This window comes from Armigeres subalbatus, chromosome 3 (assembly GCF_024139115.2).
Source record: "Armigeres subalbatus isolate Guangzhou_Male chromosome 3, GZ_Asu_2, whole genome shotgun sequence".
NCBI lineage: Eukaryota > Metazoa > Arthropoda > Insecta > Diptera > Culicidae > Armigeres > Armigeres subalbatus.
In genome coordinates, this window is record NC_085141.1 from 240122050 (window position 1) to 240194138 (window position 72089).

The following is a 72089-nucleotide window of genomic DNA, read 5'->3' on the forward strand; positions in this document are numbered from 1 at the left end:
ATGATGCAGGCCAGTGATTCCATACAGGTGAGAAGACAGAAAGGAAATTATGCTATTAAATTTGAAAGCCTAGGGAGTTATACAGTACCACCATCATCAATGAAAGTAAGCCCATTTACACCCGTTCTGAATAAATGAAACACTGAATTTAAATCCCCAGCGTAGCTGCTAGACGACAAAACCAGTGTCAATAGAGTACTCGAACAAATCTTCTCTCAATCTGAAGACATTTCTTTCGTCGTAATGAACTACCGAGGCGTAAAGCGATTTTCAGCAGGAAAAAAAGAATGTAGTGGATTTTCAGGTCGGATGCAGGTACAAGAGCAGCTGTCCGAAATGAATGGAAGTGGAAAATTAACTTTTTTACAGAACCATACTTGTTGAAACGTAGGAACCACAGCAGGGACCATGTACTCCGGCGTAAGGGAGAGATGTGATCCTGTATTTGCTTACGCTCTACAGGGTGACAACGATAAGATATTACACTAAAACTATTTAATACAATTGGAATTCTATACCTTTCTCTTAAATTTGATATGTAGCAACAAAACAAATTATTAGTTATTAGAAAAAAAATCCTTTTTTTCTGTGCCCGTCGAGAATGTCATACATTGACTCCGCCAGAAATTCCTTTAGCAAGAAATCTTTCGGAAGTTCTACCCGCAATCCCTCCGGAAGCTCATCTAGAAATTCCTCCGGAAGTTGCCGCAGTAATTCCTCCTGAAGTTACTCCAGCAAGTCCTTCTACGAATTTCTCTAGGGATTCCTCTGGAAGTTCCTCCGGGAATTCCTCCGGAAGTTTCTCCGAGAATTCCTCCGGAAGTTCCTCCGGGAATTCCTCCGGAAGTTCCTCCGGAAGTTCTTTCGGGAATTCCTCCGGGAATTCCTCCGGAAGTTCCTCCGGGAATTCCTCCGGAAGTTCCTCCGGGAATTCTTCCGGAAGTTCCTCCGGGAATTCTTCCGGAAGTTCTTTCGGGAATTCCTCCGGGAATTCCTCCGGAAGTTCCTCCGGGAATTCCTCCGGAAGTTCCTCCGGGAATTCTTCCGGAAGTTCCTCCGGGAATTCTTCCGGAAGTTCCTCCGGGAATTCCTCCGGAAGTTCCTCCGGGAATTCCTCCGGAAGTTCCTCCGGGAATTCCGCCGGAAGTTCCTCCGGGAATTCTTTCGGAAGTTCCTTCGGGAATTCTTGCGGAAGTTCCTCCAGGAATTCTTTCGGAAGTTCCTCCGGAGGTTCCTCCGGAAGTTTCCCCGGGAATCCCTCCGGAAATTCCTCCGGAAGTTCCTCCGGGAATTCTTCCGGAAGTTAATCCGGGAATTCCTCCGGAAGTTCCTCCGGGAATTCCTCCGGAAGTTCCTCCGGGAATTCCTCCGGTCCTAAGTTCCTCCGGGAATTCCTCCGGAAGTTCCTCCGAATTCCTCCGAAGTTCCTCCGAATTCCTCCGGAAGTTCCTCCGGGAATTCCTCCGGAAGTTCCTCCGGAATTCCTCCGGAAGTTCCTCCGAATTCCTCCGGAAGTTCCTCCGGAATTCCTCCGGAAGTTCCTCCGGAATTCCTCCGGAAGTTCCTCCGGGAATTCCTCCGGAAGTTCCTCCGAATTCCTCCGAAGTTCCTCCGAATTCCTCCGGAAGTTCCTCCGGGAATTCCTCCGGAAGTTCCTCCGGGAATTCCTCCGGAAGTTCCTCCGAATTCCTCCGGAAGTTCCTCCAATTCCTCCGGAAGTTCCTCCGGGAATTCCTCCGGAAGTTCCTCCGAATTCCTCCGGAAGTTCCTCCGGGAATTCCTCCGGAAGTTCCTCCGGAATTCCTCCGGAAGTTCCTCCGGGAATTCCTCCGGAAGTTCCTCGGGAATTCCTCCGGAAGTTCCTCCGAATTCCTCCGGAAGTTCCTCCGGGAATTCCTCCGGAAGTTCCTCCGGGAATTCCTCCGGAAGTTCCTCCGAATTCCTCCGGAATTCCTCCGGAAGTTCCTCCGAATTCCTCCGGAAGTTCCTCCGGAAGTTCCTCCGGAAGTTCCTCCGGAAGTTCCTCCGGAAGTACCTCGGAAGTTCCTCCGGAAGTTCCTCCGGAAGTTCCTCCGAAGTTCCTCCGGAAGTTCCTCCGGAAGTTCCTCCGGAAGTTCCTCCGGAAGTTCCTCCGGAAGTTCCTCCGGAAGTTCCTCCGGAAGTTCCTCCGGAAGTTCCTCCGGAAGTTCCTCCGGAAGTTCCTCCGGAAGTTCCTCCGGAAGTTCCTCCGGAAGTTCCTCCGGAAGTTCCTCCGGAAGTTCCTCCGGAAGTTCCTCCGGAAGTTCCTCCGGAAGTTCCTCCGGAAGTTCCTCCGGAAGTTCCTCCGGAAGTTCCTCCGGAAGTTCCTCCGGAAGTTCCTCCGGAAGTTCCTCCGGAAGTTCCTCCGGAAGTTCCCCCGGCAGTTCCTCCGGACGTTCCTCCGAAAGTTCCTCCGGCAGTTCCCTCGGAAGTTCATCCGGAAGTTCCTCCGGAAGTTCCTCCGGAAGTTCCTCCGGAAGTTCCTCCGGAAGTTCCTCCGGAAGTTCCGGAAGTTCCTCCGGAAGTTCCGGAAGTTCCTCCGGAAGTTCCGGAAGTTCCTCCGGAAGTTCCTCCGGAAGTTCCTCCGGAAGTTCCGGAAGTTCCTCCGGAAGTTCCCCCGGCAGTTCCTCCGGAAGCTCTCCCGAACGCGCCTCCGGAAGTTCTCCCGGAAGTTCCTCCGGAAGTTCCTCCGGAAGTTCCTCCGGAAGTTCCTCCCGAAGTTCCTCCGGAAGTTCCTCCGGAAGTTCCTCCGGAAGTTCCTCCGGAAGTTCCTCCGGAAGTTCCTCCGGAAGTTCCTCCGGAAGTTCCTCCGGAAGTTCCTCCGGAAGTTCCTCCGGAAGTTCCTCCGGAAGTTCCTCCGGAAGTTCCTCCGGAAGTTCCTCCGGGAATTCCTCCGGAAGTTCCTCCGGGAATTCCTCCGGAAGTTCCTCCGGGAATTCCTCCGGAAGTTCCTCCGGGAATTCCTCCGGAAGTTTCTCCGGGAATTCCTCCGGAAGTTACTCCAGCAAGTCCTTCTACGAATTTCTCTATGGATTCCTCTGGAAGTTCCTTCCTCCGGAAGTTCCTCCGGGAATTCCTCCGGAAGTTTCTCCGAGAATTCCTCCGGAAGTTCCTCCGGGAATTCCTCCGGAAGTTCCTCCGGGAATTCCTCCGGAAGTTCCTCCGGGAATTCTTCCGGAAGTTCTTTCGGGAATTCCTCCGGGAATTCCTCCGGAAGTTCCTCCGGGAATTCCTCCGGAAGTTCCTCCGGGAGTTCTTCCGGAAGTTCCTCCGGGAATTCCTCCGGAAGTTCCTCCGGGAATTCCTCCGGAAGTTCCTCCGGGAATTCCTCCGGAAGTTCCTCCGGGAATTCCTCCGGAAGTTCCTCCGGGAATTCCTCCGGAAGTTCCTCCGGAAGTTCCTCCGGAAGTTCCTCCGGAAGTTCCTCCGGAAGTTCCTCCGGAAGTTCCTCCGGAAGTTCCTCCGGAAGTTCCTCCGGAAGTTCCTCCGGAAGTTCCTCCGGAAGTTCCTCCGGAAGTTCCTCCGGAAGTTCCTCCGGAAGTTCCTCTGGAAGTTCCTCCGGGAATTCCTCCGGAAGTTCCTCCGGAAATTCCTCCGGAAGTTCCTCCGGGAATTCCTCCGGAAGTTCCTCCGGGAATTCCTCCGGAAGTTCCTCCGGGAATTCCTTCGGAAGTTCCTCCGGAAGTTCCTCCGGAAGTTCCTCCGGAAGTTCCTCTGGAAGTTCCTCCGGAAGTTCCTCCGGAAGTCCCTCCGGGAATTCCTCCGAAAGTTCCTCCGAAAAATCCTCCGGAAGTTCCTCCGGGAATTCCTCCGGAAGTTCCTCCGGAAGTTCCTCCGGGAATTCCTCCGGAAGTTCCTCCGAGAATTCCTCCGGAAGTTCCTCCGGGAATTCCTCCGGAAGTTCCTCCGGGAATTCCTCCGGAAGTTCCTCCGGGAATTCCTCCGGAAGTTCCTCCGGAAGTTCCTCCGGGACTTCCTCCGGAAGTTCCTCCGGGAATTCCTCCGGAAGTTCCTCCGGGAATTCCTCCGGAAGTTCCTCCGGGAATTCCTCCGGAAGTTCCTCCGGGAATTCCTCCGGAAGTTCCTCCGGGAATTCCTCCGGAAGTTCCTCCGGGAATTCCTCCGAAGTTCCTCCAGAATTCCTCCGGAAGTTCCTCCGGGAATTCCTCCGGAAGTTCCTCCGGAATTCCTCCGGAAGTTCCTCCGGAATTCCTCCGGAAGTTCCTCCGAATTCCTCCGGAAGTTCCTCCGGGAATTCCTCCGAAAGTTCCTCCGAATTCCTCTGGAAGTTCCTCCGAATTCCTCCGGAAGTTCCTCCGAATTCCTCCGGAAGTTCCTCCGGGAATTCCTCCGAAGTTCCTCCGGAATTCTTCCGGAAGTTCCTCCGGGAATTCCTCCGGAAGTTCCTCCGGGAATTCCTCCGGAAGTTCCTCCGGGAATTCCTCCGGAAGTTCCTCCGGAAGTTCCTCCGAGAGTTCCTCCGGGAATTCCTCCGGAAGTTCCTCCGGGTATTCCTCCGGAAGTTCCTCCGGGAATTCCTCCGGAAGTTCCTCCGGGAATTCCTCCGGAAGTTCCTCCGGGAATTCCTCCGGAAGTTCCTCCGAATTCCTCCGAAGTTCCTCCGGGAATTCCTCCGAAGTTCCTCCGGGAATTCCTCCGAAGTTCCTCCGGAATTCCTCCGGAAGTTCCTCCGGAATTCCTCCGGAAGTTCCTCCGGGAATTCCTCCGGAAGTTCCTCCGGGAATTCCTCCGGAAGTTCCTCCGGGAATTCCTCTGGAAGTTCCTCCGGGAATTCCTCCGGAAGTTCCTCCGAATTCCTCCGGAAGTTCCTCCGAATTCCTCCGAAGTTCCTCCGAATTCCTCCGAAGTTCCTCCGGGAATTCCTCCGGAAGTTCCTCCGAATTCCTCCGGAAGTTCCTCCGGGAATTCCTCCGGAAGTTCCTCCGGGAATTCCTCCGGAAGTTCCTCCGAATTCCTCCGGAAGTTCCTCCGGAATTCCTCCGGAAGTTCCTCCGAATTCCTCCGGAAGTTCCTCCGGGAATTCGTCCGGAAGTTCCTCCGGAATTCCTCCGGAAGTTCCTCCGGAATTCCTCCGGAAGTTCCTCCGGAATTCCTCCGAAGTTCCTCCAGAATTCCTCCGGAAGTTCCTCCGAATTCCTCCGGAAGTTCCTCCGGAAATTCCTCCGAAGTTCCTCCGAAGTTCCTCCGGAAATTCCTCCGGAAGTTCCTCCGGAAATTCCTCCGGAAGTTCCTCCGGAAATTCCTCCGGAAGTTCCTCCGGGAATTCCTCCGAAGTTCCTCCTGGAATTCCTCCGAAGTTCCTCCGGAATTCCTCCGAATTCCTCCGGGAATTCCTCCGGAAGTTCCTCCGGAATTCCTCCGGAAGTTCCTCCGGGAATTCCTCCGGAAGTTCCTCCGGGAATTCCTCCGAAGTTCCTCCGAATTCCTCCGGAAGTTCCTCCGAATTCCTCCGGAAGTTCCTCCGGAATTCCTCCGAAGTTCCTCCGGGAATTCCTCCGGAAGTTCCTCCGGGAATTCCTCCGAAGTTCCTCCGAATTCCTCCGGAAGTTCCTCCGAAGTTCCTCCGGAATTCCTCCGGAAGTTCCTCCGAATTCCTCCGGAAGTTCCTCCGGAATTCCTCCGGAAGTTCCTCCGGGAATTCCTCCGGAAGTTCCTCCGAATTCCTCCGGAAGTTCCTCCGGGAATTCCTCCGGAAGTTCCTCCGAATTCCTCCGGAAGTTCCTCCGAATTTCTCCGGAAGTTCCTCCGGAATTCCTCCGGAAGTTCCTCCGGGAATTCCTCCGAAGTTCCTCCGGAATTCCTCCGGAAGTTCCTCCGAATTCCTCCGGAAGTTCCTCCGAATTCCTCCGGAAGTTCCTCCGGGAATTCCTCCGGAAGTTCCTCCGGGAATTCCTCCGGAAGTTCCTCCGGGAATTCCTCCGAAGTTCCTCCGGGAATTCCTCCGGAAGTTCCTCCGAATTCCTCCGGAAGTTCCTCCGGAATTCCTCCGGAAGTTCCTCCGGGAATTCCTCCGGAAGTTCCTCCGGAATTCCTCCGGAAGTTCCTCCGAATTCCTCCGAAGTTCCTCCGAATTCCTCCGGAAGTTCCTCCGGGAATTCCTCCGGAAGTTCCTCCGGGAATTCCTCCGGAAGTTCCTCCGGGAATTCCTCCGGGGGTTCCTCCGGGAATTCCTCCGGAAGTTCCTCCGGGAATTCCTCCGAAGGTTCCTCCGTGAGTTCCTCCGGAAGTTCCTGACTTCCTCCGGAAGTTCCTCCGGGACTTCCTCCGGGAGTTCCTCCGGGAATTCCTCCGGAAGTTCCTCCGAATTCCTCCGGAAGTTCCTCCGGGAATTCCTCCGGAAGTTCCTCCGGGAATTCCTCCGGAAGTTCCTCCGGGAATTCCTCCGGAAGTTCCTCCGGGAATTCCTCCGAAGTTCCTCCGGAATTCCTCCGGAAGTTCCTCCGGGAATTCCTCCGGAAGTTCCTCCGAATTCCTCCGGAAGTTCCTCCGAATTCCTCCGGAAGTTCCTCCGAATTCCTCCGGAAGTTCCTCCGAATTCCTCCGAAGTTCCTCCGGAAGTTCCTCCGGAATTCCTCCGGAAGTTCCTCCGAATTCCTCCGGAAGTTCCTCCGAATTCCTCCGAAGTTCCTCCGGGAATTCCTCCGGAAGTTCCTCCGAATTCCTCCGAAGTTCCTCCGGGAATTCCTCCGGAAGTTCCTCCGGGAATTCCTCCGGAAGTTCCTCCGGAATTCCTCCGAAGTTCCTCCGGGAATTCCTCCGGAAGTTCCTCCGGAATTCCTCCGGAAGTTCCTCCGAATTCCTCCGAAGTTCCTCCGAATTCCTCCGGAAGTTCCTCCGAATTCCTCCGAAGTTCCTCCTGAATTCCTCCGGAAGTTCCTCCGGGAATTCCTCCGAAGTTCCTCCGAATTCCTCCGGAAGTTCCTCCGGGAATTCCTCCGGAAGTTCCTCCGGGAATTCCTCCGAAGTTCCTCCTGGGAATTCCTCCGGAAGTTCCTCCGGGAATTCCTCCGGAAGTTCCTCCGAATTCCTCCGGAAGTTCCTCCGGGAATTCCTCCGGAAGTTCCTCCGAATTCCTCCGGAAGTTCCTCCGGGAATTCCTCCGGAAGTTCCTTCCGGAATTCCTCCGGAATTTCCTCCCGGAATTCCTCTCGGAATTCCTCCGGAAGTTCCTCCGGAAGTTCCTCCGGAATTCTTCCGGGAATTCCTCCAGAAGTTCCTCCGGGAGCTCCTACGGAAGTTCTTCCAGGTAGTTTCTCCAGGAATTCCTCCGGAAGTTCCTCCGAATTCCTCCGGAAGTTCCTCCGGGAATTCCTCCGGAAGTTCCTCCGAATTCCTCCGGAAGTTCCTCCGAATTCCTCCGGAAGTTCCTCCGAATTCCTCCGGAAGTTCCTCCGGAATTCCTCCGGAAGTTCCTCCGGGAATTCCTCCGAAGTTCCTCCGGAATTCCTCCGGAAGTTCCTCCGGGAATTCCTCCGGAAGTTCCTCCGGGAATTCCTCCGGAAGTTCCTCCGGGAATTCCTCCGGGAATTCCTCCGGGAATTCCTCCGGAAGTTCCTCCGGGAATTCCTCCGGGAATTCCTCCGGAAGTTCCTCCGGGAATTCCTCCGGAAGTTCCTCCGGGAATTCCTCCGGAAGTTCCTCCGGGAATTCCTCCGGAAGTTCGTCCGGGAATTCCTCCGGAAGTTCGTCCGGGAATTCCTCCGGAAGTTCGTCCGGGAATTCCTCCGGAAGTTCCTCCGGGAATTCCTCCGGAAGTTCTACCGGGAATTCCTCCGGAAGTTCCTCCGGGAGTTCCTCCGGGAATTCCTTCGGAAGTTCCTCCGGGAATTCCTCCGGAAGTTTCTCCGGGAATTCCTCCGGAAGTTCCTCCGGGAATTCCTCCGGAAGTTCCTCCGGGAATTCCTCCGGAAGTTTCTCCGGGAATTCCTCCGGAAGTTCCTCCTGGAATTCCTCCGGAAGTTCCTCCGGGAATTCCTCCGGAAGTTCCTCCGGGAATTCCTCTGGAAGTTCCTCCGGGAATTCCTCCGGAAGTTCCTCCGGGAATTCCTCCGGAAGTTCCTCCGGGAATTCCTCCGGAAGTTCCTCCGGAAATTCCTCCGGGAATTCCTCCGGGAATTCCTCCGGAAGTTCCTCCGGAATTCCTCCGGAAGTTCCTCTGGAATTCCTCCGGAAATTCCTCTGGAATTCCTCCGGAAGTTCCTCCGGGAATTCCTCCGGAAGTTCCTCCGGGAATTCCTCCGGAAGTTCCTCCGGGAATTCCTCCGGAAGTTCCTCCGGGAATTCCTCCGGAAGTTCCTCCGGGAATTCCTCCGGAAGTTCCTTCGGGATTCCTCCGGAAGTTCCTCCAGGAATTCCTCCGGAAGTTCCTCCAGGAATTCCTCCGGAAGTTCCTCCAGGAATTCCTCCAAAAGTTCCTCCAGGAATTCCTCCGGACGTTCCTCCAGGAATTCCTCCGGAAGTTCCTCCAGGATTTCCTCCGGAAGTTCCTCCAGGAACTCCTCCGTAAGTTCCTCCAGGAACTCCTCCGTGAGTTCCTCCAGGAATTCCTCCGGAAGTTCCTCCAGGAATTCCTCCGAAAGTTCCTTCAGGAATTCCTCCAGAAGTTCCTCCAGGAATTCCTCCGGAAGTTCCTTCAGAAATTTCTCCGAAAGTTTCTCCAGGAATTCCTCCGGAAGTTCCTCCAGGAATTCCTCAGGAAGTTATTACAGGAATTCCTCCGGAAGTTCCTCCAGGTATTCCTCCGGAAGTTCCTCCAGGAATTCCTCCGGAAATTCCTCCAGGAATTCCTCCGGAAGTTCCTCCAGGATTTCTTCCGGAAGGAATGGAGGAATGAGCCTACTTAGAAATTCCTGGAGAACGTCCAGCGGAGTTCCTAGAAGCTTCCGAAGAAATCCGGAGAATTATTGATAAAATAATCCCACGCTGCCGCACCACTGTGGCCGATCACCAACGGCGTGACGCCGCCAATAAAATTTTAATCTGCGCACAGGTCCAGTTGGTACGCGCCGGTGAGTGGATGTCGAACTGGAGAGGATGGAGTAAGTAAATAAAGTTGGTACGTCCAGACGAATGATCGTCGAACTCGAAAGAGTCGTGTTAAGAACGATTTTTTTTTCTAGAAATTCTTTTGAGAGTTTCAATAAAACTTGAGTTGCAATTTCCACGAAAAGTTCTTTTATTCCTGCGGAAGTTTTTTCTTTAGAACATGTGAAACAGAATGGATTCATGGAACTTCAATGGTTTATAAAAATTCATTGTCATATTTTATAATACAGGCAAAAAGAAAATTCACTTATCTCCACGCACGGTTGGAAGTCAATATATTCATGAAGTCGACATACTCAAAATAGAGACCCACGGTAGAACGATTGAGTGCTATGCAAAAATAGCATACTAGAATAAACTGTTTGATATGGATTCGATGAGGGGTCCTGTGAGGGTGCTCTAAATCTACTAGACACATGAATCAACATAAGGAATAAATATATGAAATCCTACGGGTAAGTCAAACAGCCAATAAATCACTTGGTAGAATGAATTCCCAGGAGAAATCGAATGATTTGCCATATTTGTTTGGCAACTGGTAACATAAGATTGATTGTGGTTGAACAGCTTTCACAGAGATTGTTTGAGAAGTTTTTTTTGTGCTACACGTAAGTGTTTACTTTTAGTAGAAAAGACGATTGTCAAAATAGCCAAAGAGAGTGAAAATCCGGAGCTGCCAACACAGATTCAGATTTTCACTGTAAATGCTGTCTCTCGAGACGGAATGCAAATTGACCGACACAAGCACCGTGCCGAATGTAACATCGGATAGAATTGCAACCAAGAGAAAATGGAATTTTCACAGCTTAACTTGAATGGAAGGAGAATCGCCTTACTTACGTTCAATTTAACGTGAATGCTGTATGGCTCTCCGAACGGCTAACTGCGGAATTTTAGTTATCTATTCAGTAAAGTTTTCTCGACACCATCATACTCGCGTCAGAGCTGCATTCCTTTATCGTGAATTACTATTACTATCAGTCGTTGAATTGTAAAATGACATGATTGGGAAAAAAAACTTTAATAGAACTAATCTGAGATTGCAAATGTTTCATCCCTAACATTCTCATAATGCATTAATAGAAACATCTGTCTGACAATTGCTGCTACACCCCTAAATGAGATATGCAGGTATTGACATTATTAAGTAAGCAAAATATATTTGGATAACGAAATAATGTTTTGTCATCGGAAAAAATAATGCGAAATATGTTATAATAAAATTCATTCACTTCAAATGCTGCTTTTTATACTGATCAGATCCATTTCTGAATAAACTCCTATTCCGTTGTCTATTTGATTTACCTTTCCACGTTCTCCATACGAGTGAAACGAAAACATCCCAAGGGGCCTAATCGAATCAATTGAAAAAAGGAATAAATGGCAAACATTTCAGAAGATACTTTACGTGCATTATAAGATACGCTTTTTATTGTTGGCATGCTAAAACTCTGAAAGCCACAATTGCCAAAAATAAACTTCCATTCAGGGAGCTTTCTTCTGAAAAATGAGGATACTTTCTTAAATCATAATCGATGGACTGTTAAAGAGTTTGGTACGGCTCGTGCATAAAGATTAGAACTAAATAATCCAATGACGATGTTTGAGCAGGACAAATATTCGCTTCCATTTTTTTTTTATTATTTCCAAGCGTCGAGATGTCCAATCGTTTCTTTGATTTTGATTTATCTAAGAAAATACATTTAAATACTCAAGGAGGTCATTTGACAGCACATTCCCTCCATTATACGACTCATATTAACCGATAAAGTCAATCAGCCGAGGGATAGCAATTGGTTGATGGACTGTTGCCAACAAACGCAAACAATTGGATCCAAAACGTGCCATCAGACAGCAAGTGGAAGGAAGGACCAATTGGCCTACCAATCGTAATTGAATACGAACACGGAATATTCTCCTCTACGTTCTCTTTTCGGAGGAGTAAATAAAAAGCATCCTATAGGATGATATAAATCCATACGAGGTGGGTTTCATTTTATTTTTATTTAGCATTGAAGATTGATAACGGTCTGTACCCGTATTTTTTTGATAACAAACATCCACTTCCAACCCCAAGTTTGAATAGCAAATAATCAAAGGTATTGAACTCTTTCAAACAGAAGCTCGTCTTATTCTTGTCCGGATAAAGAAATACATGGAAGCCTCATTGCACTAGCATGCAATTAAAACTGAGGAAAACTGATACTTTTGTTTGAATTGGAAGCTCTTGATACCAAGGATTCTGTTTTGGCACCGTGTTTAGTGGAAGGGTGTATGAATAGGGATAATTTGAGATCTCAAGCTTCAATTAAAAAAAACTGTTCTACATATATATATATACCGTTCGTCAAATGAGATAACATGCAATACTTGTTGGGGACAGGATTGCCCCAAGCGGGTTTTTGTCAACTGCGGTTTGGTTTTCCAAGACCCTTAGAAGAATACAGGTTTTTGTTTTGCAGAGCTTTAGCCAGCTCAAGTTTATTCACTTAATCTTCACAGTTCGCCGGTTCGAAAAATACTGAATAAGAATGGAATTCCCTAGCGCTATTTATACTTAATAAATTAATTCTAGAATGTTCTATAAAATCGTAGTTGGCAATTGTTAGGTGTCGCTGTTTGTGGTCGGTCACGTTATTTATCTTCGGTATCCATGGAAATTTGTGTTGCTAGTGTCGTAACTATGGTTGCTGCAGGTTTGTTATGTTTATTCCGGAGCAGTCGATTCGGCGCGAACATAGTCCCCCGGGCTGGGAAGTATATAAGGGTCTTAGATGTCAACATTGTTATCTTCAATTGGCAGGATGGACAATTTTGATATAGCTCGCCTGTAGATAGAGTTTCCAATGCTTACATCTGCTACTCGTACCAACTTGTCGTGACCTGGATAGACCTGGACGATTTTACCTATCTTCCAACACTGCGGTGGAATGTCTTTTTGTTCGATCAACACAATCATACCAGGACGTATGTTTTGCTGTGCTTGACAATTTTTACCTCTTGGTTGCAGATTCTGCAAGTAATCCCGGCTCCACTTTTTCCAGAATTGATCGCGGATATGCTGAAGATATTGCCACCTTGACAAGCGATTCATTGGTAGTTCGTTGTAGCATGGTTCGGGAGTAGTGGTCAAAGGACGAAAAAATGGCCAGGCGTTAGAATTGCCGCTTCCGGATCCGATGTTAAGCATAAAGGTCGAGAGTTCATTACTGCTTCCACTTGGCTGAGCACGGTAGCGTATTCCTCAAAAGAAAGATGAGCGGTCTTCAATGTCCTCTTCAGGTGATACTTAGCTGATTTCACGGCGCTTTCCCACAGGTCCCCGAAATTTGGAGCTTCGGGCGGGATGAAATTCCATGAGATCTCTTTTGGTTGGCAGAAAGCTACAATTTCATCAATTGCCTTGCGGTTTTGAAATAGAAGATAAAGCTCGTGTAGTTCTGATTTTGCCCCCTTGAAGTTGGAACCGTTGTCAGAGTATATCTGCTGACAAAGGCCCCTTCTACTCACGAAGCGCTGTAGAGCGGCTAGGAAAGCAGCGGTCGAAATATCCGAAACTAATTCCAAATGAACTGCTTTGGTTGACATGCAGACAAATACTGCAATATACGCTTTGACTAGCTTCGGTTTGTGTCGTCCTTCTCGTACAATCACTAGTCCAGCATAATCAATGCCAGTCCTCAAAAATGGTTCAGCAGGTGTCACTCGGCAAGATGGAAGAACTCCCATCATCTGGCTGGATCCTTTAGGTTTCGCTCGAAAGCAAGTAATGCAGCTTCTGGTAACTTTTCTTATTGACGACCTCCCGTCCAGCAACCAGTAACGAGAACGAAGTAGTGCCAACAGAGCTGTCGGACCGACGTGCAGATTTTCTTCGTGGTATGTCCGAATGATTTGATCGGTTATGAAATGTTTGGGAAGTAGATAAGGATGTTTTGAATCAAAGGATAGCCATGAGTTTTGAAGTCTTCCTCCTACGCGCAGCACTCCATCTTCGTAGATTGGGCTTAAAGCGGCGATCTTCTTACACGGTTCATTTGATATTACACGATGTATTTCATCACCCAAAACTTCATGCTGAATTACCTTGATAATAACATGGAGAGCTAATCGGAGTTCTTGAATTGTAGAATGTTGTTCCAGAATTCGATTGTTGCTAGATTTTTGTCGACAGTTACTGATGAATCGCATGACTAATGCAATTACTCGCTGAAGCTTTCTAAAGGAGCTGAACTTGGAAAAACAGTTAACGTTTCTGCTTTGATGGCTGGGATGACGATCATATCAGCTTTTCTCATTTCCGGAAGTTCCTCATCAGGAATGTCATCCGGAAGTTCTGGCTGGTACTTTGCTTTACTTAGAAATGATGGACCCTTCCACCAGAGCTCATTGCTGCTCAAGATGAGTGGGGTTTGGCCTCTGGATATTAGATCGGCTGGATTTTCCTTCGACTTGACGTAGTTCCATGTGCACATCCCGGTTTTCTCCAAAATTTCTGTCACTCGGTTGCGCACAAATACTTCTAGAGATGATAACGGCTTTTTCAACCAAGCAAGCACTACCTGACTATCACACCATAAATTAACGTTGGATATTTGCAGTTGGAGACAGTTCAGTACTTTAACCAGCAGACGAGATAATAACCGGGCACCAAGCAACTCCTTACGCGGAATACTCATTTCTGCAATCGGGGATACTTTGGATTTGCTGCAGAGCATGTTGACTGTGATCGTATCATTCGGCAAAATACAGCGAAGATAGATGACTGCTCCATATGCAACTAGGGATGCATCGGAGAAACCATGGATTTCTATGGCGGTGACACCATATGGTATTGTGCATCGAGGAATCTTGACTTTGTTTATCTGGATCAAAGCTTCGCGAAACTGTTGCCAGGATTGGTACAGTTCTCCTTCCAGCGGATCATCCCACGTTAATCCGGCCTTCCAAATCCTCTGCATTATCAACTTGGCTATGACAGTAACCGGAGTTACGAGACCTAATGGATCGAATAGCTTACCGATTTCAGAGAGTACTGATCGTTTTGTGAGTTGGTTTGCTTCTTGATTGGGATGGTTGACTTTAAATAGGAATTGGTCTTGTTGCGGGCTCCAGATCAGACCGAGTGTCTTCATTACATTCGTGGTGGTGTTGTCTAGATGCACTAATCTTTCACGTTCGGCTTCCGGAATCGAATTCAAAACTTCCGAGGTGTTGGAGCTCCATTTGTGGACGGGGAATCCACCTCTTGCAAGCAACTGTTGTATTTGTCTCTGACTTTCTACGGCTTCTTCTACGGTATCTGCACCAGAAATTACGTCGTCGATGTAACAGTCCACTCGAATTATACGAGCTGCAAGCGGGAAAGAACTGCCTTCATCATCACAGAGCTGGAATAGACATCTAGTTGCCAAATATGGGGCGGCAGCTGTCCCATAGGTTACTGTTGTGAGTTCCAGGACACGAAGAGACTCTTCCGGATTTGTTCTCCAGAAAATTCGTTGGAAGCGTGCGTGCTCCGGTTCAATCCGTATCTGCCGATACATTTTCGAGATGTCAGCAGTGAATACGACCTGATGTTTGCGGAACCGTAACAAGATGCTGAATATATCACTTTGTAGTGTTGCTCCGACTCGTAGAACGTCATTCAACGTTTTTTCAGCGGGAGCTGCCTTTGCTGACGCATCAAAAACTACTCGGATTTTGGTTGTAGAACTTGATGGACGGAGAACGGCTTGATGGGGCAAGTAGTAAACGCCTTGGTTGGTAGCATCGGATACGTTTACTTCGTGGCAGTGCCCCATTTCTTTATACTCATCGATGAATTGACAATATTGCTTCTTTAGTTCCGGATTTTTCTTGAATCTTCTCTCCAACGAAAGAAATCTGCGCATCGCCAAATTTCGGTTGTTCCCAAGTTGATTCACCGACTCATTAAATGGAAGACTTACTATATATCTGCCTGATTCATCTCGACGATGAGTCAACTGGAACATTTTCTCACATTCATCTTGATCGGACACTGGTTTTGCTGACTCTGATATTTCCTCTATTTCCCAGAATTGACGAAGAATGTCGGGAACAGGATCCACCGTTGCAGCTAGGCATTGCTGAGAAACCGAAACTTCGTCGATGTCTCCGGCAATCACCCATCCAAAATGGGTTTCTTGAAGTTCGGGTAACGTATCATTCAATTGAAGACGTCCAGATTTCAGCAACCGCAAGAAATGGGAAACTCCAATCAACATATCAATTTGAGAAGGAATATTGAATTTAGGGTCTGCCAAAGGTAGATCGATATTAATTGGCCATGCAGAAATGTCGATTTTCGCTGCAGGAATAGTTCCCGTTATTTTAGGAACTACGAGGCATTCGATGTTGGTAGAGAAATCGGAATACCGAGACTCAACTTCCACTATTAGCTTTTCCTTGGCGTAGGTTTTGACTCCACCAATTCCAGCGATGGGTATGTGTGCCTGTAGTCTTTTATTTGCCAAACGATCGGCCATTGCCTTACAAAGGAAGTTTACTTGGGACCCGCTGTCCAACAGCACACGACAGGGAACTGTCCATCCTCGAGGGTCCTTGATGTGCACCACGGCAGTCATAAGCATCACGGTTTTAGCAGCCTGGGATTGACTGCACGACACAACAGCATCGGAAACTTGTTGCGGGATTTGGGCTTGGATGGCTTCTTCTTCGTCTTTTTCTTCAAAAGCGGCTCGCTCCTTCGATGTCGATGATGTTCGTTCTTCATGCAATAGTGTATGATGCCTCCTTTGGCAGCGGGAGCACGTCTTTTTTGATGAGCAGTTAAGGGATCGATGACCTGGGCGAAGACAGTTGAAGCAGATTTTCAACTTGGTGACTTCCTCCCTCCGTTCAGCTGGTGTCAATTTGTTGAATTCCGGGCATTCGAAGTGGCGATGGATTTCACTACAGAATTGACAGGAACCGGTGATGGTCACAGTGGTTGCAGCGTGTGATTTGTGTCGTTGAGAGGGTTCCTTCAAGGGTATATGGTGCCTATTTTGAAATCGTTCCAAAACCTGGCATTCGCTTCGTAGAAACTGCATCGTATCTTCAAATTTGGGTAGCTTGGCGTGCTGCTGGGTCCTTTCCCACAGTTGGAGTGTTTGGTCATCCAATCGCAAAGTAAGGATCTTCGTAAGTATGAGACCAGAAAGTTCATCAACTACTAGTCCCTGGTACTCGAGACCGCCAACATGACGGTTGAATGTCTTCACAAGTTCGAGTAAGTCCTTATGGCTGCGTTTGGTCATCGATTTCATCTCAAGCAGCCCTTCGAGATGAGTATCGACGATTACTCTGGGATTCTCGTATTGGTCGCTCAGCTGTTTCCATGTTTGCTGGTAGTTATTTTCAACAATCATCTTTGCCGTGATCCACCCGGCGGCGTCACCGATTAATGCTTTGTCCAGATGATGAAGCTTGACTGCATCAGAATCACGGCTACGGCCAACAATATCCTCAAACATTGTCCGAAATTTCGGCCAGTTTTCCGCTTTTCCGTCAAATGAAGGAACTGGAGCTCTTAATGGTTGTTGCTGAACGATAACAGACGGATTCGCTCCTCCGGAACCAGATGGAGATAGCTTCTCGGTGAGGTCCTCAAGTACAGCGAGAGAGTCGGTGTGAAGAGCGTCGAAAATATCCAAAACTTCATCTTCTTCCTCAATTTGTGCTGCAGGGGTAACGGCAACGACCGCTTGATGAGAAATTCATTATAGTGCATTTCAAGCTTCTTTGCATACACCTTCAACAAGGATGCACTGATTCTTCTTGGGTCGTCGACGGCTTCTTCCAGTGATCGGCTTATCGAATTTACTCTGGTCTGGATTTTGTCGCGCTGGTGAACCAAAGATGTTTTGAAATCTTCCTCGTTCTTCATCGGACTGGTTTTCTTCGGTGTGCGTTGCATTTTTGGAGGCATTTCTTACTCACGTTGTCGGAGCCACGGAGACGCTCTGATTCCACTTGATTTTACTTTTACACGTTGTTTGAGCCACGTGAGACGCTCTAAACTTCACTTTTGGAAATTTCCACCATGGCGTATTCGGTTGCGCTGGTGGAATCGGGTTCGAAGGAACATTTGTTGGGGACAGGATTGCCCCAAGCGGGTTTTTGTCAACTGCGGTTTGGTTTTCCAAGACCCTTAGAAGAATACAGGTTTTTGTTTTGCAGAGCTTTAGCCAGCTCAAGTTTATTCACTTAATCTTCACAGTTCGCCGGTTCGAAAAATACTGAATAAGAATGGAATTCCCTAGCGCTATTTATACTTAATAAATTAATTCTAGAATGTTCTATAAAATCGTAGTTGGCAATTGTTAGGTGTCGCTGTTTGTGGTCGGTCACGTTATTTATCTTCGGTATCCATGGAAATTTGTGTTGCTAGTGTCGTAACTATGGTTGCTGCAGGTTTGTTATGTTTATTCCGGAGCAGTCGATTCGGCGCGAACAATACTTTTTACAGAATGCTAGAATGTAGGGAAAGGGGAGGAAATGATGATGTAATCACTCGCCCACTGCAAGCCGAATATACCTCTGCACTTGCCACGAGTTCATACGGAATTCAATGGAATTTTTGGGTTAGGTTCGAGAGTCAGAGGTTCGTCATGGTTAACGAGCTGCCAATGTTATAGATAGAAGAAAGCAACTGAAGGAATTTCTAATTGGATGTAGGAAACGAGCTTTTTAGTTCATTTCCAATTCTAGCAGCTACTGCTAGAATAGTCAAGTTGAAGGGTATAGGATAGAAATGAAAACGGTATGGAAGTCCATTTTCAGTTCTAGCGATTGCTAGAACACGAGAAATATAGAGGAAGATGCAAAGTAGGATAATGCAACGGACCTGGGATTGAACCCACGACCTCCTGCGTATGAGGCAGAAGCAGTAGCCAAATGACTACCAAGCCCTTTATAAAGTTGAGACAAAAAACGTTCTATGCTAAGAGCAAATGTAAACAATAAACCGGGACTCCTTGATAAAGGTACAATATATGTAACCGAAACGTCGGATAAAAACGTAAAACCGGTTTTTGAGCACAAGAAGTCTGAAAGCCATAACCTCAATAACACCATCATAGTCGATCTCTCCTAGCAACTTATTCTATTATAAATGTGAAAATCTTGAGTTTTAAGTACTTCCCGTCTGACTAGGGCGAGGCACGATTTTCAGCCTCAATTTTTATGGTCTAGTATAGTCTAGTCTACACATACACAGCCATGGGGGCCCTCCTTAGCCGTGCGGTAAGACGCGCGGCTACAAAGCAAGACCATGCTGAGGGTGGCTGGGTTCGATTCCCGGTGCCGGTCTAGGAAATTTTCGGATTGGAAATTGTCTCGACTTCCCTGGGCATAAAAGTATCATCGTGCTAGCCTCATGATATACGAATGCAAAAATGGTAACCTGGCTTAGAAACCTCGCAGTTAATAACTGTGGAAGTGCTTAGCGAACACTAAGCTGCGAGGCGGCTCTGTCCCAGTGTGGGTATGTAATGCCAATAAGAAGAAAAAGAAGAAGAAGAAGATACACAGCCAGTTCGTGAAGGAATCATGGAAAGTGATAGACTCGACTACGTCTATCACTTTTCTTGTCAATATTTATTATTGAAGCACATCATTAATACAGTTCAAACATAAAAGCAGCCAAGCCTACTGTGCAGCGTAGTTAAAATACCTGTGAGAATTAATTCTAAACTTTATTTCACAATTAAGCCATAGAACGAAACCATCTCGTATCAACCATTACGTTTACATAATTAGGTATATGGTTGCTGAATCGGTGTAAGTGGCTTAGCTAAGACGATTAATGTCACTTCTTCAGTGCTCATCGTCTTGGGGTGGGACACAGTTTTTAGTATGAATTCATTCAGATTATTATGGAAACATGACGAATACTTATGCCCATCAGTGTACACACATATAAGCCTAGGTTCAAGCGCCATTACTCGCCCTCTGTAACGAGAAAACCCAGAATAATCCACCTAGGTGCCTTTCTCGTGTACATATTATAAAACAAAAAAACACATAAGAGTAACGAGAAAAGCTCATAAGAGAGTTCAAAATTGCACTTTAGGGAGATAGATTCAGATATTTCCATCAATTCACATTTATTTGCTTTTATTATCAATTCACATTGACGAGAACAGCTTCCCTGGGAAGCTTACCAGACTGATCAAAGCAACGGTGGATGGTGTGCAAAACTGTGTGAAGATTTCGGGCGAACACTCCAGTTCGTTCGAATCGCGCCGGGGACTAAGACAAGGTGATGGACTTTCGTGCCTGTTGTTCAACATTGCGCTAGAAGGTGTCATGCGGAGAGCCGGGTGTAACAGTCGGGGTACGATTTTCAACAGATCCAATCAATTTATTTGCTTCGCGGATGACATGGACATTGTCGGCCGAACATTTGCAAAGGTGGCAGAACTGTACACCCGCCTGAAACGTGAAGCAAAAAAAGTTGGACTGGTGGTGAATGCGTCAAAGACAAAGTACATGCTTGTGGGCGGAACCGAGCGCGAAATGGGCCCGCCTGGGAAGCAGTGTTACGATAGACGGGGATACCTTCGAGGTGGTCGAGGAATTCGTCTACCTCGGATCCTTGCTAACGGCTGACAACAACGTTAGTCGTGAAATACGAAGGCGCATCATCTGTGGAAGTCGGGCCTACTACGGGCTCCAGAAGAAACTGCGGTCGAAAAAGATTCGCCACCGCACCAAATGTGTCATGTACAAGACGTTAATAAGACCGGTAGTCCTCTACGGACATGAAACATGGACAATGCTCGAGGAGGACTTGCAAGCACTCGGAGTATTCGAGAGACGGGTGCTTAGGACCATCTTTGGCGGTGTGCAAGAAGACGGTGTGTGGCGGCGAAGAATGAACCATGAGCTCGCCCAACTCTACGGCGAACCCAGTATCCAGAAGGTAGCTAAAGCCGGAAGGGTACGATGGGCAGGGCATGTTGCAAGAATGCCGGACAGCAACCCTGCAAAGATGATGTTCGCTTCCGATCCGGCAGGTACGAGACGGCGTGGAGCGCAGCGGGCGAGATGGGCAGACCAGGTGCAGAACGACTTGGCGAGCGTGGGGCGTATCCGAGGATGGAGAGATGCGGCCTCGAACCGTGCATTGTGGCGTCAAATTGTTGATTCAGTGTTATCTGTTTAGATGTTAACTAAATAAATGAATGAATGAATCAATTCACATTTATTTGCGTTTGAAAAAAAAATGGAATTTGGAAAAAAAAATTCCAAATGTGGAAACAATCAATATTTTTCTAATAATTCCGGAACGCACTGGCCGATTGGGTCAATTTTCAATAGCGAAAAATAAGGATTCCGTGTCGAATGCAACTTGTTGCGAGTAAATCGGATAATTCGAAGTGCCAAAAAGCGTGTCTCACAGTTTTTGTACACATACACACATACACACACGCATACATACATACAGACATCACCTCAATTCGTCGAGCTGAGTCGATTGGTATATAACACTATGGGTCTCCGAACCTTCTATTAGAAGTTCTGTTCTGGAGCAATGTTATAGCCTTTACGTATACTTAGTATACGAGAAAGGCAAAAAGAAGGAAACTAAATCGATGAAAACAAGCAAAAAATCCATCGATAATTATATACACCCGATTCTTTTTTTACACGGGGGATGCGTTCCGTGTAAAGAAAGTTTTCAGTTCAAAATTTATAAATACTTGTAAAAAAGTATTATGATTTCTCGACGAATCATGCAAAATGGAGCAACTTTGCAATAAAAATTGTATGGGATTTTTTTTACACGGCCGTGTAAAAAAATCCGTGTAAAACAGAATCGGATTACATTTACTTACAGCAGCTCCGTATTTTTTATGACTGAAATCGGTACAAATAATGCATTTTTAAAACATTATTAAACTGTTTTCTTTTTAATTTGATTTAAAGTCCATTAAGTCCATTGAGGGTACCATTCTCTTGTTGGTCCATTACTTTTGCCCTAGTTGAAATTTTGCTGACATATGTATTAGTTTTATTAGTTAGTGAAAAGCTTGTGGAACAAGCTTACTACTATATAATAAATCAATCTCGGAAGGCATCAGTTAATTTAAAAAATATTTATTCTTCTTCTTTTTTTAGAAATCTGAATTTTCCTACAATATTTACCCGTATTTCATAAAATTTCCTACGATGTATTCACACCAAGAAACAACACCTTGATCTACCTCACGAATAGCAGTTCTTGCTGCAGCTGAGTCCCCTGTTGGAGCCATTGATAAATACACAAAACCACCGGACCGCACCACCAAACACCGGTCGATCCAAAACATGATTCACGAACTGACCTGGCACGCTCCAATTATCGTCAAACCAAATTTAATCATATTTATGTTTCTACGGTTCTCTCCTTCCAGAGGCTTCCGGTACCACCAAATTCTTTTTCTTCTTCTATTCTTCAACAACTAGGTAGAACATGGCCTGCTTTTCAACTTTATAACAACATTACCACGCCCACAATTGTTGAAGACTGACATTGCATGAATTTAAATCTTGTGTGGGAAGAACAGAGGATAGACTCAGGAAAACTATGTTCTGGATTAGAATTATGGATCGCGAGGCTAACTGGAGACCATCCGGTACCACCATACAGCATTTCAATACCAGCATTTTTCTTCTACTGTGGCTGAAATACTTCAGACATCACTACTCCACTGAATCTTGTCTGGTTAATGGTGGTGGCAAAATATGAACTGAGAACTAGGCTAGATGTACCAGTTGTGGCTATAGCACCAGTTGTCGCACTAGTGCTTTATATGCCAAATGGCCAATCAAATCACCACAAACCAAGTTCATGTCGATAAAGCATATTAATAAGATACGATAACACCTTTGATTTCCTCCGAAACAAACAAAGCATAATTGTAAAAATTGATTTTGCTTAATTTTTGACATCCTTTGCACCAGTTGTCGCACTAGTGGTCCCTATTTGACCAGTCCCATAAGAAAACAATGGGATTTGCCAAATAAGGAACCAAAATTAAGAATAGTGCCACAACTGGTGCATGCGTTCCTATTATGGATTAATCAATTTTGAGGATAATAACAAATTTCATTGTGGTTTTCACAGCTGTTCTAAGGAGCAGGAAGTAAAACCTTTCGCTTGATATATAAAGTCCTCCCACATGCCTTTTACTTATTTTTAAAAAAATAGTTGTTCTTATGTATGGCGACAATTGGTACACCCACCCTATGCCGTCCAGATCAAAGAAACAAATTGCATTAAATCCATAAAAATATGATTTCCTCTTACTTCTTCATGCGGCTCGATTTCAAAGTCCTTAGTACTCGGTTGCTACCTTCTGCTATATGACTCACTTATCAAAAGCAACATTGATGGCGTACATTTGTATATTAAGTAAAAGATTTGTCGAATGTCTCATTCAGAGTATTAGAATATGTACCGTATTTTCTTCACACCAGCTAAAAACATCCACATGGGTTCAGTAATGTGTAAAATAAGATTTAATGCAGAAAATGAGGAAAATTAACAATATGGGCAAAAATGTGTATCTAATTATAAAACAGATTAATCCACCTAGCGGTGATGGGGACTTTCTTGTGTATTATAAAATGTAACAAGAAAAGCACATCAGAGAGGTCAATATTACACTTTAGGAAGATAGATTCAGCTATTTCCATCAATTCACATTTATTTGCGTTTATTTGAATCCATTGCAAACTAGAAACTGGAGACGATGGCGATATTACAAAACTTTTTTTTATGGCCTGTTCCTTGATGCTTGATAAAACCTATGGAGAGTGCCCAAAACATGACGTGAAAATTGTTATCGGAGACGCTCAGGTCGGTAGAGAGGACCTTTTCCGTCCCATAATTGGTAGGGAGAGCCTTCACTCCGCTACCAATGCCAACGGCCTACGACTAGTAAATTTCGCTGCTGCGAGACGGATGGTTATCAGTAGCACCTACTTTGCACGAAAGCACACCTGGAGACACCCAAATGGTGAAACATGCAACCAGATAGACCATGTTCTGGTAGATAAGCGTCATTTCTCGGATGTTATCGATGTGCGAACATTCAGAGGTCCGAACTGGGGCTTCCAAACGGGAAATAAAATTGAAATTTCCTGGGAATTCCCGGGATCCCGGGAAATAAATTTAAGTGCTTTAATCGACAGAAATGTATTCAAAATTATTATCAAAAATAAATTTTGGAGCTTAGATTATTTCGCCTTATTACTGTGTTGAAGTAGATTTTGCTGCTGCGTGCTTAAGGTGGTTATACAACAAAGCCACAAATCGGCCATCTTGGTAACCACGTGCTTTTTCTAGTGATTTTTCAAGAGCACGAATTGAGAGAACAACGACGCCCATGGGGATCACAACATCTGTAGATCGTTTGATTACTCATGCTAAGCAAACGACTTTAATTTCAGCATTGTACAAAAAATATTACGCTGGTTTTGAACTTTTAATAATAGTAGTAGAAAACCGTGTGGTGAATTTGAAATTCACCACATGACTTGATTGTATAATTACCTTAAGGTGATTATACAATTAAGCCATGTGGTGAATTTTGAATTCACCACACGGTTTCCTCTTGCTATTATTAAAAGTACAAATCTAGCGTAATAGTTTTCGTACAAAGCTGAAATCAAAGTCGATTGTTTAGCATAAGTAAGCAAACGATTTACGGATGTTTCATCCTTATGGGCGTTGTGGTTCTCTCAGTTCGTGCTCTTGAAAAATCACTAGACGCACGTGGTTTCCAAGATGGCCGATTTGTGGCTTTGTTGTATAACCACCTCAATGTTGAAATAGATTACAAAAGTAAGAAGGTTGCCAATTTATTTGTCATATAACTTAGTCTTTCGTTTGTTTTTATTAGGGTGAATAACAAAATTATTCAAGTAGGCCGTATACTTTATCTCCATGTTGTAGAATAAAATTTAAGTATTCCTAGTAGATTTTTTTAGAAGTCTGAGAAGACAACAACTCAAGACAAAATTTTCAAAACGACTTATCTGCTTTTGTAAACAAAGATTCAAACGACGATTTGACGAATCTGATAGCTCTCCCACGCAAACCAACACCATCAACAGGTAGTGGAAACCTTCACCTACCTATTGGTGGTGTTGATTGCATGGGAAAGCTATCAGATTCGTCGAATCGTCGTTTGAATATTTTTCAATCGACTTATCAAAAGCAGATAAGTCGTTTGTACTTGTACTAATCGATTTTAGCCACTTAGAAATTTAGTTCGATTTAGCTGAAAATTTTATGAACATCATGCGGAAGCGATTTCGAGCTGACGCGTTGAATCGCAGATATTTTTTCGAAAAAGCTTTGAAATCTAAAACCGAAGAACACACCCTATGACTAAGGAAAAACACGAAACATATACTGGAACAACTTTTGCAGCATATAATTGCTGATAATGATATGACCTCATATAAACATAGAATTGTTGAAGATTCTGAGCAAGTTTGCCGTCAATGCCCAAAAGCATCATCTTCTCCAGACTAGCTTAATAGTCGTATGGCTTTCGCTTCTGCCTCATACGCAGGAGGTTGTGGATTCAATCCCAGGCTGGTCCCATGTCCAAAAGCATAATCTCCTTTGTACCAGAGATCTGGAGATTTCATCTTTATTTTGCTGAATCTACCTCTTGTCCAAGCATAAGATCTGCAGTGTGCAGATGAGATTTTCTCGTAGAGGCCCCACATACGCTCCGTCTGTGGGCAAGTTGTACTGTCCAACAACAGTCGTACAACTTGCCCACAGACGGTCCGGCTTTACCCCGATGAAACCAAATTTCCTAGGGCCGGAGTCAAAATTGTACAACATATTGGAACGTATACGGGCCCAATGTCACCTTCTGAAATTATGACGTATTCCTAATTGATACAGAACTCAAAGTGATATTGGAAACATGTCGCTCTGCACAAGCATCTGCGTTCTCAAAAACACTATTGTTTTATTCCGACTCTACCTAAACGCTTCACAATTGCATCGCACAAGTCATGCAACTCTACTTATGTATGATTTCATTTCGTATCAATATGTGGATATAGGGAAATGAAAACGATTTTGGTTTGTTTATTGGAAGAGGACATTTCCTTTATCAATTTTGGAAACAAAGTTTCATTAAGAGAACGAAGAGCAGTTATCCTATACGTGTAATTGTGTTTCGGACGTAGTACCACTTTCGCGCTGATATTATCGCCTGTTTGTCCCTAAATTGTGTTGTTTAAATGTATTATCTTGTACGAATCGTGAAAATTTCCTTTTAATTCGCCGTTTTGCTTGCCAATCTAATATAATTTCACCGTGAAACCTGAGGAAAGACGATAAAGTTTGCCCAGTTACCCAACCTTTGTTGCCTCAACAGCCATTGCACAATGGTCGGAACCCGTGATTTGATGAACTTAATTGTTTTGTGCCCAAACGGCTGATGTGATCTAAATAGTGTCTTCAGAGAAAAAAATCACAAAAATATTGCCCATATTTGAGTGGATTTTATTTTTCAATAGTACCTACTATTGAAAAAGTTGAAAATCTAACTTTTTTTACGAACGTGATAAAAAAAAGTTTCTCCGGCAAAGTTGTAGATCTAGCAAAAATATGACATTTTGCTATAGAAACTTTTTTCCTACGATGAATACTTTTGGAGATATGAGCGTTTTTTATGGAAACTACCTTAAATTTAGAATTTTTGGTATAACTTTTTTTCTAAACAAAACTCAGATTTGTAATGTTCTACAAAAATGTGAGCACTAAAAAACTACGCGTTTTGATAAATATAAAACTTTGCTACGACAACTATTTCAAAAGTTATGAAACTTTTAAAGTCAATTTCACACTGATTTCGATTGCGTATAGGGGAGAAGGTGGCAAACCGAATCACAATGTCAAGTACTCTTCTGAAAGTTCAGACTTCATACTATAAAGTAGTGAAAGTTTCGTGAGTGCCAATTCATAAATGAAGAATTGGCGTGATTCAAAAATATGGAGTTTTCTTTAGAAAAATACACTATTTTTCAATAAGATGCGTATAAGGGAGAGGGTGGCACACCGGGACACAATGTCAGGCACATTTTAGAAAGTTTTTACTTTATGGTTTGAAGGTGGGATGGTTCAGTGAGTGCCAATTCACACACAAACCACTAGGGTCGGCTTCGACAGTACCTGAGAGAAGCTCTCGAAACGCATAAAATTAAATAATTACTGTCGTCAGACAACAATTAAATTTAAAACAAGAAAATAACAATCAAAGTGTGCGCCACCTGAAAGGCCAAATTTTGTCTGCGTTGTTATGTTGCCTTAGAGAATTGGCTTGGACTGTCAGCTAGATCTCGGCTCAGCGGGCGGGGGCATGGACCCGGGCTCCCACAAATATTATGTATCAAAACTAACTTTTTTTGTACATTTTGGAGCCCCCACAAGTTGTCGGCCCCGGGGCCTCCTTCCGGCTAAATCCGGCCCTGGAAGATGGGATGTTGTTGATCTCCCATTCCAGGCATTGACTAGAAAATCAATGATATCGATATTATTTTCCCAAGAAAGTTGAAGCGCCATCTGTCTTCCAATGGACAATTTAATAAGTGTGGCTTAAAAATATATAAATATTTAACATAATTATTCACTTAATTAGCACCCACGAAATAGCTATCACTACTGCAGCACTGCAGCACAAGCTATCACATAACTATTCGACAATGTTTGCCATCTCTCTCCCTGTCTTCTTCTGTGACATCCGCCACTACACATAACTACTTATTCAATGTTTATGAGGTAATTTCATGTTTACCAATTTCCAGGATTCTATACCAATCTACTATTTATGCATTTGTATATCCAAGAAACTAGCTTAATAGTACTCTTATGCCATAAGAAAATTTATTTGACCAGACCGACAAATGAACCCAGCCATATCGACATTGCAGGCAAACATCTAACCGCTATAGGTCGAGAAAGGTCATAACTTCTTCGATATACGCATATACGCATATACGTATATGAAATTAACGAAGCAGATGTGCTTGTTCTGCGTCTCGAATGACCCGAGAATTGTCGATTTCGACACAACTCACGTAAAACGACAGTGTATTTCAGATGGGAGGTATCGACAATTGTCACTTCATTCGAAACGCTTCACCTCATACGAGATGCAGAATAAGCACAAGTTGTCAAAGGTGAGACACTGTTGTTACAATTCCAGTTTTCTATGTGTAAATTGGCACTCACCAAACCTTCACACCTATAAACCATAGAATTAAAACTTTCTAAAATGTGCCTAATATTGTGTTCCGGTGTGCCTCCCTCTCCCCTATACGCCTCTTATTGAAAAATAGTGTATTTTTCTAAAGAAAACTCCATACTTTTGAATTACGTCAATTCTTCGTTTATGAAATGGCACTCACGAAACTTTCACTACTTTATAGTATAAAGTCTGAACTTTCAGAAGAGTACTTGACATTGTGATTCGGTTTGCCACCTTCTCCCCTATACGCAATCGAAATCAGTGTGAAATTGACTTTAAAAGTTTCATAACTTTTGAAATAGTTGTCGTAGCAAAGTTTTATATTTATCAAAACGCGTAGTTTTTTAGTGCTCACATTTTTGTAGAACATCACAAATCTGAGTTTTGTTTAGAAAAAAAGTTATACCAAAAATTCTAAATTTAAGGGAGTTTCCATAAAAAACGCTCATATCTCCAAAAGTATTCATTGTAGGAAAAAAGTTTTTATGGCAAAATGTCATATTTTTGCTAGATCTACAACTTTGCCGAAGAAACTTTTTTTTTATCACGTTCGTGAAAAAAGTTAGATTTTCAACTTTTTCAATAGTAGGTGTAGATAAAAAGACATAATAAAATAAATTTAAATTACAAATGAATGAAAGCTTTTGCAATTCAATGAAAATGAAAATCCAGATGAAAGCATCTCTATGTAATATTCCCTGATTGATTTAACGGTTGTCATGCTATTATTGGCATTCGCAGGAGTGCCACAACACAGCATTCTTTAAAAGAGGCGGAGCCTGTTGTGCTCGCTTTCCAATTATAAAACACGCGGTAGTACCGTACTGAGACTCATTCATTCATCGGACGTCGTGACGAACGGGTCGAGCAACAGTGGGTCGAGGTTTCCCCACCCAGCAGCAACATCGTCGAGCCCTCCCCTCCCCCGGCGAGCAAGGGTATATAACCAGTGGTGCTTCCGCACCACGGGTCATTCGCATACCAGACGTCGTGACGAACGGGTCGAGCAACAGTGGGTCGAGGTCGCGTCACCCAGCGGCAACATCGTCGAGCCCTCCCCTCCCCCGGCGAGCAAGGGTATATAACCAGTGGTGCTTCCGCACCACGGGTCATTCGCGTACCAGACGTCGTGACGAACGGGTCGAGCAACAGTGGGTCGAGGTTTCCCACCCAGCAGCAACATCGTCGATCCCTCCCTCCCCGGCGAGCAAGGGTATATAACCAGTGGTGCTTCCGCACCACGGGTCATTCGCATACCAGACGTCTTGTCGAGCGGGTCGAGCAACAGTGGGTCGAGGTTTCCCACCCAGCAGCAACATCGTCGAGCCCTCCCCTCCCCCGGCGAGCAAGGGTATATAACCAGTGGTGCTTCCGCACCACGGGTCATTCGCATACCGGACGTGGTGACGGGCGGGTCGAGGCAAATCCCATTCGTCGTACGCCTAACTTAGGTAAGGCATAGTTCTACCCTGAACTATTACACAGGAAAAGAAAAGAGCACATGGAGTTAATCCGAATAATTTTCTTAAATAACATTAGGATCCATTTCCTTTTCCGAAATGGATTCTAATGTTAGCAACATCTTATACTGTTTGGAAAAGTTTTCCAAATAGTACAAGAGTTAATTAAATAATTTTTCAAGCCATTATGGAGGATAAGCAGCAGCGGAGCACTTTACCGCCACGACCACTGTTGGCTGCAGAGCCAACGGGAAATTTCGACAATGGCGCATCCGGTAGCAGAACTTCGGTACCTCCCAAGCAGTAAGTATCATTGTAAAGCGTCAGATAAGAGCAACGGAACTGTAGTCGAGGCAGTATCCGTTATAGATGAGGAGCTCTGGTAGTCGAGACAGAGTGTCCATGCCTTCAATGTACTATGACAGTACTCTGATAGTCGAGACAGAGTAACTCAAATTTTATTCTCTTTCCTTTCGACAGGAAATCCAAAGGCAAAGTAACAAAGAAAATGCTTATGGAGCAGCTTGAAGCCCTTAAGTCCGAATTGGCTATTGTAAGATCCGAAAAGGAAGCGGATCAGTTACAACAACTGCGGCATACGATTCAGTCGACTTCAGATCCAGTGAAGTGTTCGAGTCCAATCAACCGGTACTATCAGAAAACGCATCGATATTGGCCACAATGAACAATATGTCCCTAGGGTCATTACACATCCCTGAATGCAGCCCATCGGAAGGTGAATCCGATATTGATAAAAAGCATACGAACATTGGAAAGAGGTGTTGGTTGCATCGTTCAATCTTGTTCGCGCTCAAGACGAGCGTGCAAAGATGGATATCTTTCGGATTAAGGCTGGCCCAAAGTTACTGGAAATAATGCAAGGAACATCGTCCGTCCCGGAAATGCCAAATGAATGTACACACCCATTTTCCAATGCAATCGCCCGTTTGGATCAATATTTTGGATCTAGAACGTACATTATCGGACAACGGGGGAAACTAATGAACATGGTGCAACGTGACGGAGAATCCAACCTTGCTTTTGTTAGACGCGTTGCTGCAGCGGCCAAACTTTGCGGCTATAAATGTGATGAGGAAATGGAAGCTGTAGTACGTACAATAGTGAAGGGTACTGCCGACAGTCGAGTCCGTGTACTAGCCCATAGAAACTGGGTCAACCAGGGGGACTTAAACAGCTTGATCGAAATGGTGCGAGATCGTGAGATGGAACTGTTCAACGAGCAAGAATACCAAAAGCATAACCGTCAGAATAATTCGGTTATTGCTACCGTAACACAATCCACATATACACGACCGGCGTCTCGTCGTGGACCGGGTCGTGGTGCCGGACCGAGATACAGAGGGAATCAACGAGGAAGAGGAACTTATCGGCGAGAGCGGGCTAGCATCGAAGGTTCTTCACGCGGCTCGTGTTGGAGATGTGCAAGCATATACCACGAGGCCTCTAATTGTCCAAATTTGGACAAGGTGTGCCACAATTGCAAGCGTCGTGGGCATCTAGCTCGCACTTGCGCAACACAACCGCAGGTAGGAGCAGGTCAGAAGCGTCAGTTGAACGAACCAGCTGATGAAGAATCAAAGCCGAAAATAGCAGCAATCACCCAAAACGGTGAAGAAGATGAGAAAAGGTACATGATAGTGACGTGGAATAATGAATATACCAGTTTGAGCTATCTTATTGAACGTTCGAATGTAATTTGGATTTTTTTGTTATTCGATGTGAAACAGAAACTGGTTTAAATAAATAATTCTTGAATTTTTCTAGAAGAAGTTATATTTTGTCTCTTAATAAACTCTTAGAGAAATCGAAACAAATCCGAGCAGCACAAATCAAGCAGATTGGTTTCACCAGCTCACATGTAAATTGGGTTACACATAAGTCACAGAAACCCCTATGTGGCAAGGGTGTTGCTTGGAAGTGTCGTATTTAGAACAAAACGGCTTGCGATGCGTGAAACGGAGCGGCAATTTCTCATAAACTTTCAAATCTAATAATTGCGTTGCAACACAAAGCGTCGCATGCACCGTATTATGTAATCGCGCCCAGTATGAGTGGGTGCATTGCCGTTAATAATCAGAAACGAATTTCTTGCCGTTTCATGTAAGCAAAGTATGGAACTTGACTAAAATATCCAAAATACTGTCGAACAATTGGGAATATGATAGCTCTTGGTATAAGCAAATGAAATGCGTTTGTAACACTGTATAAATTCTAGGAGCTCGTGAAATCGATAGATAACCCAAAACCTGAAGATAAACCTGATAGGAAAATATGCTCATTGCCAGCATATGATATCCCTGCAGAAGAAGACGCCTATGTAGTCGGGCGTGTGGCTAAAACACGTGTGATATTTTTCGTGGACTCTGGTGCACAAGTTAACACAATCACCAAGAAAACACTGGATAAAATACTTCGCGATCAATCTAAAGCCAAAGAAATCTATGATCTGTGTTACAAATCGGACAAAACACTTCGTGCTTACGCTTCGCACGGAGAAATCAATGTAATCGCAACGTTCTCTGCAAAACTATACGTTTCCAATGATAGACCAGTTTACTTGGAAAAGTTCTATGTTATTGAAGAAATGAGATCATTACTGAGTTTCAGCACGGCAGCTCGATATAGCTTGTTGGACATTGGATTAAGAGTGCCTGTTGGAACTTACGATAATCATTGGAAGAGCGAATTAGTTACGGTAAACAACGTTTCCAAAAAAGGTGCAGAATTCCCAAAATTCAACGTTCCTCCGGTATTGTTACACTATAACAAAGACATGCCCCCAGCGCGGAATGTGTATACGCATATACCACCAGGATTCAAAAGACTTGTACAACTCAAACTTGACGAACTGTTGACTTCCGGAATAATTGAGCCAGTGTCGGAAAAAATGGATCGTTCATTCTGTTCCTCATTACTAGTTGTGCCAAAAGGTAAAGAGGACATTCGATTGGTTGTGGACTTGAGAGGCCCGAACAAATGTATATACCGAACACCATTCAAGATGCCTACGTTCGAATCAATATTATTGGAACTTCATGGAGCCCGGTGGTTTTCAACCATCGACCTAAAGAATGCATTTTTTCATATTGAACTGGACGAACGCTGCCGACACTTGACGAATTTCTTTACCGGTGATGCTCTATATAGATGTCGACGTCTTCCGTTTGGACTCTGTAATGCGCCAGACATTTTCCAAGAAGTAATGCAGGCAGTTATTCTATCAGGTTGTAATGGTACGGTCAACTATTTGGACGATGTGCTTGTTTTCGGATCAACTAAAGAAGAGCATGATGCAAATCTCAAAGAAGTCATGAAACGCTTCGAAGATCATAACGTCCAGATCAATGAGAGTAAATGTTTGCTCAACCAGCAAGAGGTCCCCTTTCTGGGATTTGAACTGTCTGCTAATGGATGGAGCGTAGAAGAAGAAAAAATCCGAGCAATTAGAAATTTTCGCAAGCCTAAGAATCAGGATGAAGTAAAAAGTTTCCTTGGGTTGATAAATTACATTGATCGGTTCATTCCACATAGAGCAGATCGAACATGGCGTTTAAGGAGCTAGCACGAGCAGATAATTTTTATTGGTCTGAGGATTTAGATAAAGAATTCGAATATCTCACCTGTGTTGCTTGGACTAAAATAAAGACTTTGGGTTATTACAGCCAGACGCACAGAACAGAACTCTACGTGGATGCCTCTCCACACGGTCTAGGGGCTGTACTGGTCCAATTCAACGAGGATTCCGATCCGAGAGTCATAGCATGTGCTTCCAAGGCTTTGTCTGTTGCGGAACAGAAATATCCGCACACCCAAAAAGAGGCATTGGCCATGGTTTGGGGAGTCGAAAAGTTTTCGAACTATCTTTGTGCACAACATTCACAATCCGGACCGATGCAAAATCAAATGAATTTATCTTTGGAGGCATGCACCGAATAGGAAAAAGGGCCATAAGTCGCGCAGAGGCATGGGCCCTCAGATTGCAGCCATACAATTTTACCGTTGAGAGTATCCCCGGAGAGACGAATATCGCAGATGCGCTTTCGAGACTGGTCATCGAGACACGACCTCCCCAATCCTTTGATGATTCATCGGAAGGACACCTGCTGTTCGTGTTGGATACAGGAAATATGGAAATTAATTGGAATCAAATTGAAACAGAAGCAGAATCAGACAGAGAGCAAATTAATATTCGTGAATCTTTGATATCTAAAGAATGGACTGGAGAGTTGCGAGCATATGAATGTCAAGCCAAGCATTTGCGGACTCTAGGCGCTTTGATCTTCAAAGAAGATCGCGTAATTCTTCCATCCAATTTAAGATCAAAAGCGATTGAATTGGCACATCAAGGCCATATGGGAGCAGCTTCGATGAAACGTATTCTACGAAACCATTTCTGGTGGCCCGGAATGAGCAAAGACGTGCAGAAGCATATAGAGGCATGTGAAACCTGCCTTAGATTATCAAAGAAAAACGCACCACTTCCACTCACTAGTAGGGAACTGCCACAAGGACCGTGGGAAATCTTGCAAATTGATTTTTTCACTGATAAAGATTTCGGATTCGGAGAATTTCTGGTAGTAGTTGATACTTATTCGAGATTTATCCACGTTATCGAGATGAAAAACATGGATGCAGAATCTACAAATGTTGCTTTAACAAAGATATTCGAAGTATGGGGTTACCCTATGGCAATCCAGAGCGATAACGGTCCACCTTTTCAGAGTGAGAAATTCATTGCAACTTGGGAGAATCGAGGAGTAAAATCCGTAAGTCGATTCCACTAAGCGCTCAATCTAATGGTTCGGTAGAGAGACAAAATACTGGTATTAAAAAGACCTTAGCAGCAGCCCGTTTGGACAATGTAAATTGGAGGAAAGCATTAGAACAATACGTTCACACACACAACAAAGTTAGGCCCTTATCTCGGTTAGGAGTAACTCCGTTTGAATTGTTAGTGGGCTGGAAATTCCGTGGAACTTTTCCATGTCTATGGGATACGCACTCCCCAGAAACATTAGATCGCGCCGACATTCAACAGAAAGATGCTGAGTCAAAGCTTCAGAGCAAGAAATACGCTGACGAACGCAGGGGAGCTAAGTTCTCCGATATTCAGGTAGGCGACACTGTATTAATAGCGCACCAGAAGAAACAGAAATCGGATCCAACATTCTCGTCTGAACGATTCACCATTATTGCAAGAGATGGGGCAAAGGTCGTACTTCGTAGCGCGCACCGTCCAATACTCGCGCAATGCTCAAGATGTAAAGAAAGTACCTAATTGTATTGAAAGTTCTGAAGAAAGTTCATTCGCGGATCAAGAGATTGAAAAGCTACATAACACAGACCCAAGTCAAGATGTACTTATTCCAACGCCTGAATCTCATGAAAAGGAAAGCGCTGAAGAATATATTAACCTACGCCCAACTCGACAAACCAAATTGCCAAACAGATTCAAGGATATGGTGCTTTATAACATATTTGAATAGGTAAATAGATGTAAAGCATGCACTTACAGTTCGTTGGTTGGTAACAATAACATACATTTGAATCTCCTTAGATACAACCTTCTTGAGACGACGACGACATGACACTCGAACCAGTACGCACAATGAAGAAATCGAATTGAATAGTAAGAAACATGTAACGTGTTTAAGGTACACAAAAAAAAAAAAAAAAGAATTATTTTTTATTGTTTTTCCCAGGCACAGTAACTTCAACTGGATTTGCTACACGAGACCGGAACAAAGCGCTCACAACGAGAACAAGAGAAAAAAATATATATATATATATTTATAATATATGGTAGAAATAATCTTAATAAAATGGATAAACAAAATCTAATAACACAATAATAAATATACAATATACAGTAACGTAATTAAGACATAATTTAAGAAGCAAGAGTAGAGGAGAAGAGTATTGTAGATAAAAAGACATAATAAAATAAATTTAAATTACAAATGAATGAAAGCTTTTGCAATTCAATGAAAATGAAAATCCAGATGAAAGCATCTCTATGTAATATTCCCTGATTGATTTAACGGTTGTCATGCTATTATTGGCATTCGCAGGAGTGCCACAACACAGCATTCTTTAAAAGAGGCGGAGCCTGTTGTGCTCGCTTTCCAATTATAAAACACGCGGTAGTACCGTACTGAGACTCATTCATTCATCGGACGTCGTGACGAACGGGTCGAGCAACAGTGGGTCGAGGTTTCCCCACCCAGCAGCAACATCGTCGAGCCCTCCCCCGGCGAGCAAGGGTATATAACCAGGGGTGCTTCCGCACCACGGGTCATTCGCATACCAGACGTCGTGACGAACGGGTCGAGCAACAGTGGGTCGAGGTTTCCCCACCCAGCAGCAACATCGTCGAGCCCTCCCTCCCCGGCGAGCAAGGGTATATAACCAGTGGTGCTTCCGCACCACGGGTCATTCGCATACCGGACGTGGTGACGGGCGGGTCGAGGCAAATCCCATTCGTCGTACGCCTAATCTTAGGTAAGGCATAGTTCTACCCTGAACTATTACACAGGAAAAGAAAAGAGCACATGGAGTTAATCCGAATAATTTTCTTAAATAACATTAGGATCCATTTCCTTTTCCGAAATGGATTCTAATGTTAGCAACATCTTATACTGTTTGGAAAAGTTTTCCAAATAGTACAAGAGTTAATTAAATAATTTTTCAAGCCATTATGGAGGATAAGCAGCAGCGGAGCACTTTACCGCCACGACCACTGTTGGCTGCAGAGCCAACGGGAAATTTCGACAGTAGGTACTATTGAAAAATAAAATCCACTCAAATATGGGCAATATTTTTGTGATTTTTTTCTCTGAAGACACTATTTAGATCACATCAGCCGTTTGGGCACAAAACAATTAAGTTCATCAAATCACGGGTTCCGACCATTGTGCATTGGAGTCACCGTTTTTTGTGATATGGAGTGCAACAAATGCTTACACACCATTGACCGTAAAACTGATCGCTACATGATCTGCGAAGGAAGGTGTGCTAAACGCTACCACGCTGCATGTGTAGGTTTGGCCGAAAGCACTGTTTGTGCGCTGTTTACCAAAAATATTTTATGGATATGCTATGCTTGTTTAGCCGACTATTGCTTGACCCGTGACGCCGAAAGTCCTTTGGAAGCCACAATCGATGATAATTCAATGTCTCCCGAAAATTCAATCGAATCGGAAATTGCCTGCCTAAAATCTAAAATTGAGGAAATCACCGAAACACTAGCCGCTATGGTACCATATCAAAGGCATTTCGTTGATAAACAGCATTCTACCCCCATATCACCATCATCTAGCTATCATCTAATGAATGGGACAAAAATCAGCTCCCTACGAAGAGGGATAAATTAGTAGAAACATAATAAATCAGTACCTTAGGTTTAGTTATTAGGACCAACATTTATATCAAATAATAAACCCGTAAAAACATTTCCCGGGAAATTCGGGAAACTACTGTTCATATCCCGGGAATCGGGAATCCCGGGAAATTCTAAAAAACGAACCCACCGCAGGAAGAAGAAAGATTATGAAGAACAAGTGATTAGCGAGGCGCAAAATGGAGCAGAACGATATGCGGAGGTTTTATGAGTCTGTCAATGCCGTGCGGATAAAGACAGCGCCATCTTCCGACATGTGCAAGGACCAACAAGGGAATATTCTGTCAGATAAAACCGAAGTGACTGCCAGGTGAAAGCAACACTTCGAGACTTTGTTGAATAGTGGAAGTGGCGGTGCAACGGTGAACAGAATAAAAATTAGCGACGATGGACAAGCTGTGGAGTCGCCTAAACTAGATGAGGTTAAATAAGCTGTCAAAGAGCTGAAAAACAGTAAGGCTGCGGGGAAGGACTAGCTCCCGGCTGAACTTCTCAAACATGGCAGTGAGCAGCTTTATGAAGTTCTGCACCATATTATGTCGAAAATATGGCAAGACGAGGAAATGCCTGCTAGCTGGTTGGATGGCCTCATTTGCCCTCTCGTTAAGAAAGTGCACAGACTGGAGTGCGCCAATTACCGAGAAACAACCCTCCTTAATTCGACGTACAAAATTATGTCCCGTATTATGTTCAACATATTGAAACCGCTTGAAGAGTCCTTGGTCAGCGAATACCAAGCAGGTTTTTGTAAGGGCCGATCAACGACGGATCAAATGTTTACGCTGAGACAAATCCTTGATAAATTCCGGGAGTACAACAGACGATGTGTCTGCTTGGAACGTTGGACGGATCGAAATCAAGTGAAATGGTTGCGGATGAAATATCGACGTCATTTGTTACCTTAGATGGATTAAAGCAGGCTGATGGACTCTCGCATCTACTGATCAATATAGCGCTCGAGGAAGCGATTAGGAGAGCTGGTGTGCAAAAAAGCGGTACCATTATCACAAGATCGCATATGCTCCTGGGATTTGCGGACGGATATCGATATTATCGGGATTGATCGCCGTGCCGTGGAAGAGGCTTTTGTGCCTTTAAAGAGGGAGACAGCAAGGATTAGACTCAAGATCAATACCAGCAAAACGAAGTACATGGTCGCTGGCAATCAACGTGGGTTCATTAGTGGTAGTGGTAGCGAAATGGTGCTGGATGGTGAAAAATTTGAAGTGATAGAAGATTTTATTGCAGCTGCAAACAGGGCTGCAAACGAAAACAAAACTCGCGCTGTATACTACTCTGATTCTTCCGGTGGCTTTATACGGCCATGAAACATGGACGATAAAGGAGGCTGATCGGAGAGCTTCCGGAGTGTTTGAGCGTAAGGTGCTGCGAACAATACTCGGCGGTAAACAGGAGAACGGTACATGACGGCGTCGCATGAATCACGAATTGTACCAGGTGTGTAAAGGGCTGGATATTATTAAGCTTATACAACACGGCAGACTACGGTGAGCTGATCACGTTGTTCGTATGCCGGAAGAACGTCAAGTGAAGGTAATATTTAATAGAGAACCCGATGTTTTTTTTACAGTTGAAGAGGACCTGAGGGCGCTCAATGTTCAGGGCGACTGGAAGCGATTGGCCCAGGATCGAGTCCAGTGGAGAAGGATACTCCATTCGGCGTAGGTTCATCGAAGAGCTGTAGCCCATCAAGTATCAAGATTCAAGTATCTTTATGCTTGCAATTTAGATGACGGCGGATGGTAATTGCTTATACTCATATTTACATACAAAGGGATCACGCAACGGACTTTCGAAACAAAAACGACTTCAGCAGGAAATCATAATTCAATTTAGGTCCACGGTGAGTGCAAAGTACACTCCCGAATCTAAGATAGAGATTGTGTTGGAAAAACATTACTTTTGAATAACATTTACCCACCGAGAAACGGACGTTACACGCAACGCACTCTATGCTCTCCGTTAAAAAAAATGAGTTTATTTTTACCTTTCTTGTATAACAACACTCTATTAAAATTTCGTCACTTTAATTCTAAATCTGACATGTAATTTACCCAAGTTAGTGCTATCATCGAATGCTCGAAGCAGATTTTAATGAGTTAAAGTTCAATGGTGTTTGTCTGTTTGTCTGTAATGAAACCCTATTTTTCGCTAACAGCAACACAAATTCCCCATTCCTAGGCTAGGAGTAATCTTGTTAGAGTTCGAAAGACATACACATGTGCTCAAGTACACAAATATCGTCGTGCACATGAGAGGCACATTTCCAGATTGCGAAAAAGTTCCACAGTTATTCTCGACTGCGGAACAAACCGGCGTTGTCAGCAAGAATGGGATCCGTAGATGGAAATGAGAAAACTTTTCGTTTATATTGACGTCTTGATGTCGAGATCGTCGAATTCGGCTGAAGTTTTACTCGTTGCTTTTTCCGAACAGGTAGTACTTGGGGTATGTGATGTAGATTTTATATCAGCGTTATCAACTAATCGACGTTATCACTCGAAATAAAAAATTGGTAAATAGTTATGCTAAAACCCAACAGTTTATAGACCATTTGTTTTTTTTTTGCGGTTGTGATCAGTAGTAGAGTCAGCTGCTAGCTTTATAACATTATCAATATCAATCCGCATGCAAAAAGTCTAGAAGAAGAAGAGGTATGGATCATCGGGCATATCATAGTTATTTTTTGGAATAGACCAGTAGCCGTACATATTTGGCTATTTATCGATGGCATTTCCAACTGGCATAGTAACTATTGCGTATTAAAGGAGCGGAGCGTTTTGATATGAAAAAATATTTTAGACTCTTTTTAATGGAATGTATCCAACCATCCAAGACGAGTTTAGTACTATCCATTTATTTCCACTACGTTTTGTTATCTATGCAGATACGTATTTCGACCACAACTGTGTGGTCGTCTTCAGTGTCTCGTTTTTGACTCGACTGTCAAGTCTTAGACGGTTGAAGAAAATGTTGTCATAATTGGAATTCTTTGAATATCATTTCTGAAGCAAAACATATTTTTTAATATCGCATGCCCTCACATGGCGTTGGTACATATGCATATCCTGAATAGCGAAAAATGTTGACGAAACTGAGCCGGTGGAAACGGTTAATTAGAAAGAGAAATCTCGAGAAACTTGAACTACGCATGAACAACGAACAATGCCTCATGCTTATACTGGGAAAATGAGCAATCGCAAGGAAATTGGCTACAATTGTTGCAATTGAATTAGAAAATACGGTGCGTAATGCGTAAATAGTAATTGCTTGGGGCTCTGCAAAACCAAGCCAATTTGGTAGTACCAAATGTTGTGCTTGTTTTTAGCAATTTCAATAAATAACAAATTGTACTGAATGTTTCTCAACTCAGTTGTTGGGTCATGGTATTAAACAATTGAACATAAAAAAGGGCCCTGCTTAGCCGTGCGGTAAGATGCGCGGCTATACAAAGCAAGACCATGCTGAGGGTGGCTGGGTTTGATTCCCGGTGCCGGTCTAGACAATTTTCGGGTTGGAAATTGTCTCGACTACCTTGGGCATAAAAGTACCATCGTGTTAGCCTCATGATATACGAATGCAGAAATGGTAACTTGGCTTAGAAACCTCGCAGTTAATAACTGTGGAAGTAGTGCTAATTGAAAACTAAAGTGTGAGGTGGCAATGTCCCATTGGAAGATGTAATGCCAATGAAGAAGAAGACATAAAAAATATTGAGTATGGTAACGGGAGGTAATGCTAGCCTTGGGTGAGCTAACGTGTCAACAAATAACAAATATTCAAGAAGATTACTGGTACGGAATCTTGATAGACCTTTTTTACGAAGTTGTATATCCGTCGATTGGAGTATTCTTTAATCTCGTTAGTGAAAATGCAAGCACGTATGTTGCGGACCATTCTCCAGAATTCTAAAATTGTGGTTTCTCGTGAAAGTCCATCGACAAAAAGTCGCCAGTAGCTACTACGTACTTTAGCTTTAAGACTAATTTTGAGCTTTCTCTCCAGTTTCACGCATGGACGTCGCCAGGATTTCGAGTAGGGGGGCAACTTTTTTATGGCTTCTGAATCGTAGTTTTATAAAAACACATGAATTGTACTGGATGGATTTAAAAATGCATGATTTATTGCTCATCAGATATTTTTAAATAAAGTGAGAAAACTATTAACGAAATAAGTGTTTAGAAATAATATAAAATCGGCTATAACAATTATTATAAAAATGCTGCATTCCTCCACAAGTTTTAAAAAACTAGAATCATAATCTAAATTTCTAAACAAATCCTCTCTAAAATAATATTTATTATAAAATTAGCATTAGCATTGAGCAATTCGCAAAAATTCGTAGGTGGTACAAGCTAAGACTATTGTATGAGAGTAGCATCACTTTCATCCGTTACCGCAGATATTGATTTGGGACTAATCATTATCTCTTAGATGGAAGCAATGCACCCTCCAATAGTCAAGATCTGTCCTGGCCACGTCCTTGCGAATGCTGAGGAAGGGGAAGGATGGTTTGTTGGACACCTACTTAAGTTTTGGTAGAAAGTGAAACACAGAAAGAACTAAGATAGAAATACAAAGTAGGAAAGTGACGAGCCTGGAATTGAACCCACGACCTCCTGCTTATAAGGTAGAAGCGGTAGCCACTAGACCACCGAGCCCGACTTTGAAATAATATTTATTATAAAATAGGCAGAAAAAAAACAATATGCAAGCTTTCTCCAGGAAATCCTTCGACATTGGCTGCAGGCATTCTATCAGTAATTCTATCAGGGATTATTTAGGAATGCCTTCAGCAACTTCTTCGGCAACGTTTTCAGGAATTCCACCATCAATTTCGCCGAGAATTGCCAGTAAATATTCCTGAAATATTTACTATAAATTTCGAAAAAAAATTTATAGAAATTTCAAAAAATTTCTCCGGAAATTCCACTGAAAATTAATACAGGAATTATACCGAAAATTAAATCAACAATGGAATTTTCGGAGGAATTCCTAGATACACTCCCAAAGAAATCCTGAAAGAATTCCGTTGGAAACTTCAAGATTTCCACTGGGAGATCCTCCAAGAGTTTCTCCGAAAATTCCTCCGGGAGTTCCTCCAGGATTTCCTCCGAGAATCATTCCGGATGTTCTATCGGCAGTTCCTACGGGGGTTCCTCTGAAAATTCTTCCGGCAATTCATTAAGGTTTTCTTTCTGGAATTCATTTAGGCTTCTTCAGGAATTTATAATGAAATTCTTTTAGAAGCTCCTCCGAGATTTTCTCTGGGACCCCATACCCCTACAAAGGTTTCAGCTATACGAGATTTGTCAATAAGATGAATTCTCCAAGATTTTGACCGAAAATTCTTCTGATAGTTTTACTCCAGAGGTTCATTTGAAAATTCTCCAGGGAGTTTCTTCAGAAATTCCTCCGGAAGTTCCTTCAAGAATTCCTCCGAGACTTCCTCCGGGAATCCCACTGGCAATTCATCCGGGAAATCCTCCGGGAGTTTCACCAGTAGCTCTTCCAGGAAATCATTCAGGCTTTCTTCAGAAATTTAGCTGGATATTCCTCCCGAAGTTCTTCCGATAGTTTCTCTGGAAGTTCTCCCGGGAGGTTCTCTATGAATTTTTCTAGGAATTCTTCTAGGAGTTCCTCCTGAAATTGCTGCGGGAGTTTTTACGGGAGCTCCTCCGGCAGTTCCTTCGGGAATTCCTCCGGGAGATCCACCAGCAGTTTCCCCGAGAATTCCTCCGGGAGTTTCACCGGCAGTTTCTCCAGGGGGTTCCTCTGAGAAGGAACTCCCAGAGTAATTTCCGAAGGAAGCCCCGAAGGAATTTCTGGAGGAATTTTCGGAGAAATTATCCGAGGAATTCTCGGAGGAACTGCCGGTGGAACTTCTAGAGGAATTTCTTGAAGAACTACCCGAGTAGACGAAAATAGCTCAATAATATCAAATGATGATAAGATAGCAAAATGAGATATGGACATGATTGATATAAGAGATAAAAGATCAGACGATAATATCAATATTTTGCACTAAAATATCATGAGAAAATCATATTATGATATTTGTAGTAAGTGATCAATATCATATGCCATTAGTTTGTTCTTATCCATAGCATATCTTGACATTTAAATGATATTTCGGTGCAAATTTTTTATATTGTTGCCTGTTCTTTTATCTCTTATATCAATCAAGTCCATATCATGTTTTATTATTCTGTTCATGGTCTCTGCCCGGGTACAGATAGAATTTCCGGAGGAAATCATGAGGAACTCTCGTAAGAACTTCTAGATGAACTCCCAAATAAACTTCCGCAAGAATTCCAGGAGGAACTCCTGGAAGAATTCTTAAAAGACCTCCCGGGGGAATTCCCGAAGGTATTCCCAGAGAAATTTTCCGAGGATCTTCTGGAGGAATTTGTAGATAAATTCCTAAAGAAAGTTTAAAATAATTCCTGAAAGAAAGCCTGAATGAATTACTGGAGGAACTGATGGAACTCCCGGAGGAATTTTTAGAGTAACAGCCGGTGGAATACCCGGAGTTGAATTTCTAGAGGAACTTCCAAAATCCCATTTCCTGTTAAATTCCTGCCAAATATTCTCCAGGAATTCTCTGTGCAGTTCCTGGAGAGATTCCTGGAGGAACTCTTGGAAAAACTCTTAGAGGGGCTTCCGGAGAAACCTCCACAAGCAAGCATTTCCGGAGGAATTCAACAAGGAAGTCCTGAAATAATTCTTGGCGAAGTTCCTGATGGAATTTCCGGAGAAATATCTTAAGGAATTTCCGGAAAATACCAGGAGGACTTAATGCAGAAATTCTCAGATGAAATCCTGAAAGTATTCCCTGAAGAAATTACCGGATGAATTCCCAGGGGTTTGTTCTTCAGGTACTTCTCCAGGAATTCCTTCAGGAATTTCTGCGGGAAATTTTCCGCGGAATTGTACTAGAATTCTTGGAATTCTTGGAAGTACCTAGAAGAACTTTTGGAAGGTATCCTGGAGGATCTCCGGAAAGAAATCTAGGACAACTCCGCGGAAAATCTCCCGGAGAAATTCCTGAAGGAATTCCCGGAAAAACACCTGGAAGAATTTCCTGGGAAATACTTGAACGAGTTCCTGGAGGAATTCCGAAAGAAATTTCTAAAAGAATTCTTGAAGGATATTCTGAAGTAATTGCGGAAAGAATTCCAGAATGAAATCCTAGAGGATTTCGCTATTGAATTTATGGAGGTATTCCCAGAAAAATTCCTGGAAGTTATCCTGGAGGAATCAAAGAAAGAAATCCTGGAGGAATTCCCGGAGAAGTTCCTAGAAGTATTTCCGAAGAAATTTCTTATAGATTTGCAAGTGAAATTATGGAGCGAAATCAGAGGACTTCCGTCATAAATTTCTGATGAAACTTGTGATGTAATTTTGGGAGGGAAATCCGTATGCATTCTTGAAGGAACTCTCGAATGCATTCCTGAAGGAAATGCCGGATATTTCTCTGGAAGAATAGACGAAGAAATTTCTAGAAGTAAAACTTAAAGAGAAGGAAAGAAATCTTCAAGGAATTTCTTCATGAATTTCCTAAAAAAATTAGTGAGGGGTTTCTAGATAAGGAGGAATTACAATTACATGAGAATGGTTTTCGAACGAGTTTCAGAGGAATTTTTCGATAAATTTCAGGAGGAATTTAGAAGTTCCCAGGGGAGCTTCTATAAGGATTTCAAGGAGAATTCTTGAGCCCGAAATGATTCGAGTTGTTTTGAATTTTCATATATTACGGACCCTGGATACCCAAATAAATTTTTAGGAATCTTTTGAATTTCAACCACCTTTTTGATGAAAGATGTACTTGGGACGCGTCATTTTTAAACTTCTACTTTAAACTAACTTCGAATCAATACTCATCCACAGATGAATAAAATTTATGTAGGTTTATTCAATACCAATTTTCCCGCTGATGCAATTTTTTGCCAGCCATTGCATTGTTCCTTTTCCTTATGATGTCGAATAGTAGGTCCATAGTGGAATATGGATATACAACTCACATATATTCGCCCCGAATAACACTTTGCAATGCTCGTACCTCCGATGAGAGTATTCATTCACCTTAGTCATCATGCTGGAACTGAAACTGCTTGCATTTGCAGCTTCGCATCCCGACGATTGACAACGAGAGACGATGGTTATGCCGGTAGGCAAAGTCAACAAAGAAGTTTTCCGATTCAGTTGAGTAGTTTTGATTGGCAGACGGATGGATGCTGTCGATGTGCAACTTCTCTTCTGTGCGGTACTAAGCCAGTATGCACTTTTATATTCAGTTAACAGCTTCGCTATGCAGCATATGAATAGAGCAAATCTAGGAACTTTTTTCAAATAGGCGTAACTGTGTTTGACCTTGAAATTTGAAATGGCGAATACTTTCTCAATTTAGCATATTTCGTTCAGCTAACGGTACTATCAGATAGATCGGAATCTATTCCTTCTGTTAGGCACATAAGTTCACCAAAACAGTTTAATTTATGAGCACAGTCGCCGTTCCAAAAATCAAGCTTAGAATCATGTACGCCCATTTGAAAAAAGTTCCTAGAAATACAATTTCTATTGGTTTATATGAAGAGTAGCAGGAAGCTGAAAAGAACCACTTCAACAGTTTGGTTACGTTCATTTCAATGGTCTCATCTATTAGTCGTGATAATTAAAACAATGACTGCCTATCAGCACTTCGAGTAGTTGAAACTGAATAGGAAATTGCATTCATGTGTGTCAGCTGCAGGTAAAATTATTGATGAGGGAAGATCCATAAAGTACGTCACGCAAAAATTGGCTATTTTCAACCCCCCCTCCCCCCTTCGTCACACTTTTTGTATTAAACCTCTAAAATTTTTGTATGAGTCGTCACGCTGTTCGGAACCCCCCCTCCCCCCTAGGAGCGTGACGTACTTTGTGGATGGCCCCTGAGTAGTTTGTGAAACTTTTCACCGAGTAATCCGAATCACTTGAAAGTTTGATTCCAGTTAGTACAATATGAACAACTGTTAATTAAAATCAAACCCAATCACTATCGCTGTATCAATTTTAAAATGTAGGTTTTACCTAATAATCAAAACAATCTGTGTTGCTGATTGGGAAGAAAGTTTCCCGGCCAACAACCACCAACTAAGGTTTAAGAGCAAAAAGCCACACACATTTGTCATTTAAAAAAATACAACAGATGTTATTGCATCGAGCATTACCAAAGCAACAAACAGATTTAAATTGAAACAGTTATTCGTTTTTTATTTATTATTATTGTTAACCTGTTTGTATGGTTTGTATACATTTTTACCAGGAGAAGGAAGCAATTATTTTGCAGTTACAAGACTCAAAAGCGTATAATGGTATAACCAACGGGCAACGTAAGCACCATTCTCAAAGATAAAGCAACACAGTAGACACTCAAACGAAACCAAGAAAGAGTTCCGGTATTCAAGGTAGCACAAACTATATGCCACAAGCTTCTTCCCTTCTAGACAATCATTTCATCCCTAAAATACCGACAAGCCCCTTTGTTTTGAAGACGTTCTCATCTTCCACCGGCTTTATTGTGGGAAAGTTTTCATTCAACATCATACTGGCCACTGCACCGGCATTGGGGTTAGAGGCCAGCGACGGGTCGGATCATAAATAGAAGATATTACCAGCATCATGATAAAACCTTACTTAGACCATGGAGACCATTTTCTTCGCTTAGTTTCCGTTCGCCAAGAGTGATGACATCCTTAGAAAATAATATTAGTTTTCCAACGGAGGAGCTTTTCTGTTGGGCAGGTCAAGATTATTTGCACTGGTATTGACACAAGGTGGAATAAGGGCACTTTTATGGAATGAATTTTACTTGGTTAAGCCTGGTATGGCGTGTACGTTACCACCCAACTTGTTCTGGACCAACCCATCCCGGTTCACTTTTGCTTCAAAATTATTTGGTTGTATAATAAACTTGGTTTTACTTTTTACTTTTGCCTCATTGGCCCTAAATGTCCCAATGAAGCCTGTCGTATTTTATACGGGTCACAAAAATGTCTTCTTCGTACGAATAAACAGCTTTCCCGTTTGTACGCATCTTCTCAAGCTTCAAAACCTAGAAAGCTATCCGATCTGCCTCTTTAATCATCGAGTTCTCCGAAAGCTCCAACCGGCTCTGAAGCAAACACCATTTCTACAGGGTTGCTGTCCGGTATTTTTGCGACATACCGTGCCCATCGTATCCTTCCAGCTTTTGCCACCTTTGTTTACCTTTGAGTTGGGTGAGCTTGAGGTTCATCCTTCGCCACTACACACTGCCTTGGTCTTACCAATGAGCCAATCGAGGAATATTGAAGCGTTATGGTCATTCAGTCAAAAGATATGGGCTGGCTAAGTAAAAAAAACTTGTAAAAATAAAACAAATCATTCCCAACTTTAATTTGTATGTTATGAAGCCAATTTACCTCCAAATATGAGGCTACCGTATACCATTTCAAAGCTTTAAACCTAAGCTTTTTGATATTTTGGTTATATATCATTATATCAATGTCCCCACCTAATGTCCCCAAATGTTCCCTCATCTGTAACTGGGGGAATGAAATATGTCCCTAGTACCACCTTATAGTGAGTTATTTGCCTGCGCATATTTGCGCTTCTACGAGAACGCTGCAATCAAAATTTTCTTGAAAATTGTGGTTTTTATTCTCTATATCTTCTTCTTCTTCTTCTTCTTCTTCTTCTTCTTATTGGCATTACATCCCCACACTGGGACAGAGCCGCCTCGCAGCTTAGTGTTCATTAAGCACTTCCACAGTTATTAACTGCGAGGTTTCTAAGCCAGGTTACCATTTTTGCATTCGTATATATATCATGAGGCTAACACGATAATACTTTTATGCCCAGGGAAGTCGAGACAATTTCCAATCCGAAAATTGTCTAGACCGGCACCGGGAATCGAACCCAGCCACCCTCAGCATGGTCTTGCTTTGTAGCCGCGCGTCTTACCGCACGGCTAAGGAGGGCCCCGCAATTATTCTCTATATGTACCTTGTAACGAGCATGTCGTTTCATGTTTTATTGTTCAATATATGTTACTCGTAATATTCGTGATTAGGATTTAATAAATCAATTTGATAATTTGCCAAATATGTTGAACCAGCCTAGAGCACAAATTCAAAATTCACTACATTAGCGTTCATTCTGTTCATGAGCGGCACTCTCAAGAAGCGCAAAACAAAATTAATTGTGTGAGTTCCTACTGACGTTGTGAGCGGCCGTGGGAATTGATTGCCCAAATGGATCAAATCTGCCGGGTGGCTTGTAGCACATGCTATCGCCCGCGTGCATCGACCCGTTGAGAATCCTTTCAGGTTGCAATGACCTTTGGCGTTTTCTTTCCACCCAAGATTTTGGGGCCGAACAGCGAGATGGATGATTGAAGCTGTTCGTGGAAAGAGATGCAAACATGCGCGAATATGATTATTTAGAGCGCGAGAGTAATTTTCGGAATCACGAAATTAACTTCGTGATGTCCGGTGATGCAATTTGCAATTTGGCGGTTAATCTGAGGATTCCCAAGTTGATCAAGTTCACTTCGAACTGATCCGTGGAAGAGGCAGGAGTGGCCCAAAGTTCTCGCGCCGTGGTGTCTTGTATAAGGTGACATGAAAGATAGTCAATTAGTGAATCTTAACTAAAACCAGAATTCCTTTCCCCTAGTTTGTAGAACAAGTCATTGTGTGTGCGATTGTTGATAGGCGGTGTGTTATCGTGTGTGGCTTCGTGCAATTAAAGGTAATTCGTGCTAATTTGTGCTATTTGTATTGTGAAATTAACACGTGATACGTGTAACCAACTATTTGAAGGTTTTTTTGCCAAGCCGTTCAACCGTCCGTGGCACCACAACCGGACTCCCAGTGGCCATTTCTGACCCCACCATCAGGCTCAGAAGTTCTCCCGGGGCACGCCGGAAGAGGGACGCTTCCGTTTTCTACGCTCCCTAGGCAGGACGAATCAGCAAGCGCAATCGCATTTCCGTTCCCCTAGTGACGACTAGGGAAACCTCGACGCACGTGTCGCGTCGCGCGCAAAGAAAGTAAGTTATTCCGATGAACGAGTAAACCGACCGCCAAGCAGCAGCAGAAAGGCAATCCGCCTACCCCCGGCGGCAACAGAGCTTCATCGCCGAACGAGAGAGCCGCAGGGAATTCACCGCCACCCCCTTTCCGTTCATCCGGCGGCGTCATCGTCACCATGTAAAGGTCTGTGAGTACCCACCACCTATTATATTCATGCGCATGACGACAAGTTAATTCACGCCGCAACATAGCTTCCGTTGCGTGGCGTGCACGGCCGTTTTTATAAGACCGTGAATTGAACATTCCGTGAATCGAAAACCCGTTGCGTTCGCAGGGCGAACGAGAGATTCAATAGCACGTTGTTCGTAAAGCACACCTAAGCCAAGCACACACACGATAGGTAGACAGGGACCATAGCATGGGAAAGGTTGAGTGAGAATAGGAAGAGAAGAGCGAAGAGAAATGAACACTGATGTAGAAAGATAGATGTAAGAAATAAAGCTCAATGTGACTGGATAAAAGCTCATTTGTTCCGTGCGTATACAGAAACATTTCAGTCGTAGAGTATGAGAAATGAGGAAGCGGACAGATAGATTCCTGCAATAAATGTTGGTCCCAATTAAGTGAAATGAGTTGAGTGTTTTTCATGTCACACGTGTCCCGTTTGTAGTTTTTTGTTGTAGAAATTGTTTTACTGGGGAGGTTGGCTCCGAAACCAACCGGGCAACTTTTTAATCGGATACGGGTCGGTTCGATTGGGAATTTCGGGATACTTGCCGGTGATGATAAAACCCCCTTTATATAATTCCTCACTGGCCGTTAATTGCAATCGTGTTCTAGGTAATTGTATTCACAAAACGCATTAGTAGCGTTTCTTTTTGCGGACAGTTTCAGTCAGCCATCTAACTTCCCGGACCAAATTTAAAAACTGAGCCTTCTTCCCCTGAAAGGTCTCAACGGTCGGGCAACCCAAATATTGGTGGATGGTCTCCCTCGGGAGTGGCGCTTAAGCCATCTCACTTTTAAGCCGGGAAGGTCAGTAAGGCTGACGGTTATAACTGGCGCCCAACGAAATAAAGGCTTTTTATGGTTCTTTCTTTAAATATATTTTTTTCTATAGTAGGAACATTTAGTTGAAATTTGAAAGTATTGTCTTGTATATTTATTGCACGTTTTTTCATTGTTAAATTATTTATTTATTTTTGTTGATAATCTGTTGCTCATTACATTATTTTCTCGTTGTTATCGTATTTCTATTGTATTATACATTTATATTATTCATTTCTAATTTATTATTATTTATTTTGTACTTCGTGAAATCTAACTTAATTCTAGTAAAATTCATTGGTACACGCTTGTAGTTGAATATTTCATTGCTCACTATTACGAGTTACATAAAAAATTGATCAATCGCTCAAAATGTTTCGCATATTCCCTCGTGCAGAGGATCTCAATCAAGAGGAGATCGATTTCGAATTTTTGGTTCGGAATCAACCACAGAACGTATTTAACCTTGATTTGGCAGGGAAACAACGGCATCTAAGAAGTTTGTTCAAGAATGACGCTAAAGAAGGAATTTGTCACAAATCACCTTTGTCAATAACGGAAGAAGTGGAACATATTCAGGGCAGAATTGATACTCTCGAGAAAGCTCTGGAGAGGAAAGTTGAAGCAAAATATGAATCCAGGGTTTTGCACTATTGGTATCGGGTTAAATGGAGTAGGGCCTCTGGGGAGGAAGAAAAAGGAATTCGTAGAGCATTGGGTCAAAGAATCGAAGCATTGATGAGGCACTATCAGTTTGGCCCACCTCAAACCCCGGTTATTGGTCAAATTAATAGCATTCTTACAAACACCGAAGGGGCAGTAGGAGGTCAGGGTAGTGGATCAATACCAAAGCGGTCTAGTAACAGTTCTAGAAATGCTGACTCAAATGGCGGGAAATCTACAGGAACCATCCCAAAACAGGCAGTTCCGTTGGGTGATCAGAAGTCGTCCGAGGTAACAGTCAGTCGGGTAGAGTGGGAAGAAATGAAAAAAGCGTTGTCAGAATTAACAGCAAAGCTGGCCGAAGCAACTCAGCCAAAGCCAGATGATAACACGTTGAGCAGTGGTATCCATACTAACCAGTCACGGGACCTGGGACAGAGAAAGCCTGAACATTCGAAATTATTTCCCACCAAAAGTGAGCTACATCCTCCAGCGAATCGAGAGTGGCAATCGACGTTTCCACGACCTTCATCTAATTCCATGTTGCATAATGGGACTCTCAGAGGTGCACCAGAATCGGATAGCCGTTGGGCACAGCGTGGTTCACCTATTTACCGCGCCAACGACCAAGAGACGAGTAGCGACGATGAAGTATTCCTTCAACCCAGCATGGGAAGAGCAGCACGGCAACCATACTCGGCCTCCAGGTGGTATCATGGGACGACAGGGAACAGCCAACAGATTAACCGAAGAGGTAGGGATCCGAGGGTTGAAGCAGAGGATCATTCTAGCTCGGAATATGACAACCGTTATCGCGGAACAGTCAGACCACACGGAGTAGGACCAAACCACAGACAACTGTATCAGAGCCGCATCGAGAAGTGGAAATTAAGATTTTCCGGCGAGCAGAGATCCGGGTCTGTTGAAAATTTCCTGTATAAAGCCAAGAAGTTGGCAGAGCGCGAAGGGATTTCGAAGGAAATCTTATTAAGGGATATCCACATGTTGCTAGAGGGACCAGCTTCGGACTGGTTTTTTACCTTTGTAGATGAGCTAGTAACGTGGGATAACTTTGAAACCTCGATTACGTACAGATTCGGGAACCCGAACATGGACCAGGGTATAAGGTCTAAGATCCATGAAAGGAAGCAGCTCAGGGGAGAGTCATTCATCGCGTTCGTTTCGGAGATTGAGAAGTTGGATCGTTTGTTGTCTCGGCCACTTTCAAAGCGTCGCAAATTTGAGGTAGTGTGGGACAACATGCGCCAACATTACAGGTCGAAAATTTCGTTGGTGGAGGTTGAAGATCTCCAGCAGCTGATCCGGCTAAATCATCGGATTGACGCTGCTGATCCTCAACTCCAACAGCAACCTGGAGATCATCATTTTCGTAGACCAGTAAACCAGATAGCAGCAGACTACAGTGACAGTGAGGGCGAGCAGTCACCTTCAATCAACGCGATTGGTTGCCGAAACTTCCGAGACGGTGGAAGAGAGACAGTACACGCAGCTGCAAACGGTCAGCGGAACACAACTTCTGGGCGGACGGCCAATTCAAGTCTCCTCGCATGCTGGAATTGCCAAGAGCAAGGGCATGGTTGGAGGCAGTGCCAAAAGCCGAAAGTCATTTTCTGTTACGGCTGCGGCAGTTTGGGAAGAACCATCCGAACCTGTGAGCGCTGCTCCAGGTCTACAGGAGGTGATCGTCAGGGAAACGAATGAGGGGATGCAACGAAGGCGGGAAGTCGTTCATCCCTCCGACATCTAAAATTCCCAAAAAAGCAACACCGAACGAACCATTTAACCCCTTTTCACAGATTTACCATATTAGGATCCACAATACAAAATGTCCTCACATTAGAGTGAAAATATTCGACACGGAATGGGATGCCTTATTAGATTCAGGAGCAGGGATCAGTATTTTGAATTCCCTAGATTTGGTACACCGGTACAGACTGAAAATACAACCAGCGGCAATCCGAGTTACAACGGCGGACGGATCGACTTACGGTTGTTTAGGGTACGTCAATGTACCATTCTCCTATAAAGGACTAACCAAAGTCATTCCCACGCTAGTGGTTCCAGAGATTTCTCGGCAGCTGATCCTGGGTGCCGATTTTTGGGACTCCTTCGGCATTAAGCCGATGATCGACTTGGGACGAGGAATGGAAGAACTGGAGACGGTGGAGTACCAGAACAGCTCACCATTGTGTTTTACGGTGGAGCCATCTGGCGAGATACCGAAGCTGGAAACAATTGAGGAGGACGAAACACTCGAGATTCCGGTCTACGAAGGTCCAACTCAAACGACACCCAACCTAGACGAGATTGAAACCGAACACGATCTCACAGCGGAACAACGGAGACAACTAGCGGACGTAGTAAGGCAGTTCGAGTTGACAGGAGTGGGTAAGCTGGGAAGGACAAGCCTACTCGAGCATGAGATCGTACTGAAGGAGGGTGCAAACCCACGGAATACACCTATGTACAAGTGTTCGCCTTATATACAGCATGCTATCGACGAGGAAGTAGAGCGCTTCAAGAGTCTAGATGCTATAGAGGAATGTTATAGCGAATGGACTAACCCTCTTGTCCCCGTTATGAAAAAGAACGGGAAAGTGAGGGTGTGTCTGGATTCGCGAAGAATAAACAAAATGACCGTGAAGGATACGTACCCAATGCGGAATATGCAAGACATATTCCGGCAATTGGGGAAAGCGAAATTCTTTACGGTCATCGACCTCAAAGACGCCTACTTCCAGATACCCTTGAAGCAGGAATGTCGCAATTACACGGCGTTCAGAACGGCAAAAGGCGTATACCGGTTCAAGGTACTTCCTTTCGGATTGACCAATGCACCGTTCACTATGTCGAGACTCATGGACAAGGCGATAGGTTTTGACCTAGAACCGTACGTCTTCGTCTACCTTGACGACATAGTGATCGCGTCGCAAACCTTCGAGGAGCACCTACGGCTAATGCGAATCGTCGCAGAAAGATTGCGAAAGGCTGGACTGACGATCTCAATCGAGAAATCCAGATTCTGCCGAAAACAGGTGGTCTATTTGGGCTACCTCCTTAATGAGAACGGAGTGGCCATAGACACGTCAAGAATCCAGCCGATTCTCGATTATGCGCAGCCAAAAACGCAGGAGGACATACGGAGGTTGATGGGACTTGCAGGGTTCTATCAACGCTTCATAAAAAATTACAGTAAGGTCACGGCTCCTATTACAGACTTGCTAACGAAGGAGAACAAAAAGTTGAAATGGACGAAGGAAGCTGAGGAGGCTTTCCGAGAGTTGAAAGCGGTCCTCACATCGGCACCGGTACTCGGTAACCCAGACTTCGGAAAAGTTTTTACTATCGAGTCTGATGCTTCCGACAGGGCGGTAGGAGCGGCCCTGGTTCAAGACCAGGACGGCGTAACACGAGTGATAAGCTATTTTAGCAAAAAGCTTAATCGCACCCAACGTCGTTATTCAGCCGTTGAAAAGGAATGTCTGGGCGTGCTATCCGCAATACACCACTTCCGTCATTACGTGGAAGGTACGAAGTTCCGCGTGATTACCGACGCCAGAAGCCTGTTGTGGCTCTTCAATGTCGGAACGGAGACAGGTAATGCCAAGCTACTGCGATGGGCGCTTCGCATACAGTCTTACGACTTCGACCTGGAATACCGGAAGGGGAAAGCGAACATCACCGCTGACTGCTTGTCACGTTCCATAGAGATAGACACGGTTATAGCAACTGCACCTGATTTCGAATACGAAGACCTGATTGACAAAATCCAGGCGGACCCAGGAAAGCACACTGACTTCCGTGTGGTAGATGGTCAAGTTTATCGGTACGTCAGTAACCAAAATCGTCAAACGGACCCACGGTTCGAGTGGAAACTCATTCCAAATTCAGCGCAGAGGAAGGACATAATCCGTAACGAACACGAAAAAGCTCATCTGGGGTACGAGAAAACGCTTGCGACGGTAAAACAGCGATATTTCTGGCCTCGCATGAATGAAGAGGTTCGTAGATTCTGCAGAGGATGCCTGAAGTGCCTGGTCAGCAAGTCCGGAAACATCAACGTGACACCACCAATGGGTTCTCAGAAGCCCGTCGAGTATCCATGGCAGTTTGTCACTCTCGACTACGTTGGGCCATTACCGCCATCAGGACGTGGAAGGCACACTTGTCTCTTAGTGGCCACGGACGTCTTTAGCAAGTTCATTCTGGTGCAGCCATTCAGAGAAGCTAAAGCTCATTCGTTGGTGGAATTTGTGGAGAACTCGATATTTCGGTTGTTCGGCGTCCCGGAGACAGTATTGACCGACAACGGTTCTCAATTCGTGTCGAAACAGTTCAAAGAACTGTTGAACAAATATAATGTTTCGCACTGGTTAACCCCGGCCTACCACCCGCAGGTTAATAATACCGAAAGGGTTAACCGGGTAATCACGACTGCCATACGCGCCACACTCAAAGGAGAGCACAATCACTGGTCGGATAATTTACAGGAAATTGCGGAAGCTATCCGAAACTCTGTTCACGACTCGACGAAGCACAACCCGTACTTTGTAGTGTTCGGAAGGAACAAAATCTCCGACGGAACTGAATACTCGCGAATTCGCGACAACGTACCATCGACCAACATCACCGACAACACTGCGGCCGAAAAAAGGCAAAAGCTATTCGATCAGATCAAGGTGAATTTGTCGGCCGCCTACGCAAAACATGCCAAAACGTACAACCTAAGATCCAACCCTAACTGCCCCACCTATGCGGTGGGTGAAATGCTATTAAAACAAACATTTGAATTGTCCAATAGAGGGAAGGGATTTTGTCGGAAGTTGGCTCCAAAATACGAACCCGCTGTGGTGCGAAAAATTCTGGGGACTAACACCTATGAACTGGAGGATCAGGACGGGAAACGATTGGGGGTCTACTTCGCCAATAGGTTGAAGAAGATGAAAACTCGTCCAAACCAATAAGTGGTAGCATTTTCAAGCTATGAACCTCCTAGTGAGTGACCACAGATTACGATGAGGAAAAACACCTACGGGGTAATTACATCTTCTAGGGCAATTTTCGACGGACTCGTGGGAGGAAAGTTTTCGAATGGACCAAACACTGAGGGTACCGAGATTGTTCCTTAACCGACCGGAGGAGACTACAAAACAACGCGAATAATCAAAGTCAACTCGAGCGAATTTACGGCCCACAGTGGCTGCGCGATTGTAAATATGTACATACCTAGTTAGTTTATAGTAGATCTAGTACCCTAAGCTTTAGCAATAATATTAGTAGTTAACCTATTTGTTAGAAGTAAATGTCGAAAATCACTCACGAATTTATGAACTTTGTTTTGGGTACGTCATCTTTGTAAATATAGTCAATTTAGTCTTGTTTCGTCTTTTTCCATCTCTTGTACATATATTTCCGTTAATTTATTCACATAGTTCACTGTTTAGTTTTGTTTATTTTGTTGCACATCGTTCCTAAAAAGTGAAATCAGTCATTAGTTTGTTGTAAAGTTCATTGATTTTGTAAATTAGTACGTTTTCTTACCAGTTTTGTAGTCGTTTCCATTATTTAGCGCAGTAGATCTCCGTTCGTAAGCAGTCCGTTCCGTTTTCGTCCTCCCAGTTCACAAACATCGTATCCGTCTATCCTGTCTCAGTCCATTCATCCGTAAAGTTCCATTCATGTTTCTTTCTCATCATCCTTCAATTGTCATTCGTCCTAGTCGTCCAGTATCCCACGTATCCTGCTGAGGTCGGCCCAACTGTATAAAAAAAGAAAAGAAAAAAAAAAAACAAACACAAACTTTACACCCAATGTTTTGGAACGAATATCTCATACTCTCCTGAAAGCATCTTCCACCCGCGTTAACACTCCCCTCAAAAGGATTCATTCTCACTTATTTTCACCGAATTCACCTTCTTTAACGGTGAAATTTCACGATTTTTCACAATTTTGCCGTCCGATCACACTTCACTTGTTGATTATTTTGACGTTTCCTTTTTTGTTGATGACTTGGAATGTTTGATAGACTGGTATGAGTGCAGAATGAACTGAGCGATGAACTAATCAAAGCTCAGTCGGTTCATTTATGGTTTTGAATGCAAGGGGTGTATGAATGGTAATTTTGTGTAAATGTTTGTTTTAAAAATCTCTTGTAGAATTTTGTTGTCGGGTAAATCCCGGTGTTTAAAAATTCATTCAAGATGATAATTTTCGTTTCAGTACAACAGTTAGCGTTATCGCGGATAATTATCCGTGGCAGCAAGCTGTGTACAGAAACAGTTATTTTGATGAGAAGGATTGAATCTTGCGCGCTCGCTACGTGTTGGGCTTTAGATTGCAATTCCAACTCATCGGTCTGCGTCCACTTAGGTGGAAATTTTCGTGTACATTGTCTTCGTTAATCGGCAAAGAGTCCTGGTGTAGAAGATAATGTATCGTTTCGTGTCAGTTTTCGCGTGAGCTCACTCATAGTTTGTCGACGACTTTGAGTTGATGCCTTTTAAATGTTGTTCGTTTTCTTTTTGTTATTTTTTCGATTTTGCGTGCCTGAGGTCATCAACAACAACAACAACAATAATCCATTCTATGAATCACTTCCATTTGCTTTTTCCGTCCAAATCAAGTTAGTTCCATTTAAATAGTTGTGAGTAGTTTATTTCGTTTAGTTTAATTTCGCTGGAGACCGGAGACAAATTGTCGCTGATGGTCAGTGGCAGGCAGGTTTCGCAATAAAATCTGTGCTGTAAACAGAGAGGTAGTCATCTTCGGTTGATGATGAATCTATATGACCCCGACATTTAAATAAGACGTTATAGCACCTCGCACTTTGTTAATTTGTAAATATATTCTGTGGTAGATTTAGTTTACGAAAATTTGATTGGTAATTGTAATCTCCATTCCAATGCCAATCAAATTTTCGTACATTTAGTGGGGAATAATGTAACGAGCATGTCGTTTCATGTTTTATTGTTCAATATATGTTACTCGTAATATTCGTGATTAGGATTTAATAAATCAATTTGATAATTTGCCAAATATGTTGAACCAGCCTAGAGCACAAATTCAAAATTCACTACATTAGCGTTCATTCTGTTCATGAGCGGCACTCTCAAGAAGCGCAAAACAAAATTAATTGTGTGAGTTCCTACTGACGTTGTGAGCGGCCGTAAAATGGATCAAATCTGCCGGGTGGCTTGTAGCACATGCTATCGCCCGCGTGCATCGACCCGTTGAGAATCCTTTCAGGTTGCAATGACCTTTGGCGTTTTCTTTCCACCCAAGATTTTGGGGCCGAACAGCGAGATGGATGATTGAAGCTGTTCGTGGAAAGAGATGCAAACATGCGCGAATATGATTATTTAGAGCGCGAGAGTAATTTTCGGAATCACGAAATTAACTTCGTGATGTCCGGTGATGCAATTTGCAATTTGGCGGTTAATCTGAGGATTCCCAAGTTGATCAAGTTCACTTCGAACTGATCCGTGGAAGAGGCAGGAGTGGCCCAAAGTTCTCGCGCCGTGGTGTCTTGTATAAGGTGACATGAAAGATAGTCAATTAGTGAATCTTAACTAAAACCAGAATTCCTTTCCCCTAGTTTGTAGAACAAGTCATTGTGTGTGCGATTGTTGATAGGCGGTGTGTTATCGTGTGTGGCTTCGTGCAATTAAAGGTAATTCGTGCTAATTTGTGCTATTTGTATTGTGAAATTAACACGTGATACGTGTAACCAACTATTTGAAGGTTTTTTGCCAAGCCGTTCAACCGTCCGTGGCACCACAACCGGACTCCCAGTGGCCATTTCTGACCCCACCATCAGGCTCAGAAGTTCTCCCGGGGCACGCCGGAAGAGGGACGCTTCCGTTTTTCTACGCTCCCTAGGCAGGACGAATCAGCAAGCGCAATCGCATTTCCGTTCCCCTAGTGACGACTAGGGAAACCTCGACGCACGTGTCGCGTCGCGCGCAAAGAAAGTAAGTTATTCCGATGTTCGAGTGAACCGACCGCCAACCAGCAGCAGAAAGGCAATCCGCCTACCCCCGGCGGCAACAGAGTTTCATCGCCGAACGAGAGAGCAGCAGAAATTCACCGCCACCCCTTTCCGTTCATCCGGCGGCGTCATCGTCACCATGTAAAGGTCTGTGAGTACCCACCACCTATTATATTCATGCGCATGACGACAAGTTAATTCACGCCGCAACATAGTTTCCGTTGCGTGGCGTGCACGGCCGTTTTTATAAGACCGTGAATTGAACATTCCGTGAATCGAAAACCCGTTGCGTTCGCAGGGCGAACGAGAGATTCAATAGCACGTTGTTCGTAAAGCACACCTAAGCCAAGCACACACACGATAGGTAGACAGGGACCATAGCATGGGAAAGGTTGAGTGAGAATAGGAAGAGAAGAGCGAAGAGAAATGAACACTGATGTAGAAAGATAGATGTAAGAAATAAAGCTCAATGTGACTGGATAAAAGCTCATTTGTTCCGTGCGTATACAGAAACATTTCAGTCGTAGAGTATGAGAAATGAGGAAGCGGACAGATAGATTCCTGCAATAAATGTTGGTCCCAATTAAGTGAAATGAGTTGAGTGTTTTTCATGTCACACGTGTCCCGTTTGTAGTTTTTTGTTGTAGAAATTGTTTTACTGGGGAGGTTGGCTCCGAAACCAACCGGGCAACTTTTTAATCGGATACGGGTCGGTTCGATTGGGAATTTCGGGATACTTGCCGGTGATGATAAAACCCCCTTTATATAATTCCTCACTGGCCGTTAATTGCAATCGTGTTCTAGGTAATTGTATTCACAAAACGCATTAGTAGCGTTTCTTTTTGCGGACAGTTTCAGTCAGCCATCTAACTTCCCGGACCAAATTTAAAAACTGAGCCTTCTTCCCCTGAAAGGTCTCAACGGTCGGGCAACCCAAATATTGGTGGATGGTCTCCCTCGGGAGTGGCGCTTAAGCCATCTCACTTTTAAGCCGGGAAGGTCAGTAAGGCTGACGGTTATAACCTTGTAAATATTTCAAAATGAACATCATTTTCAGAAATATATTTTTTTTGCTTTTGGTTTATACTAACGTAAAAACAACACGACACTAATAAAACACGACGCGAGACAACGCATAAAGGCTCCCCCAGACCTAAGCGATTTCATCGCAGCGACGGCGACAACTAGTCGTCGCGATTCTATCGTTGGATCGCTGCAGGCCATGCTCTATCTACGCTTCCATACCAACGGCGGCAGAATCGCTGTCGCCTAGCGATAGAGTCGCGTCGCGTGTGTTTGGGGGAACCTTAACACATTGTTTTTACACACGTCAACTAAGATTTTTTAAATTACCTTTTAAGTCGACTGGTTTCGGGCGCGATGTTGCCCATCATCAGGACTATGTTCAACCCTGATGGTGGGCAACATCGCGCCCGAAACCGGTCGACTTAAAAGGTAATTTTTAAAAATCTTAGTTGACGAGTGTAAAAACGATAAGTGTTATGTCTTGTCTCGCGTCACGTTTTATTTGCTTTTTTATACATGCTGTAGGGGGAGATCCCCCAGTGCCGGACACATAAGCCATCTTGTCTTGTCTTGTCTTAGCACATGCACAGCCAGTACTGAAGAGCATCCAGGAAATGTCGGGTGTATTCCCAAGCATTTTCTTGTCTGCATCAATATTTGCAGCATATCATAAATATGACACAAGTATTAAAACGGCCAGGCCCACCGTGCAGGCTTGAATTTGGGAGACATAAGCCATCTAACGAAAAACTCTCTAATTATCCGAGTTATGTGTACTTGTACACCATGTACACAAAATATGATCATAATTGATTCATACAAAATATATTTGACCATTTGAACACGTTTTTGGACGATGTTTTTTGATGATGAATTTTGGTGAAAATTTTCACAGTTCAGAAAAGTGTCCAAGTTCCTATTTCAGGAGTAAAGACAATATTTAGAATAGTAATATATTTCACTTCAAGTTGTAGATATTATTAACACGTGTTAATAGAATTTATTTGACTCTCCAGCTAAATTTCCTACATACTACTCAAAATTCCCTCCAATTCAATGCCATCTTCAATTTTTGTTTCTGCTTATGAAACATATGCTTTCTGTTCGTTGCCACCAACAACAGCTTATGCGCCACTCTCCTTAGAGAGGCTGCTGAGGCTTGTTTGTCTCGGCCCGGTTGAGACTCTTAAAACGGGCAAGTTGATAGAATTCAAACACACGATCTCACTTCGCTTTGTTCCAAATTTCCAACGTCAACCAAAGAATCGTTCCATAATCTAATCCAAGCACAATCAATGGAAAAATACTAGTCGATAAAGGACGGATACATAATTCGTAATAAATCTCATAAAAATCTCAATTACTTTCGACCAAAGGCAAAATGCTTACAGGCATGCTTGATTTATTGATGCACTCAAAACTTTTAAAATAATCTAATTCTTATGAGCGCTCATCGGATGCATATTTAGACTTTATTATAACTTTTCCCTTTTGGGTTTCACAAAACTTTAGCTTAATACTAGATTACTAACCCTAGGCTAACCTGATACTAGAGCTCGGGATGTAGCGCCCATAAACGACGATTCGATGATATCCGTTCGACGCTCGTCGCCTTTCTGGGAAACGTCCCTGGTTCGCCTATGCTTAGGCGTTCGGCGTGAAGTAATCGTCCGTCTTACTCTGGACTCCCCTTAAGCGTTTCGCTGACTGTATCGTGACAGATGGGTGCGTGTCACGACTATCGTGACGGTAGGCCGGTGTAACTTGGCAATGGCTTTGGTTACACTCCTGGCCACTTGGTGGCGTTCCGCTTGCTTTGCGTTTGTAGCACGATGTAGAATAGTTGCGCAATGTGGTAACGGTAATGACGGTTATACCCACGGGGTGGCGTAATGACGTGGCCACGCGTTGTGCGACAACTCACAATGTAGCACGCTTGTCTCGATACTTAGGGGAGAGTTGGCAGCTTGGACACCGACCGGACGACTTTCGAGGCGGTCGGAACGAGGGGTTGAACGATCCGTGGAACTGACTCGTCCCGCACAAGGGCCCACGATGAACAGTGGGAAGCTGTTCAATGACAAATGATTTAGTTAGGGTTACTGCTCCTGGACTTCATCTCATAGCTCCGATATTGGTCTCACGAAAAACAAAGCAATGAAAAGGTATTTGATTTGTTTATTATTTTTGTGATTTTTTTCAGCAGTGAGCACGCATGTTAGCAAAAAGAAGCGACGAAATTGGTGCCGTATTTCTTTGTATCGCGATGAGATGAATATATGTACAGTGAGATGGAAAACGGAACAGTTCCCCTATATCAACTCCATCTTTGCGGCCTAGTTCTTACCTGACACGGAGGACACCAGCTTTCACCAGGTGTCGGGTACTCCACGTGTCGCGATTACGGATCACTATCCTTCAACTAAAGAAACAACCTAATTATAGTTTTAGCAAATCTTCCACTAGTTATAGTTTTACCTACTTCGTTTTATGTTATAAACTTTTACAATTACCGTAGTAAAACTCAATTTATCACTATTAATTAGGCTTCGCTTTGATTGTAGTCCAATAACTATGAAACACTCTGCTATGGACTAGAGCCACTGAGATAATGTCGAGATTTCGCGTTTCTAAAACTTTAGTCGACCGGAGTCCGCACAAAAAAATAAATATTTAAATATAAATAGGATTTGAGGGAACAGTATCGGTAGTGTTTTCTTATTCATTTTAACATTCGGCTTCTCCTAACTTAGCTCACCACATTTACAGAAGGCAGCTATTGTATTTTTTTATGCAAAAAAAATCAATGCAAAATCGGCAAATGCGTTGTGCGCCTGTTTGGAGTGAGGTATCAATTTTCTATAAGAAAAAAAGTTAAATGAGATCTAGCGGAACTCAAAGTTTGACCAAAAGATATTTTAGTTACTAGATAAAGATTGTCGCTTCGGTTCCCTTTGTTCTGCTGTCCGAAACATGTGTGGTACATACCTGTCAAATCGTATGGATTTTCCTTCTTTGACATTTAGCTCCCCTATCCTCGCCAGCAAAAGATGTTCCGGACAGCGTCGACAGCGACAATCTTTATCTAGTAACTAAAATATCTTTTGTTTGATCTTAAACGCGAAAACCTCAATAGTATCATATCTCAGAAACAGGTGGCGCGTCAGCTTGCTGATTGGAGCTTTGACGAAGCATACGGCTAGGGATGATTAAATTGTTACACTTATTTCTGTGGCTTTCTGTTACATCAGCAAGAAAAAAACAATTGAATTGAAGTAAGTTTAGCAAAACAGGTGCAAATAATGACTATTTCTCGCTAAACTTTTCAAAAGGACCTAAGTAACATTTTTTCATGAATTAATTTGAATAGCGCAATCAACAGAACAACATGAAATCTATTGATTGCAGTATTCAAATTAATTCATGAAAAAAATGTTCCTTAGGTCCTTTTGAAAAGTTAAGCGAGATTTGATCACATGAAAAAACTCACTGTCCGGAACCGGGGGACAGCTACCGGATACGGCATTGATGTTGCACCATAGATACAAATCATCGATCGATATTTGAAAAATGATCAATGTTGGCCATCTCCGCATAATCAGAATGCATTCCATTGGTTTTAATATTACTGAATCAATGAAATTTTTTGACATTTTTGCTCAATTTCAAATTTTGTTCAAAGTTTACAACATGAGGATCTGATATTCCATGCAAGTAAAATACTTTTCAATAGCTTTCTTTTGTATTACATAAGGTGATGGAGAGATCCCTGCAAGTGCCGTTTTAAGAAGTGTCCGGTAATGGGAGGTCTCCGGCGCTGGGGGATCTCCCCCTATTAGAAACAAACAAAGCATGACGACGTGAAAATTATTATCGGAGACGCTAACGCTCAGGTCGGTAGAGAGGACTTTTTCCGTCCCATAATTGGTAGGGAGAGCCTTCACTCCGCTACCATTGAAAACGGCCTACGGCTAGTAAATTTCGCTGCTGCCAGAGGGATGGTCATCAGTAGCACCTACTTTGCACGAAAGAATATCCGAAAACACACCTGGAGACACCCAAATGGTGAAACTTGCAACCAGATAGATCATATTCTGGTGGATGGGCGCCATTTCTCGAATGTTTGCGGACATTCCGAGGAGGTCCGAACATTGACTCTGATCACTACCTCGTTGTCAGTAAAATTCGATCGAAAAATCACAGCGAACGATGCGTTACAATATCCAGCGATTGTCGGCGGAAGGAATATCGGCTGAGTACCGCCAGAAGCTCGGCAAGCAGATAACTGCAATCAACGTTAGCGACAACATCAACGATCCATGGGAGTCGATCCATGGAGCGATGAACACAACCCAAGTAACATTTTGAGTTTGTTATAAAACTCTTGAAGACCATGATTTACTCCACAAGAGTGTTATAAAACAATCATAAAACAAAAATGTTTCTCGGGAACAGCACGAAAAGTGATAGGCACTGCACAGAGCGACCCAAGACGGATTGGTTCGATGCGGAGTATCAGAGAGTGACAGACAAGAAGAAGGTTGCCAGAAGCCGAATGTTGGTGTCGGGTACCCGGTCGAATAGAGATCGGTACAAGGAAGCAAGAGCAGCCGAAAATCGAACCCACCGCAGGAAGAAGAAATATTATGAAAACAAGTGATTAGCGAGGTGCAAGACAAAATGGAGCAGAACGATACGCGGAGGATTTATGAGTCTGTCAATGGCGTGCGGAGAAAGACAGCGCCATCTCTCGTCATGTGCAACGAACAACAAGGGAATTTGCTGACAGATAAAATCTAAGTGGCTGCCAGGTGGAAGCAACACTTCGAGACTGTTGGAGACTAGTGGAAGTGACGGTGCATCGGTGAACAGAATAAATATTAGCTGTGGAGTTAGCTACACTAGATAAGGTTAAAGAGGCTGTTAAAGAGCTGAAAAACAACAAGAATGCAAGGAAGGACCAGCTTCTGGCTGAACTTCTTAATCATGGCAGTGAGCAGCCTTATGAAGTTCTGCACCATATTATGTCGAAAATATGGGAAGACGAGGAAATGCCTGCTAGCTGCATGGACAGCCTCATTTGCCCTCTCTTTAAGAAATGGCACATACTGGAGTGCGCCAATTATCGAGGAATAACCCTCCTTAATTCGGCGTACAAAATTATGTCCCGTATTCTGTTCAACAGATTGAGACCGCTTGAAGAGTCCTTCGTCGGCGAATACCAAGCAGGTTTTCGTGAGAGCCGATCAACGACGGATCAAATGTTTACCCTGAGATAAATCCTTGATAAATTACGGTACAACTTATTAGACACATCATCTGTTTATTGATTTCAAGGCGGCGTGCGATTCAGTGAAACGGAATGAATTATGATAAATTATGCTTGAACATGGCAAACGAAAACAAAACTCGTACTGTATACTACTCTGGTTCTTCCGGTGGCTTTATACGGCCATAAAACATGGATGTTCAAGGAGCTTGATCGCCCAACAAACAACGACAAGCTACAAATAAGCATCTAGGTTGAATTATTGTTTATTTGTGAGCTTTGTAGCTGAATAAAATGAATGCTGAATAACTCGCTGGACAGATTTCATTTCAGCATTTAATCTAACTTATATTCGACATGGTCTATTTATTTGTTTACTACCTTTATTTGAAGTCGAACTTACGTTTTCGTTCTTTCACATTTCAGCACATTGGGGAAGTTTAACAATGTGCTGAACTAATGATTTTTAAAGTTCTCTGTTCGACTATGATGCGATGCTCTGAAAGGGTGGTCGAATTGAGTTTGAATAGTAAGTTAATAAGCAAGCATTAGACATCCTTCTTAACCTTTGTCCTTCTTAACCATTGGATTTCACATTTATCTGATCTATCGCACAGTGGGAAAAACCATCATGCTTTTTCAGTTTGATAGAAAATCTGGATTCTAGATTTGGAAAATTTGATTTATAAGAAAATAATTATTTGTTTTCAAGACATGCTTTTTATATTCGTGATTTATTAAGCTGTCGGAGATTATAACGAACAAAACTTCTGGAGCAATGAAAAAAAATCTTGCATTCATGCGGAAATAAATTTACTAAAAGCCGTCTTAACATCGGAAAATTATTGAATCTTTGGTGTGTGGAATCCCAATATTAACGCATGGATGTTGATCTTTATTGCGGCGAAATTGGAATAATCATAATCATTTCGCAACCGTTTATCAAGAGATTCTGAGGAAGGTCGAATAAACATTGATTTTATTTTCATAAATTCATAAATAGCATTAAGGACGCATTTTATTTTATCGTTTATCGACATTATTTTTACGTAGTTTTCCTAGTGTGCGATGGTTATGACTGGCTGAACAATGGTTGAAATAAAAATCTTGTACAGTTATTAACAAACTGTAGTTTGACAGATCGACTTTATTGAATAAGAGTCCAATTATGATTCATATTCAGCAATAAGATTATTTATGTTATGCATTGAGTGAGCCATATCTAACAAATCAAGGATGGCGCGGATGGCAACGTTACCGGCGGATGATCAAATGACAGCAGTTCGAGACTCGATTTAGGAAAATTTTAAAATGATTATAAAATGATAGTTTTAAAATGAAAATAGCAATTGCTTCAAAATACGTCCATTGGAGATCTTGATGATGTTACCTTCTATGCGTTATTATTTTCGAAGAATTCGCATGTAGCTGAATTGAGGCTTAGTTAAAATGCTTATTAAAGGTTTAACGAAACAGTTAATAAAGTTGTTTTTCAAAATAAGATGTTGTAGTTGTATAACTTCGCCAAAATTGTGTGAACAAAGCTTGAACAGAAGTTGTGATAAGAAATAGTACAGACATAATTCAACACAGCGCTGAATTAAATCATCACACTGATGTTAATTCAACTAGTGAATGTTTGTTGGGCGGAGAGTTGTCGGAGTATTTGAGGACAATACTCGGCAGTAAACAGGAGAACGGTATCTGGCCGCGTCATATGTATCACGAATTGTACCAGGTGCATAAAGGGCTGGATAGTATTAAGCTTATACAACACGACTACGGTGGGCTGGTCACGTTGTTCGTATGCCGGGAGAACGTCAAGCGAAGATAATATTTAGTAGAGAACCCGGAAGAGGCCGCAGGCTTCGTTGAAGGCCGCGTACACGATGTCTTTTTGCAGTTGAAGAGGATCGAGGGCGCTCAATGTTCAGGGCGACTGGAAGCGATTGGCCCAGGATCGAGTCCAGTGGAAAAGGATACTCCATTCGGCGCACACTGGGGCAGACCGCTGTATTCGTTTGACAAAACCTCTAGCACTTGCTGTATACGTTCCACAGTTTTGGTGTCTTTAACACATTATCGCGGAGGATTCTAAGCCTTATTTTGATGAATTTTATTTTTATCTAGATAAGTTAAAGCTTTCCTAGATACGTGTTATCTTTTGATAGAAAGGAGACAGAGCAAAGCTTTTTTCTACAAAGTTGTTTGTTTTGGAAGTTTGAACTTATGCTATGAATTTTAGACACCTATGCTCTATAACCTTTGTAGATGGCGCTGTACGTTATTTCCTTGAAAACAGCAATAAAATGGTTTTCTTCTCATTTTTATGCGTAAAACCTCTGGTAAAGTTTTGTGAGGTTTGCTTTCAAAGGAAAATGATAATAAATCAGATCGTGAGGTGTTACCAAGGTTTTTAAAATCTTCATTAGTGAATTTCTTGAAATTAATTTAAAAACCACTGTTTAGAAAAATATAATAACTTACGAATGAGCAGATATCGGGAAGAAAAAAAGTGGAGACATGGGGAGCTTTTTGTCTGCCATTATTCTAAATCTGGAATTAATATGCATTGAAAAACAAACTGGTTACAGAAATTCCGAATGAAATGGGTTTACGATATCTCCGAATTCTGCAATATTTAGTAGAACCGTCCCTTTCTGAAAATTATTAAACTTGCATTATTTTTCCGGCACTAGAAGGGTGATCTAAAATATCGATGAATTTAAAAAATCATTTTTTAAGCATTTTTTTTTAAATCTATAGTCAAGAAATTTATTCTTTCAATTTTACACATTATTCTGGAAAAAATAGAAATGTTGAGCAAACCGTTTTGGAGATAAATTGTTTGAGTCAATGATATTAAACACCGATACACATTTCACATACACACCAAACGAATATGGAGACTCATGGTTACTCACCATGTTGTTTGTATGGCGAATCAATTACTTTATTTCGTAAAAATACTATCTCCAGAATGGCTCACCCGATATCTCTATATCTGTATCTCTGTTATATAATATGTGAAGTTGGGAGATTACATTCCATGGCTATTGATTGAAAATCAGTAGTATTTTGAAGTAGTATCAGTAGTCCATTTGTCCATTTCGAAAATGTGCTGTGCATATTTACAGCCAAGATATTTAACAAAAAAAATATTTTCGTGCGGCCGAGTTGCCAAATAATATGCAATTAATTACCTCACGATCTGATTTATTATCATTCTCCTTTGAAAGCATACCTTAAAAAACATTTACTAGGGGTTTTACGCAGAAAATGAGAAGAAACCCATTTTATTGCTATTTTTAAGGAAATATCGTACAACGCCATCTACAAAAGTTTCAGAGCATAGGTGTCTATGGAGCTTAAGTCGAAAATGTCAAAACAAACAAACTTTGTAAAAGAAAGTTTTGCTCTATCTCGTTTCTATCAAAAGATAACGCTTATCTAGGTAAGTTTAACTTATCTAACTAAAAATAAAATTTATATTGGACCGAAAAGGTCATTTGACCGAAAATGACGTTTGGCCGAAAATATAATTTTTCAAAACAGCCAAACATGTTCTTAGCATTACATCCCCACACTGGGACAGAGCCGCCTCGCAGCTTAGTGTTCATTAAGCACTTCCACAGTTATTAACTGCGAGGTTTCTTAGTCAAGTTACCATTTTTGCATTCGTATATCATGAGGCTAACACGATGATACTTTTATGCCCAGGGAAGTCGAGACAATTTTCTATCCGAAAATTGCCTAGACCGGCACCGGGAATCGAACCCAGCCACCCTCAGCATGGTCTTGCTTTGTAGCCGCGCGTCTCACCGCACGGCTAAGGAGGGCCCACAAACATGTTGTTTGGCCGAAATGGTCGTTTGCTAGAAAGGACCATTTGGCCAAAAATTTAAATTTACCGAATTTAGAAATGGAAAGTGATAAGTGACTGCCGTTCTGCATTTTCAATATAGTGCAGTATGATATGAATTCAAAACGTCGCTAATCACGTAAAATTTGTAACTACATAACCCGATCAAAGCTGTTGTAAAACATCGATAAGTCTCGAGAGGTGCATAACCGATGTGTTTCATGCCGTCTGGTTTCATGTCATGCCATTTTTTCCAAAGACATACAACCCTGAAATTCAAATCATCATATCAATCGGTCGCCAAAATTCGAAACATGCCATCCACCAACAACTGTGCGGTTTGGTTTTAGGTTCGGCCATTGGTCATCAATCGTTTCTGAAGAGTGATGTATTGGTTGCCTTGCCACTATGGCTGAACCAGTTCACTATCCAAAACAGGAGAACATATCGATTCATACAGATTCAACGGACGGACATTCTCATTCCATCAGTCAGTGGTAACACAACTTCGTCATACCAAGCCGTAAGCATATTGATTGAGTGCGGTTGGTGATGGTGACAAAATGGTTACACTGGAGGGTTGCTAAATCAATAAAAATGAACTGTACCGAGAACGCCTACCAAATTAAACCGAAATGAATCCTCCGAAGCTCAACTTCAAATTTCACTGTGCAGATTTATATGAATTGAAATGAAAGCGAGCAGTATAATGCAGCTTTGTGGCAAAAAACTGCAAATGAAGATGTAGATCAGAGCTTACACGATGAATTGATCGATAGCATTTATACAAGTATGGATTTTTAGGGAACCTTTAGGTATATATTTATCCAAATCTGATGGTGACTGCCATACGAGTACATTCTGTTATCTGTATGTTTATCAGAATAATACAGGATAGTTGAATTTTTTTTACACTTATTGTTAGCAAGTATTTCTAAATTTCCTTAGCCGTGCGGTAAGATGCGCGGCTACAAAGCAAGACCATGCTGACGGTAGCTGGATTCGATTACCGATTTCGGATTGGAAATTGTCTCGACTTCCCTGGGCATAAAAGTATCATCGTGTTAGCCTCATGATATATGAATGCAGAAATGGTAACTTGGCTTAGAAACCTCGCAGTTAATAACTGTGGAAGTTCTTAATGAACACTAAGCTGTGAAGCGGCAATGTCCCAGTGGGGGATGTAATGCCATTGAAGAAGAAGAAGAAGATTTCTAAATGTTTAGTTTACGCATCAATCTTTCTTTCCTGTGAGCATTCATATCATCCGCTGTCTGTCTTGCACCGTTAACGTCTCGATTTACTAAAACTTCATCACACCGTTTCCAAATAGTAATTTCCACATATCATTATTGGGGATTGCATAGAGTGTCTGTGATAACACAGACAAATCATTAAGGTAATTAACTTAAAACTTGGATTTTTTTCCTCTCATTTTTAGTTGGATAACAAGCAAACCAGTAGTTGCATATAATTCCACTTATTACACTACTGGATAGCGCTTCAGGATTAAACCAAAAATTAACTGAAGTTTCTGGTCCCTTATGATTGAGAGTGGAGCAAAACAATATATCCAAAATTATCGAATGAGTTCTTTTGCAGATTCGCGACTTGAAAGGAATACTTTATCGATTTATTTGCTAATTTTCCAAATGTCCCCTTTTGCTTATTGCTTGTTCAACAAGTGACAATTATTCTCGTCGTACCTTAACTTAGAATAACTTAGAAATCAAACAGCCATAAACATAAAATCATACCATTTTTTTTTCAAACTGCATGCAAAGTATAGATGAATAAATAGATCATTCCTTCGTATGTAAACAGAATTATCAAAACGAATCATACTCATCGTCACACCGTATATCGTATTCAACATTTCCATGATACTCGCTCACAAACAGCAATTTTAAATTAAGCACAATCTGCGGGATATTTTCTACTGGGATGTACGTGGCTATTGTTTCTAGATATCTACAGTTGCAAAGGTAGTCCGTGCCGTGGCTGCAAGCTGTGAATATAATTAATCACGGTTTATTGAAGCAGACTTGATTTCCTAAGCGTAATGCATCGGCAAATCAGCATACGAATATGACATTTCCGGTTGCCTCGGGGTTGCCAATGGGGTCATAAACTTACTCAGTCTCACATGTTTCCGCCGAGTGTCATCTGTTCATGGCAGCCTGTTTGAGTGATAATTTATTTTGTTTGATCTGTGCCTGTCAACCTAGTTCAACATATTGTGTCACCATCATAACCGTCATCATTATCTACTGGGACAGGGATAACGACGATGTGTAGCGGAACGATGATTCTGATCTGTCCAACTGTTTTTAACTAAAATGCCATTGAAACACTAGATATGATTTAAAATGTTTTATATTTACATAATTTCAATTATTTTAACTATCAACTACTTTTAACTCAGTGTACTTACAACTTGGAAGAAATTGAACAAATAACAAACTTGATAGCAGCAGTACGAGATTGAACTTATCATTTGATTTTCATTTATATTTAGCCAATACTCATTTCAGGGGTTAAATTTCAAAATGTTTTGCATGGTGAACTTCCATCACTATTTTTTCTCTACATCTTTGTCTAATAGTACATTGCTCTATGTTCAATATTTACAGCGGTAAGCGTTAGTATCATTGAATATGCTAAATGATAATGAATTTTGCCAACAATAGAGCAACTTGTTTGGATTTGATTCGAACTGACCTAGCGAATTGTTTGTTTTTCACAATGTCAAAACAAATTTCATATTGTTTGCCTGTTATTCAATCTTTTATATGAAACACCCACTTCATGGCTTTCGTCCAGGATTTTTCCCACACGTTGACTCAGATATTACTCCCGGTCGAGTACGTAATAAGCCTTCTACTGCTACGCTAACTGAAATATATTTTCCCGTCCTATCTAACAACCTGAATCCCAGCCATAACTCGTTTCCCAATCTTATCACGATTGTTCATAACTTGCCAACCGTTTTGTGCTACAGAGCCAATAAAAAGAAAAACCTCGTTTCATTACTCTAAACTAAACAGTATAGCACTTGGTCACAATTCTTTTCGCTGGCTGGTTGGCAATGATTGTTCGGATGGAAACAACTTTACCACAAAGTTTTTTTTTCTCTTCCGCATCCTTCGTGACATTCATTCACCGGGTGGAAGTGGGCTCAAATTTATATTTCTCAAGCTGTTCGTAACTTTTTTTGTCCGTTTGGTTTCCTCCCGCAGACGACCACTAGGTGATGCTCGTGGTTAACAACAAATGAGACAGTTCTGTGGAGTGACAGAGAAATACCGATCTCCACTATAGGCTTTATACTTCTTTGTTTCTTCTGAGATTTGACCGGCCCTTTGAAGTTAATGATACTATTTGATTCCATCAGTACCTAGGATATGGTTACTTGACTATTTATTTATCTATCTATATATATAAAAATGAAATGGTCTGTGTTCGTATCCGCATGACTCGAAAACGGGGGATTTTCTTCATTTCTTCAGCAGATATGTTAGTTACCGTTTCCGACGGGTTTATATGATATTTCCTCATGCGAAAATTACGCGTAAGGTTGTGCAAATCGTGAAAAACTAAAATTAGGATTCGTGTGGAAATTTCCCATGGGAATTTTCGCCTACTACGCAGGACAACGTCTGCCGGGTCGACTAGTTTATTATAATTATACATCAACAGGCTTTTTGCTGCCCCAATGATGTTATGGGTGAATACAATAGTCCCAATAAAAACATACAGATAGTCAAGTCAAGGCAACACACATTAATATAGCTAATTAGCTTGGTCATTGAAAAAACAATAAAATTTACGCCGGAGAACCTCTCGGGACAAATGAAAATCGAACACTTGGGAAACT

The 72089-nt window shown here is 42.9% G+C and overlaps 2 protein-coding genes and 2 long non-coding RNA genes across 4 annotated transcripts; 2 read left to right on the forward strand and 2 right to left on the reverse strand.

Annotated features, from left to right (window-relative positions):
* Positions 1-12213: 12213 nt before the first annotated feature.
* On the reverse strand, positions 12214-13275 carry LOC134222362 (uncharacterized). The gene has a single exon (XM_062701519.1). It carries the CDS (start codon positions 13273-13275, stop codon positions 12214-12216), a length of 1062 nt encoding a protein of 353 aa, XP_062557503.1.
* Positions 13276-13286: 11 nt separating this feature from the next.
* Positions 13287-16583, reverse strand: LOC134222363 (uncharacterized). Its single transcript, XM_062701520.1, has one exon. The coding sequence runs from the start codon at positions 16581-16583 to the stop codon at positions 13287-13289; it is 3297 nt and encodes a 1098-aa protein (XP_062557504.1).
* Positions 16584-33677: 17094 nt separating this feature from the next.
* Positions 33678-35098, forward strand: LOC134227215 (uncharacterized). The gene is made up of 3 exons (XR_009983628.1): positions 33678-34344; positions 34416-34487; positions 34561-35098. It is a non-coding gene; the product is annotated as an uncharacterized LOC134227215 (long non-coding RNA).
* Positions 35099-47867: 12769 nt separating this feature from the next.
* Positions 47868-49335, forward strand: LOC134227217 (uncharacterized). Its single transcript, XR_009983629.1, has 3 exons — positions 47868-47918; positions 47979-48053; positions 48125-49335. It is a non-coding gene; the product is annotated as an uncharacterized LOC134227217 (long non-coding RNA).
* Positions 49336-72089: the final 22754 nt, after the last annotated feature.

What these genes read in the sequence shown, in the direction of transcription:
- LOC134222363 (XM_062701520.1), bottom strand. Translation starts at nt 16,583, where the DNA reads ATGTTTGAGGATATTGTTGGCCGTAGCCGTGATTCTGATGCAGTCAAG.
- LOC134222362 (XM_062701519.1), bottom strand. Translation starts at nt 13,275, where the DNA reads ATGCGATTCATCAGTAACTGTCGACAAAAATCTAGCAACAATCGAATT.